The sequence below is a fragment of the Ceratotherium simum genome, chromosome 9 (genome assembly GCF_057802395.1).
Source record: "Ceratotherium simum simum isolate JZ-2026a chromosome 9, ASM5780239v1, whole genome shotgun sequence".
Taxonomy (NCBI): domain Eukaryota; kingdom Metazoa; phylum Chordata; class Mammalia; order Perissodactyla; family Rhinocerotidae; genus Ceratotherium; species Ceratotherium simum.
The window spans coordinates 64,670,007-64,742,095 of NC_141908.1; the positions used below are offsets into that span (position 1 = coordinate 64,670,007).

At 35.2% G+C, this 72,089-nt stretch overlaps 1 long non-coding RNA gene across 1 annotated transcript; it reads right to left on the reverse strand.

Annotated features, from left to right (window-relative positions):
• Positions 1 to 37,560: 37,560 nt before the first annotated feature.
• Positions 37,561 to 40,607, reverse strand: LOC147916322 (uncharacterized). Its single transcript, XR_015553115.1, has 3 exons — positions 40,542 to 40,607; positions 38,236 to 38,352; positions 37,561 to 37,835 (listed from the first exon to the last, which is right to left on the reverse strand). It is a non-coding gene; the product is annotated as an uncharacterized LOC147916322 (long non-coding RNA).
• Between the last annotated feature and the right edge of the window lie 31,482 nt (positions 40,608 to 72,089).

The window sequence follows — 72,089 nt, forward strand, 5'->3', positions numbered from 1 at the left end:
TTTTTTTGGTGAGGAAGATTTGCTCTGAGCTAACATCTGTGCCAGTCTTCCTCTATTTTGCACGTGGGTTGCCACCACAGCATGGCTGATGAGTGGTGTAGGTCCATGCCCAGGATCTGAACCTGTGAACCCGGGCCACTGAAGCAGAGTGCACCAGCCTCAACCACTGCACCATGGGGCCAGCCCATTCTGCTGACTTGTTTTTCACACCTGATGGTTTATGAATAGATTTATAAATTGGTAAAAATCACACTGCATATTTAACCCACATAGAAAATACCCATTCGCTTTTATACTAAGTGATAAAAATTTAGAGCTATGAGCTATACATTCATTTTTTTTATTGCAGTAACATTGGTTTATAACATTATATAAATTTCAGGTGTATATCATTATATTTTGATTTCTGTGTAGATTACATCATGTTCACCACACAGAGACTAATCACCATCCATCACCATACACATGAGCTATACATTCTTTATAGATGTTGGATGTCAATATTTTTGTGAGTGGTTAATTTGTTCTTGTTCATTTGCAAATTATTATAATCTTTAATTCACATTCTAAAGTGAAGATTTATGTTTGTTTTCAGGATTAAAGAATTATTTGAATTTTGATTTATACATGCTTTGACTGAGTAATTTATTTTTGTCTGTAAAACTTTTCCATAGCTGTTGTAACTTAGGTATCACGTGAGGAAAATTAAAGCTGTTTTTTGATTTAATTAAACATGTTAGAAATAAGTTTACAAAAACTACTCTGTTGCTTTATAACCTTTAGAAGCTTGTTCCTTCCTCTGGAAAACCTTTTCCTGCAGTAGAGTGTTATATCTTGGCAAGGATTAAATAAGTTGAATCATCTGAGATTAGATTATGTTGAAAGGTCAAGATGATTTTAGATTTTAAAAGTTATGAAGTTTGAGTCCTAATTCTATTAAGAATTTATTAAAATTCTTTTAGAAATTGATTAAACTAAATCATATGTTTATTCTGTATCTAATGATAGAAGAGGCTATTAATTTTGTTTATACCCAAATAAGATATATTGTTAAAACACACGTATATATACACACACACCCCATTTTGTAGCTTTAAGGATTTATTTTTTGGATGACTGTTATGAATTTCTAGAAGCTGGAAGCTAAGTAGACAATAGATTTCCACTTTTCTGTTCAGAAACTTTTCCTGTATAAATAATGTTATTCTGTGACTTTGTATAAGTGCGTTGTTTTGGGTAAAAGCACGATTCAAATAGATTTCATGTTACAGATCCATATTCTTATCAGATTTGATTTTAATAATGACAAAAATATGAAAGAGGTCTTCGTAATTCATCACTATTGCTACTGTTTTTAATGAGAAAATACTTTTAAACTGATGAAAATACTTTTTATTCAGTTTACAAGGTACTTTAATACACTTACTATAATTATATCATAGTGAAATAGATAAGATACTTTTAGAGCAATATGTTAAATTTGAGAACAAGCAGTGCCTTATTTGAGTAGAAAATAGAATTGAGATTCAGGAAAGTTATTGCTGTGCCACTGCCTTCCTTTCAAGAACAACATATGCATGAGGCACCCATTTACTTGGTGTCTTTTAATATCCCTTGGTAAGTCCCAGCTGTCCCCAAACCTCTCTCCAAACGTGGAATTTGTAATATCACTACTTTCCTACTGTTTTCACAGCCCAGAAGCCTATCTAAACAAAATTCAAAAGCTTCTGGAAGTAGTAAGAACTTAATGATAAATTTTTGTCTATTACTCAAATGTTATTAGATAACAGTTTACCAAAGATTAGAGCAATCTTGTAAATAGGGCCATAGGGAGGATGAATGAAAGTGGGAGAAAATTTAAGTTTGGGTTAAGATTAACCTTTTCTAGGTCTAAAATGAAGCTAGAAATGAACTGAAACAAATTTTCTTCCTTGATCTTTCCTTGTGCAACATGTGGTTGTGTTTATTTGGTCTTTCATATGAGATTTTTTTTTCTCATGAGATCTTTGCAAGAATTTTCTGTGCAGTTCTCAGCATGTTTTTAGAATTAGAGACATTGTGATAACTGGGTATCGGAGTGATTAACTAATCATTCTTATGCTTTCATGTATTAGCCTGACACTTGCTAGCTGTGTGGGCTGCACGTTTAATCAGATGAAATTGTGTTTTCCTGACTCACAGCTTCAGGTTGTGTAATCAGATTTCAAGATTTTATTCAGGATATTCAATCAGACATTTCATCACTTTGATCTTAGAGTCATATACTTGAAAAGGTCGATGGAGCCGGGAATGTTTTAGCTGGAAGAAGATTTGGATTGAAAGGCAATTAAAGAACCCAGTGTTTCCCAGCTTTGAGTAGGAGGAGCAGCTTCTCTCCTAAATCAAGAAGAACCTGTTCTTAGTCACTTTCTGTTTTTTTAACAGAGAAGAGGAAGGTGGCTGATCCAGAAGTAATATACCATTTATATAGTCCTTGATATATGACCCAGAGTTAAAGATTCATGTTGTTGGTGCCAGAGCTGACATAACCAGGCATCCAATGGTTTAGGTTCAATAATGCATATAGTGTACACTTAATAACGTGCATTGAGAGCTCCCTTCATGTAGACAAAATGACCACATCATGCTATGATGGGCCTGGAGAGGTCTCTGCTTTCTACAGAGCAGCAAATCATATACTAGTTCCAGATGTTCTTTCACACAACTGGTTTGGTAAAGAGCAACTACACGGATGCACAGTCCTGAAGCCAACGCAGTTCTGACTTTGTGGGCCAGGACAGTATGCAAGATAATGGCTATGCAGGGGAAATAGAACTAAGAATTTGATCTACCGTTTATTCTGAACACATTTATCTACTCAAAAAACCACAATAGTAGGAACATGCTTTTAAAAAACCCTCTCCTGTTTTTCATTTATTAAGGATTTTTTATTTCAAATGAACACCAAATATTCTTATATTTCATTCTATAAATGACTTGCCACTTGTCTCTGTCAAATCATGTTGCTTTCCTCCAAAACAATGAAAATTTTTGACATTAGACCCATAACTAGACTGTGTGTTCCTCAATACAGAGTTCAGCATTAATATTGAAAGGATTCAGCATTAAATTCACGCCTAGTATACTGCTAGGCATGCAGCATTATTATTATTATCATTATTACTGTTATTGTTTTATTGACCTTTAGGAGGTTTTCCTCTCCTTAGATTGCAAGCTTCCCAGAAGCAGAGGTTTTATATAGTCTGATCTAATGTTCCGTGATTCTCAGACAATGTAGTGCTCAGTAGCTACCAGATTTTATAAGTTTATGCAATTTTTCAGAACGTAATGATCAAGAAGTACAGTACTCACAGAATCACCAGAGAAGAAGACACTTATTAGAAGGCTTTCCCTGTATTATGGGGATCTGAGTAACCAAGCCAGCAGTGACAAGATAAATGGACAGATAGACTCAATTTCAGTCTTTATCAAGCTGATAGATGAAAAATGGTATCTCAGAATAGTTAATTAGCATATCTCTTATCATGACTGAGCATGGATATCTTTTCCTACTTTTAAGAGCCATTTATATTTCTTTTTTGTGAACTGTATGTTCATAGTCATTGTTTGTTTTTATATTCAAAAGATATAATAGTCTTTTTCCTACTGAGTTTTAGGAGCTATTTTTGTTTGCATGATATATGAATTGTGAATACACTCCCAGTTTGTTGTCTTTTGACTATCCACATAGTACTTTTTGCCGTGTATTTTTAAAAAAATATAGTCAAATATTCTTGATTTTGACAAGTCTTGTGTTTTGTGTCATGGTTTGAAAGGTCTTTCTTATTGAGTTTAAAAATCATCAAATGGTTTCTTCTTGTAATTTTCTTGTTTCATTTCCCTATTTAAATCAGGTATTCATTTTGAATTTATCAAGGTACAATAATATATAAGGTATGAATCCAACTTTATTTTTTTCTAGATGACTATTCAGTTGTCATAAACCCAGTATTGTTTAATAATTCATCTGTTCTACTGATTTGAGATCACTTCTATTTTATACACTAAATTTCCATATGCATCTAGGTGTATTTTTTGGCTTTCTATTCTATTCTTTTTATTGATCTATCTTTTACACTTAAAAAAAATTTGACGCTGTATGATTTGCTTTAATATTGGATAGTTAGTTCCCCGCTGGAGAGTTTTCCTGAATGGAGTAGACACTGAGTACACTGAGTAGTGGATCTGCTGGGTTGTAGATTCTGCTCACCTCCCGTTATTCTAGGTAATTGCCAAAGAGTTTGTATCAAATCAACTGAACAGCAGCATGTGAGAGTTTCTGTAGCTCCACATGTGGAGATATGTGACTTTGTTGACAATCTGGTGGGAATAAAATTATTTCTTAGCATGGTTTTAATTTATATTTTAAGGATTACTAATGAGTTTGAACATCTTTTTATATGTTTATTAGCCCTTTGGTTTCCTTTTCTACGAAATGTCTGTTCATGTTTCTTGCTCATTTTTATCTTGAGTTTTCTTTTCTTTTCCTTATTGATTTAGAGGGGTTTTTATATACACTGTCATTTAAGTTATGTTTTTCTAGGAAATGGTCAATTTCATTTCAGTTTTATTTTCCAATATTGTCAAAAAATTTTAGTAGTATTCTTTTATTAGCCTTAAACATTCTGCCACACTATGGATTTTTGCCTTTTCTTTTTTTATCAGTCTTGCTAGAGTGTTGTCAATTTCATTAGTCTTTTCAAAGAATAACATTGTTAATTATTACATTGAACTTTGTTTTCTATATTATTAATTTCTGTTCTTTTCTTATATTGTATTATCTTTAGTTTTATTCCATTTTTTTGTTTTTCCAACTTTTTAAATTCTATCTTACCTGACAGATTTCTAGTCTTTCTTCTGTTCTAACATTAGAACATTTAAGGCAATATATTTCTCTCTAAAAACCACATTGGCTGCTCCTGCAAGTCTTGACATGCAGCATATACTCTACCAGTTATCAGTATTTTCTAATTTCTATTTTGGTTTATTTTTCAACTCTTTTTTTATTGAAATATATTTGACATATAACATTGTGTAAATTTTCTTTTTGTTTTTTTGGGAGGAAGATCAGCCCTGAGCTAACATCGGATGCTAATCCTCCTCTTTTTTGCTGAGGAAGATTGGCCCTGGGCTAACATCCTTGCCCATCTTCCTCTGCTTTATATGGGACGCCGCCATGGCATGGCTCGACAAGCAGTGTGTCGGTGTGCGCCCGGGATCCGAACCGGCGAACCCTGAGCCGCCAAAGTGGAGCATGCGCACTTAACTGCTTGCGCCACGGCCAGCCCCCTAACGTTGTATAAATTTAAGGTGTACAACATGTTAATCTGATACATTTATACATTGTAATATGATTGCCATCGTAGGGATAATTAGCACGTCTAACACATTTCATAATTATCTTTTCTTTTTCGTAATTGGAATAATTAAGTTCTAGTCTCTTAGAAAGTTTGATGATTATAATACAATATTGTTGTCCATATTCACTATACTGTGCATTAGATCTCTAGGGCTTATTTATTACTCATTGTAAGTTTATATGAAAGATAAGAAATTTATGATGTTTTAACACTGATTACATCCTTCTAACTAACATGCTTAGACTGTCAAGTAACTTGCATTTCCAATCCCCCAAAATAGATATAATTATTGTTTTTCACAGTCAACATTTCTTTATATATTTTCGCTCATTCCTCTTGAATTTCAGACCTTCTTTCTAGGGTCACTTATTTTCTTTCTAATAGTCTTTGTTTTGAAATTCTTTCAACAAAACTCTGTTAGTGATAAGCTGCCTTGTATTTTGTTTATTTGAAAAGTCTCTATTTGGCCTTTTTCTTACAAAGGTAGTTTCACTGTGTATACAATTCTAGGTGGACAGTTATTTTCTATTTGCTCTTTAAAGATGTTATTCGAAAGCCTTCTGGATGCCACTGTTGTTTAGAGTTCAGCTGTCATTTTAATTGTCTCTCCTTTTAAGTTATCTGGTTTTTATTCTCTGTCTGCTTTTAAGGTTTTCTCTTAGTGTTTTGTATTATAGGAGTGATTTTTGGGGGGGGTAGTATTTGCTTTGATGTGTAGATTCATATGTATGTCTAGTCCTAGAAAATTCTTAGCTATTACCTTTTTCAATGTTTTCTCTTCCCCATTTTTTTGTAATACTTTTATTTGAAACTCTAATTAGACACATTAGACTTTCTGAACCTATCCTTTGATGTACTTAGTTTCTCTTTTATATTTTCTACATCCTTATCATCTATATGTTGAGGAATTTTTTCTAATATATCTGTAGGTTCTCCAATTTTTTTCTTCAGCTTTCTTCAATTTGCTGTTTAACCGATCCATTGAGTTTTTATTTTAAAAATTATATTTTTCAGATTGATAAATGATATTTCATTAATGTCAAATCTTTTCTGATTGTTTTTGAGAGTCTTTTGCTTCATGCTTTTCTTTATTCCTACTTTTCTTTCAGCATTTCACACATAATTATGTTATAATCTATATTTGATAATTCCTGTATCTGAAGTCTTTGGACTATAATCTATGATGAACACTAACATGTTCTTGCTCATTCTTGTTGATGGTGGCCTGTTGTATTATGTGTTAGTTTTTTTTCAAATATGAACTTAAATTTGCCTGGACTTAATCTGTGGAAACACTGAAGTGTTTGGATTAAAAATGTTTTTCTCAGGGTAGGATTTCTTTTTACTTTTACTGGGCGCCAGGGCTTGTGGCTAACTGGTGACTAAGTTTATCTAATCCTCGGCCTGTTGATTCCCTGATTGATGCCGTAGTATAAATTCAAATCATAAACTCATGTGAAAGCGGGTCTGTTACAAATTCTCAGAAAGGACTATTTTAAAAATTTTTAATCACCCAGGGCAATATTGAGTACTAAAAACTACCACTCTGGTTTTAGCTTAATATTTGAGGACTTAAAATACTTGTTTTTATTTTTGCTCTCAGGAAAATTTCCATTAAATTTTTACGAACTCAAAAGAGTCTACTTAAAATAGTATATCGTATATAGCAACTTATCCAGGATCTGGAGAATCTGTAGCAGAAGGCGTTTTAGACTACATAGTCTATCCTATTGCTGAAATCAGAACGTTGAACCATTCTTCCCCTTGTCTTTTTGCTTAATGGTCCTGCTACTCAGTTTTCTATTTGAGTAAGTTTTTAAAAATAAAATTTTAGAATAATTTTAGATTAACAGAAAAATTTCAATGATAGTAGAGAGTTCTTGTCTATCCTTCGCCCAACTCCCTCTGTTGCCGACATCTTACATAACTGTGGTACATTTGTACAACTAAGAAACCAACATCGTGCATTACTATTAACTAAGCCCCAGACTTTATTTAGATTTCACTAATTTTTCCGCTAGTATTCTTTTTCTATTCCAGCCCTCCATCCAGGATACCACATTGTGTTTAGTTTTCATGGTGTTCTCAGGTCTGTGACAGTTTCTCAGATTTGTTTTTCTTGACCTTGACAGCTTTGAAAAGTACTGGTTAGGGATTTGATAGAATGTCCTCAGTTTGCATGATGTTTTTCTCATTGTTATTATTTTTTGTAAAGAATGCCACAAAGGTGAAGTGCCCTTCTCATCACATCATGTCAGGGGGTACCTGCTATCAACAAGACTTATCACTGATGGTGTTAACTATGTTACCTGGCCAAGGGAGTGTTTGCCAGGGTTTTCCACTGTGAGGTTGGTTTGTTGAATAATTATGTTTAATATCTAAGTTCTTCAGGTGATACTTTTTTATGGAAGCAATATCATTTCACATTTTTCTGAGGATATAGATTACACATCTTCAAAGTACTATTCTGCATGTTTTATGCTTACCTTTGCTGCAATCTCCACCTTCTGGGAGATTAACTCTCTTTCTTGGCTTTGATTGTCTCGGTTGGTTGGTGATTCTTATCTGTAGGCTCATATATTTAGTTTCAATTCTTGCTTAGGCTGACTGCTTCTTCTGATTATAGTTGTTGTTGCCTACTTGTTGGAGGGGAGGAGGAGGACACACTACCCTGACGGATCTGCTAGGAGCTCCCTTTTCTTCTCGTGTGTTTTCAGTCACCAGATGTGACTGTCCTGCCTCTCTGTCCCAAGTGCCCACAGTCATATCCATTGCTCCCTCTCTGGCTGAGGTGTAGGGAATTTGCAGAAGGGTTGACCCTTAATCCTGCTCCTGTTGTTTGCTCCAGGCCACTCCTGCACCTGAAATCCATGATCTCTTTGTTTGTAATACTTTTGAAGCTGCTCCCGTTTTTAAAAACAAACTTTCATCTGCAATGTTTTGGAATATAGTTTCTTTCAATATAATTTAGTCTTTTTTCTGTCTTTCAGGGTTGATTATAGTTTCTGGTCTACTGAAAGTCCTCCTTTTTTGCTTTCCAGTATGGTTATTCATGTATTTTTAAAAACATATTTTTTGACATTTGGGGGGATTTTGGGTAGAAGGGAGAGATGGCAGTATATGACCCTGAACTGGACATTCTCAAGGTCAGGATAGATAGATTGTCCTTTATTGCTTTCATGGACTATTATATGCCCTTTCCCCAGAGAGAATTTGCCCAAGGCTTCTTTACAAATACCTCGAATAGACTGATTTTTAAGGAGACAATGTAATGCAATAGTTAAGAATATAACACTGCTACTTATTAACTGTGTGATGTTTGGGGAGTTAACATCAATTTCCCATTGGCATTATTGGTATAATTAAAATACATAACTCACGAGTGTTAAATGGAATGTATCATAACCTGATAACAGCGTAGGCACTCAGTACATGTTAGCTATTAATATTACCTTATACTTTTCCCTCAGGCTAAAAGTAGGTTGGAATGGAGTCCATGAAATTTGGTTAGAAAAGAATAGGCTAGATTTAAATAATTCTGATATGCAAGAATTTGAACAATGATTTGATTTATGGGCCTTTTGTACTTTATCTTTAATCCACATTGGCCATAAAGCCATGAGTGAAATTAATGTATATGATCACTGTTTGAGTTCTTTGATTCTAAGTAGCCAAAACTGACACTGATGAACTTAACCTTCAAAAAGGATTTTTGAAAGGATAAAGCATCACTCACAAAACCAAAAAACAAGATCGATGTTTTGTAACCTGTAGAATAAATGTGAGATTTGACCATTGCCAATGTATTCTCTATATAATACTATAAAGAGCAAGGAAAGAGGATGAAAATGTGTGTACGCTTACACAGACACACACATGTACATTTGAAGATATGTATTCAGAAAGTGAAGAAATACTTGTATAGGCTAGATTTTCATTTCCGCAGATAGTGTATCTGGTAACTTTCACTTCCCTTCTCCACTACCTATTTATTCCATGTTTCTCTTGCAATTGGACAGAATCCTAGTTGGTTGGTACTTTCTCTTTAGTGATGTGATCCAATCCTTCATCTTAGATAGTACTTAGTGGTCCTTTCTACAAAGGCTTGAAGCATACTCACTGATTTTCATTATTGTACAGCATTCTATCCTAACTCTTCCCAGCCCCCATTGTAGAGCAGAAATCCTATTTTCCCTTGATAGTCAATGTCAAACGATAGCATAGCTGCAATTCTTAACTCTTTACCTAGAGACAGGATAAAACCAAAATTATCAGGATGCAGCCTCTGTTTCTAATTCAGAGAAAACATTACTGTGTTCATTGGTACACACATATTTTTCTTGGGTACCAAAATTTATAGAAAAGCAAATTCCTGGGCTCAAAAACAAACAATTTATCGAGAAGATCATTAGAGATAATTATAGGACCCTCACCTGCCCGCTTCCCCGTCATACTAAGACTTGTGCATCTTTGGAGAAACAGAACCATATATATTGGTCATTGATTCAAAACAAAAACAACAGCTTGCAAGTCAGCATCCCAACCTTACAAAGTCTTGTCTACAAATTGGTAGTGCAGCAAAGGTTCCAATAAGGCATTTGACTATTCCATAAGGATTATTGCCTTTGGACTTCAGCTTGCTGATTTAAAACTTGAAGCTGGTAGCTTGATTGAAGGCAATATTTTATGGATTGCTTCCTTGGCAATGAAAAGGCTACAATTTAACTGAACCAGATAGCTGCTAGTTCCCTTAAGGCATCATATTTGGCCACTATTGCTGACAATCTGGACACTCAGTAGTAGCATCAGTCAACTGAGCTCATGTGTAAACTCCATCCTTGTCACCATAACAACTTTGTTTAAAACCCTGAAGTCCTGGGTTAACCAAGGAAGGGGAATGACTCACATCCATAATCAGCCTCTACATCTGGGCATCTGGGTTATTAAGGCTCCTTTTATGAGGAGTGGGGATGTTAGAATCCACATGGGGTACAAACATTTTTATAATCTGGGCCTTTTCCAAGTATTGCACTCACACACTCCTTTCCAAGCCCCCTTTATCCAATTTTTCAATCTCACCAATTCTTTACCACCTGGCCAGATATTGACCACTGTCCATGTGCCCGAGAATCAGAGTAAATTCTTACCTTTATGGCAGTGGACTAGAAAGTGTTCTGCCCAATGCTTTGTCCATCGGGAATATTTCATGAGTTATGCTTTATAATAAGAACTCAAAGCTTTCGGTAGTTTCTCTCTCATTCAATATTGAGAATATGTGAACATGCGGGCATGTCTCTATGTCTGTGTATTAACATGCACCATTAGGCTCTAAAAAGGACATTATATAATCTAAGGAAGAAAATCATAAAAAGGAATAAATTCTGGGCTGTGGAATTGGAGAATTCAGGTGAATGTGTTTCTAGTAATAGAGTCAAATGATTCACATATATAAGTAGACGTTAGAAAGGCCACAGTTTAGATGTGAAAAAGTGAAAAGTGACCTTCCTTCACAGCCTGCAAGTCGGCACATTTTGTATTAGCTCGCCAGTCTGCCATTCAACGAATTCTTGACGGTGGGGTTAAGGCATCTGAAAGCAGTTTAAGTCCTAAGGGCTACTGAACAAATTCTTTGAATTATATTTTATCTTTTACTCTAGTTCTTATTTTCCAGCTCACAATTTCTGTTAATCTTATTATATTTTTTCTTAGGCTCTAGACCCGTTGATCCCTCTTAAATGACATAAATGCTTCAAAGGGTTTTAACATATCACTTCTCCTAGGGAGACTTTTTGCTCTTTTCATGTCAATGTATTCTACCATTTTAAGATATTTTGTTTAGAGTGGATGCATTTCAACTGCAGACACCCAGAAAAACTCTTGTGCCTATTGAAGAAAGAATTCCAGGGCAGAAGGACAACAGCCTGTGGCCTCTCCGAGGCTTAGTCCTTCCTTCCTTGCCCTTGAGCCACACTATAGGAACTCCATTCTGCGTGGATGGAGAGCCCACACTCACAAACACTCCGTCCATACTACGGAAGAACAGGAAAAGTGAGATCCTCTAGTGAACAGTTTTTTTTCTTGTAGCAACTTTATTGAGATATATAATTCATATATCATACAATTCACCCATTTAAAATGTCCAATTCAATGGTTTCTTTGTATATTCACAAAATTGTGCACCTATCACCACAATCAATATCAGAACGTTTTCATCACCTCAAAAAGAAAGCTTGTACCCGTTAGCTGTCATCCTTCAACCTCCCTCTCCCTCCTCCAGCTCTAAGCAATCACTGATCTACTTTCTGTCTCTATAGATTTGCCTATTCTGGACATTTCATGTAATTGGAGTCATAGAAGATGATTCCTTTGTGAGTGGCTTCCTTTAGTGAACAGTTTTGATTGCTCCCTAAAGCACCAGGTTAACCCAGCCACCTAAAAAATACTGATTTAGCGTATTATAATGTGCATCACCTTTGGCAGCTGTTATGGTATTGCTGCCCTTAAGGTCCAGCTTAACTTCTACCTCCTCCAGGAAATCTTTTGTGACTGCCACCCCCATTTATAATTGGCATATCATGGTTAACAATTATAATTACCAATATTAACTAATATTCAGTGCACCACAGGCTAGGTACTATGCTAAGTGCTTAATATGCTCTCTTATTTAATCCACCCTGTGATGGAGATATTATTGTTTCTATTTAACAGTTGAAGAAACATTTTTAAAAGAATCTAAGTAGTTTTCCTAAGGTTAGCATAATAAATCATAGAGAAACTTTCAAATCCAGGTCTGTCTGGTTTCATAAATTGGGAAGAGTTTAACATCTTTAAGACCTCATACATTACATATTTTTTTAGAAACATAATGAACTAACTAAATAAATACAAAATCTCATAAAAGGATAATCTTACAAGGATATGTTTTCAATTACTTGGTATATAAAATGATAACATTTATTCAAATTGCTATTTATAAATGTAGTCATTCATTTATATACTTCAAAATGTGTTTTAAAAATACATAATTCAGTTATAAATCAGTGTTTTAGAGCTTTATTTTTATTTTTTTATATTTTTATTTATTTATTTTTTTAAATATTTTATTTATTTATTTTTTCCCCCCAAAGCCCCAGTAGATAGTTGTATGTCATAGCTGCACATCCTTCTAGTTGCTGTATGTGGGACGCGGCCTCAGCATGGCCGGAGAAGCGGTGCGTCTGTGTGCGCCCGGGATCCGAACCCGGGTCGCCAGCAGCAGAGCGCACGCACTTAACCACTGAGCCACGGGGCCGGCCCTAGAGCTTTATTTTTTAAAGCATGTATTTAATTTTCTATATGCAACAAAATACTTTATAGAAAATTTCAGTGTTTTAGGTTATGTTTAAACTTCTGAAACATGTAAGTTTGCTGACTGAATTAGAGTACCTTTGGGCATTTATTCCTTGAAAGAATTCCCAATTTATTTTCAATACCTAATTTAGAATCAGGGCAATTTTTGAGTTTCATATTAAAAACTGGGATAATGTTAAATCCTTACTGAGATGAACTATTCAAATGATTCTCTAGCATGCTATTGACAATAATCTTTAGAATTGTTTAGATTGGACATTTTATATTGATCCGATGGAACATAAGCACACTTGAGATGTATCAGTCTGAAAATAATTTACCTATTGCTGTCACTGATAGTCATAATGCTGTTAACATTATGAAATTTAGGAATATATTCTTGTTATAGTTTCTAAAACAGTACTTGTTTATTTATGATTTAGCATGATTTCATCATTAGCTTCCTTTATTTTTGCCTTATACTGGCCAAGTACATTTTTTCTTTGTTTATCTAGGGACTAATACAGAGATGCCTCAGAGAGAAACTTTTAGCTTTGACGACTTGAACAACAAAACACGTTAGCAAAATTTTTGTGCCAAGTTCTGTGCAAAATTTTGTTTATTAATAAGTGCTTCCCTCGTATACTCCAGCTTCAAGTGGAGGATGGTATTAGAAATTGGAGCTTTTGCCACAAAACTAACAAAAATGTTACCTTCCTATCCCCTATTCCTTCACTGTTCCAAATTAACTTCTCTCTGAAGGTGCAGACGTGGACCACATGGGCAGAGTCTTTAAGTGTTTTCTACCGACATGAGTGAAAGTGTTAACTAATTAAGTCGACTGCACGACGGGAGAGTTGAGATTCATGGCAATAGACGTGCTTGTCAAACAATCGGTCTGTTTTCATATATATTATATTCTTTTCGGCTCCAGGCTTCTGTCCTCATTCCAGGCGGGTCAGGGGGAGGAGAAGGGACAACTGGATCCTCTGAGAGGATTCAGCGTACATGGGTGATCTTAGATAATCTCTTTAGGAATTTTTATTTTTTCCAAGCAAGGAAAATTAAGGATCATAGATACATCTCTAATTCAGACACCACAACTGAAGCATCCTCACCTGTGAGTGTGAGAAGCCTAAATTCTTTGGAAGAACTAGAACTGCCAGGAGACAGGACTGGAAACCAGAGGTCCTATTTTGGCACAGGTCTGGGTGAGGAAATTCTGGGTCCCTGGGAAAAAATGGGCTCAACCTATACAATTTTCTTCCACACAACTGATTTCAAAGAGTTCTTCCTTAAACATAAACCTTCGTTACAAAAGTCTATCCTGCTTCCTGAAATTTCAGATTTATGGCCATGGCCTGGTCTCTCCCTTCCAGAGCCAGGCACTGATGACTCCAGGACTCTGCTCTTTGCTATTCCAAACAAAATATATTGTACCTCTCTTCCGATAGTTTTTAAAAAATGAACCCAAGTCAGGAAAATGTGAGTAAAAATAGTGAAACTTAAACATTTTATTGGCCTTACTAATTCAAAGGGGTTTTTCTATTGGAAAGTCTATTATTTCTATATTTCCATATAAAAATATTGCTTTGCAAAATATTGCTTTTCAAAAATAAAGTTAAAATAAACTGTGGCACTCAGATCTACTCTAATTTTCTGTGATTCTATTGTTTAAATTAAAACTTTTAAACCAAATACATGTGATTAAAATAATTAATAATAAAAGTATTTCCATGTTAATGAATTAATAACCTGATTGCTAGGTAAATGTTTTTAGACCTTTAATTTGGAATGTGATTTTATATTATTTTTATTAGAGACACTGATTTATTTAATATTTAAGTTAAACCAAAAGATTAGTTCAAATTCTGGAAAGTCAAGTAGCTTAAGCTACGTAGATAACTTGCTCTTAGAAGTTTAATATAATTTAAAAGTTATACTTTAAATTATATTATAAAATTATGCATTAAAGTTATAATTAAAAAATTTAAATTGTAGATCTATCTATATTTAATGACATGTTTCGTATTTGTTTTGCTCATTAAGGCAATAAGGGCACATAAATCTCTTGTTCATAAAAATTTTGATATTTATAAAGTTCAAAGAAGTAATCAAAATATGAAAGCATTGCAAGCAAATAAACTACTCTGTAATAAAAAGAAAAGTCACGTACAATTCTTCTAATGCAATCGAGTAAAGTAGAAAATTCCCAAGGTTATACAGTTTAATTAACTTTAGACGTGAGAATTATTTTACTGTCTATGCAAATTAAACACACAGGGAACAGCAAAATCTTGACTTTATTCTAGGCTCTTGCCCTAAGTAGGTTAATATTACGAAAGAACACTGCTGTAGCTTTAAATAATTTCCCACGGCTCTCTGGATAAACATAGCCTGCTGCTTCCTTCCCTACTTGCTTATCAATACAGAGGGAAGTGCAGCAGGAATTCAGAGCTACAGCAAAGGTTGATGGAGAAAGCTTTCGAGATCAAAATTATGAGAGGCACACTTTTTTTTTGTCTTTATATAACAATCACTGTGTCTGGTTCATAGAACTCATTCAATAAATATTTTTAGTGCATTAATGAATGGGTTGGGAATGAATTTCAAGTACCCTTGACAATTAGATTATGTGTTGCCTCTAGCTCCCCTCAAAGAGAAGCAGGCTTTGAAGTGCATACTTGGCATAATCCCTGGCGAGAAGTTTATTTAAAAAAAAATTTTTTTTAATAAAAGAAAGCCTTGAATGAAATTTTTTACAGCTTGTCCCACACACGATTTATTCTTTCAATGATTAAGTAATAACATCAATAGAACTAAGGTTCATAACTTTTCAAATTTGACAAAAATCTTAAAAAAGAAGCATATCTACTGGTTTTGTTATTAAAATTCAGATGTCTGCCATAACAAAGATACATGCTCTGCATTTAAGAATTTTAGCTAACTTTCTCCTTACACAAATAGTGCAACTGTTCTTTATCATAATTTTACTAAGTTGGGTAATGAATACACTTTTGTGTTTCTTTCCACTTCCGAAGGCTCTGTCATTTCTTTTACTGTCTCTTATCAAAGCCAGCAGACATCCTCCAACTGTCTTCAAACCCTTAGCAGAGTTTTGAAATTTAGGAGGAGCTTCATATGGGGTTATCTCTCTTTGCTTCTTGCAGCCTGAAGTCAAATAATTTGAGCATAAGAAAGACCAAAAACAAATAATATATTGTCTCACGCCTTCAGTTTCTCTTCCTTTTCTAAATAAGAGCCGCATTGTATGGTGTGTCTGCGGAATTTTACAGTTTCCTACCGTGAAAGAAATGCTGAGCAGACTGTTACTGTTCTTCAGATATCCTGGATCCTTCAGAGAAACGTGGTGTCTGCATGCGGAAGCAGCTCCCGTTTGGAGCGAGTGAGGGGATTTGTCAGAATAATTTGTAAAATTTCTGAAATATTTTGTCTTTGTTCAACATAAATTGTTCTGTCTGCTCCTGAATTAAGGGTGAGAAAACTGGGAGCAGAGCGTGAACTACAGCGCTCCATGGGCCCATCTGGTACAGGATGCTCAGTGTTGGGCGATACCTTGCAAGTTTTACATCAGTCTACCTAGCGGAGTAATTTAACCCTAGAATCATTCCGAAAAAGGATCAAAGAAACAGCATTGATTTTCCTAACAAATGATTTCCTTTTCCTTTAGTTTTCTGTGGTACTATCTTAATACAAGCAGCATCTATTTCTCAGTCTTAGCGCAAGCATCTATGACTGGCCTCAGGAGAGGTAAGAGCACTGACTCAGGAGGTTCCTAGTTCCAGTCTTGGTACCTCCCCTGCTTGGCCGTCATACTCCCTGGACAGTTAAAGTCTCTCTCAGTCTGCTCCTCAATCAGGTGGGGACACAAATCCCTCTCTGTTCCCGTCATCTCGTTGCCATGTATCTGTAAGTATTCTGGGATGTAAATTTCTCTCCAATGTTCATAAGAGTAACAGTAGTCCTGAACAAGATGAGCACTGTTTCTGTCCTCAAGAACGTGCTGGGAAGGCACGAACACTAGGCAGGTCCTTTGCGGAAGGGTGTGATAGACTCAGCACCGGGAAGAGTGAAGTCACATCATCCTGCAAACAAAGGCTCTCGCCAGCAATGCAGGGCTGCAACTCACCCTGATATCAGGCATCTCAGAAGGAAAAGGTGCCATGGGGAACTAATGGGAATAAAAACAGAATTCACAAGAAAGACTACCCTCTGCATGGAGTGGGCTGATCTAGATTTTTTTTTCTCTCCTTCTGTTTTTCCCCACAGGCAGGTTGCACGTAGACCTAAGCTTCTATAGCTTGTTCAAGTAGGAATTGTCCCAGTTCTCTCTCTTTATTTGTAGCAAATTTTGATTCTGCATCTACAGGGTATATATCTAATTGGACCAAATTATTTCATCTCAAGTAATTCTACCCTTTTTTTAATGTACCCTTCATGCAAGAGTTAGATTCAGAGGGAGCCAACAAATGGTGTGTGTGCCTGGCCTTTTCTTACAGCATAATGAACAATAATGGGCCCCTTATTCAGATTTACCATTGGTTCTATCACTATTTTTAAAAAACATTTTCTCAATCTATTTGCTTTATGTACTTAATTTGTTTTAAGTGAAAATGTTTCTTTCTTTTTTTTTTTTAGTGAGGAAGACCCGCCCTGAGCTAACATCTATTGCCAATCTTCCTCCTTTTTTTTCCCTTTTTCTCCCCAAAGCCGCAGTAGATAGTTGTATGTCATAGCTGCACATCCTTCTAGTTGCTGTATGTGGGACACGGCCTCAGCATGGCTGGACAAGCGGTGTGTCGGTGCACGCCCGGGATCCAAACGGGGGCCGCCAGTAACAGAGCGTGTGCACTTAACTGCTAAGCCACTGGGCAGGCCCCGTAAGTGAAAATGTTTCTTGATAACTAAGATTTTAAAACATCCTTTTAGTGATAAACAAATTTTTGATGCAGGATCCAGGAGATTCAGAGTCTAGTTTAATCACATCACTTTAATTTCCCTTAAGTTCTTCCTATGTAAAACAAGGGGATTGTATTAATTGATTGTTCTTCAAGCTTTCTCTCCTATTAGTTTTGCCTTGAGTCTTTTAACTAGATCTGTCATCCCTACTTTCATACCTCTAGTCTTACACTTGCAGTGGAAGTTTTTATCCAATTGGGTAGCGAAATCTCTTGCTGGGTGGGGACTGGGGGAGATGAGGGGACCTGAGAGAAGGCAAAGGGATATGGCAATGAATTTTTGCCAGTTCTATGGTTATTAAAATGTCAATCTTGTGGTTCTGGTAGAAAAGGTGATTAACAAGTACAGAAATTTATAAATCCAAAAACTAGGTCAGAGGAAGCTTGGCGCTGATTATATTCCTGGTTTGTTCCCTTTCCAGGTTTATCACCTGCGTCAGTGGCACTGAATGTTGCTCAGCTTCTGCTTCCTCACTGTTAGGCAAAGAATAACAGGTTTTTCAAGGAGACTCACATGGAATGTTCTCTGGCAGTCTAATGGAAGAAGCAAAGCAAAACTGATGCAACAGGCACTAAATGGTAGACCAAGGTGATTGTTTTTTCTTTATATTGGGGTCCATCTCAGAGCTCTGTCTGCTGTGGATCACTCTCCACTGTGAACCTTTTGATTTCCTTGGATGCCCAGGCTAGTTCCTTTTCATGGACTTAGGAAGTTTCTTTTTCTGTCCATCCCATTAGGATTAATGACTCTTCTGGATAGTCTGTTTGGCCTTTGCTCAGCTTCTTTCCAGGGCTTCTGCACTTAGTCACCATGGTTTGGGCCCACTGCTCTCAGGAGAGGGTGCTCCTCCCTCACTGTCACCAGGATCCTGGTTTTCCCACCTGATATTCCCATGACCAAGCTCCCACATGTGTGCAAGGCAACAATTCCAAGAACATCAAATGGTGGTATTGCCAATGATGAAAATTAGTAGTAAATATTAATTATTTAGAGGAAGAAGAGATATAGACTGATATAGACTATTTAGAGGAGGAAGAGATCTAGTTGGAAAAAATTCTTAGAGAATAAACAACTAGGGCAGAGAGTTGGAGGTGTTTTGAGATTGGGGTAAAATGAGAGAGCTTCCCCCAGGGCCCTAGGCAAGATTGAGTGTTGGAAAAACTTGACTTTGGTATAATCCCATTTATCCTCTGTCATATGGATCTCATCTTCTATTCCCAGACCTCCGCCCTCCCACAATTACCAAGTCCTTTAGTTCTTTAAAATTTACTACTTTTATTACTAATAATCCCCTTCTTCTATCACCTGTTCTCAATTATAACCACTGTCTCCCCTATTTCAGCATACTTCTATTCCCCAGGTATTGATTATCTCAGCCATGCGTTAAGTCATTGAAATTAAAATGGAATTAACTGGTAGAATTATTCTGCCAGGAGAATATTTCGTTATAGAAGAGGAACCTACCAATCCAAATAAGACTCTAATTTATAGACTGTGTCCATGGGAGATTTTGGAGGTGTGAAAATCTCTCAGTGCATCTTTCCTATGCTCAGGTGGTTGGGCTATTCCTCTAGGTTGTACCCTACTCAGATAGTTTTCTACAGAAATTAAGATACACGAAATTGACATTTTTAGGAAACGTAGCAGTTCACATGCATGCCTGACTCCTCTTTACACTTCCAGGTAGCTCCACACCCTTTTCTCACCAACCTTGGCAGCACTGTTGGGAAGATAAAAGGAAACCATTGTATACTTTTTGTTCCTATTCTAAGATATGGGTTAAGTTGACATAAAATTACCAACACTTATTTCGTGTGTGAAGATTACTCTCTGTCAAGGTTTTATTCAAAAATAGAGAGCAAAAGCTATTTAGAATGGCCTGACCACTGTATATTATTTTGTTTAAAGTTTTAAAATTTGAGCATTTAACATTTCTTTTTATTCCCAAGTAGAATCCTGAAAGGAATTTTGATAATTTTTAAAATAGAAATCTGGGTTATAATATTTCTTCCCAAAATAACCTCACAGTATGCTATGAACCTTATATATGACCTCTGTATGTTTCAACTATTCAATTTGAGCAAATTATAAAACTCTTTTGAGCCTCATTTTCTTTATCTTTAAGATGAGATAGGGAAGATTAAATGTCAGGGTGAATGCAAACCATTTGGTATATAGCAAATGTCTAGCTATTATAATTAAGAACTAGTAATAGTAATATTATAATTTTTCATTAAAAAGCTTGCATTAAATAAGAACTATGCCATGCTCTGTGAGTATATTTAATTACCGGATGGAAAGAGTGCTTTTTGTAAAAGCACCGTGGAGAAATGCATTATATTTGTCAAAAAAGTATATAATAATTTGAACATTTTAGAAGAAAATTAAAATGTTACTAAATATTATGAAATTTCTATATTCCATAGGGATGCATAATTATTCTTCTCAATTTGTTAGCATAAAAATCCCATAATTTCAGGGATCTCTGTATATCGTAAATTTAGAGATTCATTGAGGGCTTAATGAAATCATGGGACAATTGTGGGAGAGAAAGTTATAGAATAGTCAAGAAGAAACAGATAAAAGAAGGGGAAAGAGGAGGAAGAAGACAAAAGAAGAGGGAGAATAAATTAGATATGTTATAAATGATATGATTTGAAGAACTTCCCTCATTATTAAGAAATTCAAATATCAACAGGACTTAAAAATATCTGCCTAGCCTTACCTTTTAATAAAGTATAGATTTAAGATATTGTAATCCTAAAATGAAGATATGTTATAATCAACTCTTGATTAATGAATGATAAAATATTTTATCTTAGAATGATAAAATATTAGAAAGGAAAAGAACTTAGATATATAATCCAATATAAGAACAATTGCTTTCCAAAGCATTGACTTTGCTTGCATTTGTTTGACTTTTTTCCCCAATGTGAACTTTAAGAGTTTTTTTAAGAAATCAGATTTTCAGAAAAGCATAAATAAGAAAGAAAATAATCATCTAACCTTCATATCAGACATAACTATCATTTGCATATTGATATTCATTATTTCAAAGTATTTTCATTATGTGTGTGGAGTCACATTTACAAAAACATAAATATTTTTTTAAGAAGAAAACTGGAATGATACAATTTACATATATTGGCTTAGAGCTTTTCAAAATGAAACAATATAGATGCATAAAAACACAACTACATCAACATTTTTAATAATAGCTGCATTATTGTTCAATGCAGGTATGAATGTTCAATGTTTGTTTAACTTATCCTCCCTTGTTGGATATTTAGATTAATTTAATTTTCCTGATACAATTTTTTTCCATGAAAATACATAAATTTTCTCTCACTAGTCTTATTATATCCTTAATATAAATTGCTGGAAATAGAATTTTGGGGCACAGGGTAAGCCTAGTTAATATCTATGTCTATCTCCATATCATTATCATTAATATCTATTTCTGAATCTTTATCTGAATCTATAACTATATCAATATAATGAAATAGTGCTTCAGGAAAATTATAATAATTATACATCCATCAATATTATATGGCAGAGCAAAATTTCCCTTTCTACCTAATTAATTAATTTATTTATTCTACTCTGAAATTTTAAATGTTTGTGAAATCTCATCTATCTTTATCTACCTTTATGGTTTCTGCCTTGGTATCCTGCCTAGGAAAACCTCCCCTTGCCTGACTGAACTCTAATTCTTCTATTTTCTTTGCATGAAGAAAAAATATTTTATATGGCTTCTCTAACTTCTTAACAATTTAACAAATATCACAGAAACAGCTAGGCATAGATGGAAACTGTCTTTTTGTGGTAGACTAGCTAGGGGATCTCCAGTTAGAAAATTTGATTTAAACTGATGTAATTTTATCTATAGATAAAACATATCTATAGATATGAACATATTAAGCTGATAAGAATACTTCAACTGAATAAGATATTTAAGTGGGGGTAAATTATCTTAAATGGTTCCCCTACCTTAATCTCTATCCTTAATTGCTTTTTCGGATTTTGGAAGGATGGAGGACAGGGAAGTTAATGTTAGTTAGGGACAAAGAATAAGAAGGACAGAAGGGTAGAGCTCAATACTGGAAGTAAAAAGTATATAGGAGAAAGGAAATGTTCAGGAAAAATTTATGTTCATTAAGAAGATATCAAATCTTGTATTATCATCTCAGTCATTGAATTTTACCAGTTAATTTTTTTTACTCTGTGGTTGTTCAGATAACTCGTAATCATTCAATTCCTTGACCGAAGAGTCCAGATTCTTCCTCTCCCTCTCTTCTCTAATGCTGAATATGTGAATTTTTAAAAATTGTGGCTAAATACTTTTATTTCTCAGTGGTTTGAAAAATTGAGTAGTTTAGGCTTCAAAGTCCTCTTTGTAGAACAACAAATTTAAAAGTTTAAGAAAAAGTCAAGGTTCATGTTCATTATCTGACCAAGTAGAAAAAAACCCAAAACCATAAGGAGCATGATCCCTTCTAGCAAGATATAAAAATTATCAAAAACGTCTTATTTACAAAGTCCCAGGTTGAAAGGTTAGTATTAGTCACAATTAATGACATTTCTTCAGGAGAGAATAATGTTAACATCACAGCTCTTAAACAAAATTTAGATTCTAATAATTTTAAACAAAGGTAATTTAATGGCTAGAAGAAGACTGATTCTAAAAGATTTTTTTTTTGGCAATGTTATTTAGAGATAGTAATAAACAGGCTCCTCAGAAGATGGAAGCAAAGCTCAAACTACCCAAACAAAACTTTAATTAGTGGATGTTTAACATGGAAATGTAGTGTTTTAGTGATTTATTTGTTCATTCAACAAATATTTACTGAGTGTATGTATTATGCCAAGTCCTATTCTAGGAACTTTGCCTGTCTCAGAGAAAAACACACTGAGCAGATAAAACATCAAAACTTTCCCAGCATGTTTTCATGGTCTAAAAAATAATCTTATTCAGATATTACTATTATATTTTCTTCTTTAACTCCAAGCTTAATAAAAATATTTAGACTTATCATAACCACTCTTTTTCCTTGTTAAGTGGTCAGTATTGTGTGTTCTCCAGGGAAACTGAGATGTTATCAGAAATTATATTTTAAAGTACATTTTCATTTATGATTTCTACCTATCTTCAATAATGTCTTGGCAGCTGTCTGAGCGTGGAATTCTGTTTATTGGTGTTGTGTGAATTCACAGATGACAAAACAGGATAATATTTTCCTACATCATACTTAGAGCTATGCCATTCATAGGTTGGCAGTTAAGAGAAGATACAAGAGAGAAGCCAGTCAGGCAATATACATCTTCAGGCACGAGGTGGACTCTAAAGTGTCATAAATAAGAACGTATATCCCTAAAATGGAATCTAATATTTAAGGTGAAATGGCTAGAGAGAAATGGCTCCAGAAATAAATAGCAAGACCATACTTGAATGATTGGTTAGGAGACAAAAGCAAGAAATGAAATAGCAAACAGGTAGTCATTATCAATTAGGTAAAAGGCAGCATTAAATGACAGGACAAAAGGTAGCCTGAGGTTTTCTGAGGCCCGAAGAAACTTGATGACTTATGGGGTTTGTTAATGTATCAGACCTTTAAGACCTTTTATCTTATCAGAGCAGAAATTTCAATGTATGACACTTTTAAGTGGAAGGACCAAATCTATCCATCCTTATGTCATTAGAGTAATGCCTGAATTCGAGGATGTGCTTTCCAGTTGGATGAGTGACTCAGCACTGGGTCAGTATTCTCAAGACAGATGAGTTAGGTCAGATGGTGATGGGAAGATTTTTCTGTGTTTAGTGGTTTGACTTTATCTCTCCCTCCATTTATCACCTTCTCCCCATCTGATGTAAAGTCATGGAGACTCTGATCTAAGACAAAGTACATACTTTCACAAGCCAAAAGCAGTATTTAAATGTGCGTGCATCTCACACTCATTTACTTTGGTTATGTGTTTGACATTTTTAATATGCACGACTTCAGATGTCACTATGTCTACTAAGGTTCAAATCCTCTCCACACACAGACTAAACTTGCAGAGAACTATTTTGGAAGAGAAAAAGCTGAAGGAGTAAAATAGAGGGGAGTTTCTCATAGAGGAGGTTTCTTTCTTATCACTATTAAGATGGAATGTTAACAAAAAAAGTGCAGGGAAAATAAAGTCTTTGGAAAATAAAAAACAAAAAAATATATGGACTTTATGTCTTAAAGCCATTTTTGGCACATAGTGTAAAAATATATCAAATTATTATATGTCAATTAATTATATTTGATAATTATATATCAAATAAAAGTAATAATTGATGGGAAATTTCACAGCCATTGCACGATCATAGAGAAAATAAAAACTTGTTTAAGAGCACTATGCTCTTAAAGGTATAAAATTCTAAGAAATTTGAAAAATTGGGCTGTTAATAATCTCAAATACCTGAGAAAAAAGATTAAGAACCAATTGAAAATAAATGTTTATTTTAATGCTGTCAGACTGTAGATTGTGATTCCTTGTTTTCTTTTCTGCTTGCCCGTTAGATTAAAGTCTTCTGAGGGAAGAGCTGTGTCTTCTTGTTGACCTCTGTATCTTCTGAGTCAGCCCAATGCCTGGGTCATCATAGGTGTGCAATAAATATTTGTAAATTAATGAGAGTGTAGAGCAATAAGTGGAAAGTTTAAAAAACATTAGAATTGGTAACAGCTTTTCATTCTAAATTGTAAAATGTGGATGAAACCACCTTTCATGGTGAAGCCATTTTCTCACTGACTAGTACATTAAGCCCTTATTTGTTAAATTTGTTAATTAATGAAAATCAATTATTGGAAAAAGAAAACCCACATTTATCAGATTTTTCCTTTTGCATGAGGGTATGGATTTCTCTCTCTCTCTTTTTTTTTTTTTTGTGAGGAAGATCGGCCCTGAGCTAACACCTGCCAATCCTCCTCTTTTTGCTGAGGAAGACTGGCCCTGGGCTAACATCCATGCCCATCTTCCTCCACTTTATATGGGATGCTGCCACAGCATGGCCTGACAAGTGGTGTGTTGGTGCATGCCTGGGATCCAAACCGGTGAACCCCCGGCCGCTGCAGCGGAACACGCGCACTTAACTGCTTGTGCCACCGGGCCGGCCCCTGGATTTCTCTATTTTGTTTTTGCATTTTTTTGCATGTATTTCCTTAATTTATTATCAATTAGATATTAATAAAATTGTCACTATTATTAAAAAACAGTAAAAAGTTATATTTGGACAGCCTAGTTGTATAATTAATTGTATTATTAGCTACCTTGAAAGTAGATTTCAATGAGATAAAGTATCAAAAGCAGTTTTAGATCAATGCCTTTGAGGTTTAACCCCACAATTTCCTAGACTCTATCCATTGTGGTTAAATAGTTTTTAAATCTTTGAGAAAATGACATAAAATAACAGTGGCTTATTTTTACATCGAAATATGTAAATATATGTGTATATACATATTTATATATAAATAATTATGTATAATATAAATTTATAATCTTCAGTTTGGTTGTTAATTCATTATAGCAATGAACATAGTAAATATCTTTTAATTCATCTAGAATCTAGATGATGGAAAATCTAAGAAACCCTTTCTATAAATAATTATCAAATAATAAAACATCTTGTCATTTAAACATTTGGTCAAATCTATGAAAATACATTTCTCAAAATAACCCTTTAACTTTTTTCTTGTGCTGGTAAAAGGCAGTATTTTATTACCAACATTTGCCTTCATAAAATCAGCTTGGATATTTATAGAAAAGCCAAACATAGATTGACTCAATCTCCTTATGACATATCTGCAGAAAGAAAGAAAACACAAGGGAAACTGTCAAGTGTATTAAGCATAAGATGCAAGGCCACCTAAGATCTACCTGTTCTCTCATGGGGTACAAAGTAGACACTGATGATGGGTCCTAAGTAGCTGGTGCAGTGTGCTTTCTGCAAAAGTCTGACGCACAGACCTCTTTTTGGAGGTAGAAGCATGTGTGAAGATGTCATCTAATTGCTTTCCTTTGAGTAATACAGATGATAGCCTCAAATAATGTGACAAATTTTCTCCTATTAACCTCAGCTCATTTGCTTTAATTTCTTTATTCATGGAATGAAAACTTGACATTCAAAATCTTTAGTCTAGTTATTTGCTCAGGCTTATCCAATCAGGGGAGAAAAGAAATTACGCCAAATCCAGAAGAACTTGACTTACGAGACAGGAAAACTTAAAATAAGAAAACAAGCAGTCCAGTCATTCTGGCATTGTCTGTCATCCAGCTATTAGTGATTCCTGCCATTGACTGCATCAACAAAAGCATCTTCTTTATGTGGGATAAAATTGCCTATAACTACACACACACATACAGACATGAAAATGAATGCACGTAAAAAATGGTGAAACTGAATAACATCTGTAGTCTAGTTAACAGCTTTATACCAATGTCAATTTCCTGGTTTTGATATTGTTCAACAGTTATATATGATGCAACATTGGGAGAAGCTGGGTCAAGGGTATACAAGACTCTGTGTACTATTTTTTCAAGTTCCTGTGGGTATTCCAAGTTCCTGTATAATTATTTCAAAATAAAAAGCTTAAAAACAAAGGCATCTACAAAGGGAGGGAGCCTCTTTGATGAAAATGGCCCTAGATAAGAATCAGAAACACATAAAACCCACAGCAAGTCACTTAACCTAAGGTCCATGTTTCCTTCTTTGTAAAAGTGTGGTGAATGGACTAAAGGATTGGGGGATACTTTTAGCTTATAGTTGAGATTCTGATTTGAAAGGCAGAATTGGTGAAAATTTTGTGGTTCAGAAAATATATATGAGTAGATCAAAAGTTTTCATAAAATAATTTTCTAAAGGTAAGACATATTTGAAACAAAATTATAAATAGCCATTCAAGTGAATATTATTTCAGGATGGTTGTCTATATAGATGGAAATACATTCAAATATGTTCTTTAAGCTATATTTGCCTTCGTAGTTCGCTAACATAGGTAGCCTGTTAAGGTTGTGGCCGTATGTTATTAAATTATAAGCAATAAGAGAAAATTCACCAACCCAATGTTAGTCCATATACTATACATGAGAGAGTTAAAAAATATGTAAGGCCTAAAAAAATTTTGTATGTTTTACAAAAGTCAATGTTTTCAATGTTTAATTTTTAGAATAAAATTTTTCCCATCATTTATTTTTGAAAGTCATTTTTAGAAATAGTAACACTCATAGCACTTTCTGAGTGTCAGCAACTTTACGTGCATCGTGTCACTCAGTCTTCACCACAAGATAGGAAACAGGTTGTATTATTCCCTGAAGAAATGGAGGCAAACCGAGTTGAAGTTCAGTGACTAAGATCTCACAGCTGCTAAGCGGTGGAGTGGAGAAGGCTTGTCTGACTTGAAACGAGGTGCTCTTTCCACTGCCCCATTTTGTCCCTGAGAGTATGAGGATATAAATTTGCTTTTTGCTGCATAACTTTATTCACTATTGCAGGCACTTATTGTCTACTGTACATATGGGTCCCTAACACCAGGAGCTCCTAACCTAGTGACAAACCTTTCCAGTTTGCATTGTAACTTGTTTTCCAAATTTTGGTACCTCTTACAGATATAGGATCAAGGCTAAGTTTCATGTACTAGTTTTCAGATATTGAGCTTTAAATACTCAGGTTGATTTCAGTTCCAGACACCAGTAAAGCATAGTGTTTAATGGTGTAGGCTTCGGAGAAAACAGACTTAAAATGAATTCCAGCCAACGTTATTTAGTTGGGAAACTTGCTTAAATTCTCTAAGTCTTAATTTCCTCATCAGAAGGTAACGACAGAAGGAACTGTATCTACCTTAAAGGGTTGTTGTGAGGATTAAATGGGATTAGTTCCCTTAAAAGGGCTTTACATCCTGATCTATGCATGCTACTCACTGTTAGCTGTGATGATGGTTTTTATAATTATACATGAGTAGTTAGATGCAAATGTGCTCCAGTGTCTCTATTGTGTAATTTTATCACAGACTTGAAACTAGAAAATCATATCAATAAAACATTTTCAGTTTTTTAATCTTCCAATTTCGCCAAATCTGTAAGGATCTAATTATGAAGTGAATTATGGATATACAGCTATTATTAATGGTCATTTCACGTGAAAAATATCTGGTCTTGGGCTGAAATTTCAACTCTAGATTATCCACAGCTTACTGCTTATTTAAGGACTCTTCATCAAGTTGAATTACATGCGAAATGAGGAGTATTTGCATTATCAGCTTGCACAATTGTAGGCAGATGCCTCCATCTTTTAGTTTGCCTCAAGAAAGTCTCTATACCATTCAGCGGGATTCCAATAGCATAGAATTAGTCAGAAAAAATTCACATAAGGATTTGAGTAGACTGTGTTATATGACAGGAATGGCTCCAAAGCACATTTCTGGTAACCTGCTGGAATCAGTTCTTTGATGTTACATCTTAGGACCGTTACCTTTTTAAAATCCCACATTGCCATATTATAGATGGATAGTATGTGGATAACACATAGGAAATGGGTTATTTCCTATAACATCTCAGAGTCTTACAAAGCAAAGTGAGTAAAATCACAGCAAAGTGTCTCATAGTAACAAGATACATAGAAAGGTCAATATTTCAATGATATTCACCTTTCAAACAAGGTATAGATTTCTATAAGTGACATTCCTACTCAACAGGAACTAAAGATAAATTGACATTCAACATCAATCTCCCCTTTCAGAATAGGTAATGAAAATAATCTGAATTAAAGTCTTTCATATAATCTTTCTATTCCAACAATTTCTGTTGTGTGTGTGTGTTTCTGCTAAAGGGTTTGAAATTATAAGTAAGTTTTTCTGTTGAGTGAAAAGAATTAGAATGTTTGATGATAATTGTCACTAATGACAGAATGAAAAGTGAACAAGGTGTTCAATTATTCTCTCAGCACACAATTAGGCACTTCTCACTATGATTTTTGAATCTTAAACATTACTATTACACGGCCAGAGACCAGAGGGAAGCAAGCAATATAAGACTGTAAGTGATGTATATAGTCAAGGATTTTTGAATCAAGAAATATGGTTCCTATAGATAATGGAAAATAAGAAAATGGTGCTATACTAATTTCTGTGAGTACCAAAGTTTTTTTGGTTATGTAGAGAATATGCATATAGATATCTTGGGGAGAAAACTCCTTAATATTTACTAAAATTATATTAGTAAATTTTATCATAATAAAAGGAAAAGTTACATTTTTGGCAGATTTTAGTTACCAAAAGTGTTTGGTATAGAAATTTTGGATATTGGACTTAACATATCTTGGGAATTATTGTAGAACTGTGATAGCACAAGTTTACTGAAAAATAATTCATGTCATTTCACACCAAATTATGTGGTAAAACATAATTATATGTACTGTTAGGTATTGAGAGTTAAGAGAACTATTAAAAAGTGACATGTGACATACATTTACAAAAAGATAATGATGTAGAATAAATACCAATATGAAGAAGAAAAGTCTCTTTTATGATGGGGACAAACTAAACAAAAAAAGAGAGATTATATTACTATTTAGAAAAGTTTCAGCGAGAAATTACTAGCATAAAAATTCCTGAAAGGGGCCGGCCCCGTGGCGTAGCGGTTAAGCGTGTGCGCTCCGCTGCTAGCGGCCCGGGGTTCAGATCCCAGGCGCGCACTGATGCACCACTTGTCAGGCCATGCTGTGGCGGCGTCCCATATAAAGTGGAGGAAAATGGGCATGGATGTTAGCTCAGGGACAGTCTTTCTCAGCAAAAAGAGGAGGATTGGCATGGATGTTAGCTCAGGGCTGATCTTCCTCACCAAAAAAACCAAACCAAAACAAAACGAAAAAAACTCCTGAAAAATATTTGCCTATTTTGTTAAGTATAATAATGATGTATATATGTCCCTTAAATATATCATCTTATTCGTTCAGTAGTTCAATGCTAAAGAACAATAACATATGTTTTCAACAAATGTTTCTAAGAGTTTTCTAAACACTAGAATTGATTCGCATTGCATTTTTACCATGTATTTCCTTAAAAAAATCTTCTCAATCTTGGTGACAAGAGTACTTTATCACTTTTGTTTGACATTACTAGAGTTTAGTGATTCTTAGAATTTAGGGAATAAAAAGATAATTAATACTATATTTTGTTCATGTATTTAGAGACATATCTCTATAGACATTATCTAAACACATAAATAAAAAGAAGAGGTTCTGCATTGTCACTATTATTATCGAAAACCATTCGCGGAATCTGTGATGGTAGGCTTTTTGATAAGTTTATAAATCGAAACAAAAGCAATTAAAGAAATGTGAGTTGAGATTTTTGAGATATGGAAAACTAAAAGGAATTACATATAAATATGATTGCTTCAACTACTTAACTTATGCCCACCAAATACTTGGATAGCTAACATAGAACTGTGGCTGTCAAATTTTATTGACGGTGGGAAGGGAAAGAACCAACTTTTGTCTTAAAGATGGCCGGAGTTGCATTCTCATTTTTCATTTCTTGGCAGGGAAGATTAGGTATACTGTTATGTTAGCAAAAACTGCATTCCCTCTTCCTTCTTGCCAGACACTCCCTATCTGGTCTATCCTAGTCTACTTCTTATTTTTCCATAGTATTTTTTTATTATATTATTTTTTCCAATTATTTCATTTTAATATGCTATACATTTTATTTATTCCATTTATTATTTATTGTCTTTCTTCTTATTTAGAATGTAGGCTCCAAGGCCAAGCATTTCTATCTGTCTTGTTAATGATGCATTCCAAATATCTAGAAGTTTCCTGACTCATTATAATCATTTAATAAATATCTATTAACTATTGAGCACACCAATGCTTTTATTGATGTCCAGTTATTAAAATCTGTAAGGTGAATTACTCTTGAGGCATCTCTACATATGTGGGGGCTAATTAAATAATAGTCAACAAATTACACTTTTAGTAGGGTACATTACTACTAATAATATAGAAACATCTTGTCTTGTCTTCTCCCACAGCCTCTTCTCACCTTCTCCACAGAGGCAGCCCCGACTTATTTTTCCTTCATGATTTCTACCCAACAAAATTTCTCCCTGCTCTTCATTTATCGTCTCTCCAGACCTATCTGCCATTCCCTTGCACTAGACTCTACTCTGTTAGCTGGTAAATGTCTTAAAAAGGGGATTCCTGGAGCCACCTTCCTTGACTCCTGGCTCTCTTTAAAAATGTCTGTTTATGAATTCAAAAGTCAAATAAAAAATTTTCATATTTCTGGAGGATTTGAAACCGTGTAACAACATTGTTATAATGTTGATTTAATTTTTGTATGGCTTTATTTAGACACAGAATATTTCATTCTTTCTTTAAGAAACATACTTCAATCTCCAAATCTGCTCTTCTGTTATTTCCAGCACTAGATGTCTCTCTAGCACCAGTCTCACTGTCTGCTACTCACCCCGCTAGTTCAGCCTAGAGTTAGACTGGCCTCCAGAGCAAGGAGACATTCACTCACCCAGTGTCGGCCCTGAGGAGACAGGGGCATTTGCAATAACGTGTATCCTCTTAGATTCCACGTGGCTAAATTTTAGCTATGGCCCTTTCGATTTACAGATATTACTGATAATACTATTTTGTATTTGCATAGTGATAGAAAGTTTATAGAGCCCTCTTATATATATTATTTCATTTGGTCCTCACAGCAATCTTATAAGCCAGGTATTACTATTATCCCAAATTTTACAGTTGAAGAAACATTTGAGGCCCACAAATGTTGCAGAACATTTTTAAGTTGACATAGCAACTAATGACTGACCTCATATTCACTCACTGATCTACCGATTCTCAATCCACCACTTTCCTCTGCATAAAACCACCTTTGCCGAGATGAGCACTTTTAGATGATTCCTTATTGTGTATATTTTGTGATACTGTGGGTCAAATACATCCTCCATACATTACAACTTTGAACACACAAAATGTCATCTGGGCCATCTCTAAGGCCGTGGCTAGTTCTTTCCCTCCCTTTAGTAATATAAAGGTGTTACAGTTTACTGCATTTAATTCTTTCATAAAATCCTACTAGAAAAACAAACATGTTTTAGCTAATACTTCTAAATTGGCTTATATGTTCAAATAATATCTAGGGGCGAGAGTCCTCCCCACCCTTTAGTCTGAACCTTGGGTAACCCCGGTTTGTGATTAGCTTTGAAGAGGTATACGTGTGAGCCTACATTCCTCTGTGTACTTTACTTGCTGCCAGGAGAAACATTTAATTTCCTGGTGGGAGAAAATTATCTTTAAAGGAAGAATCCCATTCTTTCTATTGTTACTCTGAGGTTCCCTGGATGGTTTCAATCTCAATGCGTTACAAATAAGGACTCCCTTAGGTTCTGGTTAAGTAAATATATATAGGAAATGTTCCCTCTCACCAGCTTGTGTATTTTACATGATAATAAATCAGTCCTTTTTTGATATGTTAGTAACACCCACGGACATTTTTGCAATTATGTTTTAGTAAAGCTATTGTTATATTACTTTTCTTAAAAAGCACATTAAAATATAGGAAAATGTAGAAGTAACTGTAACATTTGATCAGCAGTTCTGTATACTTTACAATTAGAGATTTAAAACTTACACATAAAACCCCTAACTAATTTTGAAATCCCGTTCAAGGACAATGAATGATCAGAACGAACAGAAGCCTGTTACTTACTAGAGATTAAAGTCCTGAACGCTTAGTAAACTTTCCAATTTTTCTGCTTTAATATAAGAGTAAATGTTGCTTTTGAATTAGAAAAGGAGAAATGTGATGATTTTATTATATAGGAAAGACAATTTAAATAAAAGCTGTACATTTTCATGAAGAATTCTAATTTTTATTCATGTTTTATTTTATTCATGTTTTAATTATTTTTGCCACTGGCCAAAATTTAATGGTACATTATTTCTACAGCACTCTTGGGGCTGTAAAATAAATAAATTTTGTTTATTTTTCAGGTTTTCCTTTTTCAGGGTGATCTAAATTCACATAGCTTGTTTTTCTTTCTCTTTTTATATAGTGGATTTAGTTCTCCATTTTCCAACTGATTGGTGGTTTTCCTGGCAGTCAAGAGCATTGCCTTTGGAGACAGACAGACCTGTATGTGAATCTCCATTTGTTGCTAATGTGATCATGGAGAAATTACTTTTTTTTTTAAAAAAAATTTTTGTTTATTGCAGTAACATTGGTTTATAACATTGTATAAATTTCAGGTGTACATCATTATACTTCTATTTCTGCATAGATTACATCATGTTCACCACCCAAATACTAATTACAACCCATCACCACACACATGTGCCGAATTATCCCTTTCACCCTCCTCCCTCCCCCCTTCCCCTCTGGTAACCACCAATCCAATCTCTGTCTCTATGTGTTTGTTTATTGTTGTTATTATCTACTACTTAATGAAGGAAATCACACGGTATTTGACCTTCTCCCTCCGACTTATTTCACTTTGCATTATACCCTCAATGTCCATCCATTTTGTCACAAATGGCTGGATTTCATCGTTTCTTATGGCTGAGTAGTATTCCATTGTGTATATATACCACATCTTCTTTATCCATTCGTCCCTTGATGGCACTTAGGTTGCTTCCAAGTCTTGGCTATTGTGAATAACGCTGCAACGAACACAGGGGTGCATGTATCTTTATGCATTGGTGTTTTCAAGTTCTTTGGATAAATACCCAGTAGTGGAATAGCTGGATCATATGGTAGTTCTATCCTTGATTTTTTGAGGGATCTCCACACTGTTTTCCATAGTGGCTGCACCAGTTTGCACTCCCACCAGCAGTGTATGAGAGTTCCCTTCTCTCCACATCCTCTCCAACACATGTTGTTTTCTGTCTTGTTAATTATAGCCATTCTGACGGGCGTGAGGTGATATCTCACTGTAGTTTTGATTTGCATTTCCCTGATAGTTAATGATTTTGAACATCTTTTCATGTGTCTGTTGGCCATCTGTATATCTTCTTTGGAGAAATGTCTGTTGAGGTCTTTTGCCCATTTTTTAATTGTGTTGTTAGTTTTTTTGTTGTTGAGATGCATGAGTTCTTTATATATTTTGGAGATTAAGCCCTTATCAGATGTATGGTTTGCAAATATCTTCTCCCAATTGTTAGGTTCTCTTTTCGTTTTGTTGATGGATGGAGAAATTACTTAATCTACCTGTGTCTCTGTTTCCCTATCTATTAAATCTCGATAAAAATACCCAGAGTTGCAAGATTTTTTGGAAAGATGAGATGCAGTAATGTGTGTAATGTGTTTAGCTAAGAGCCTGGAATATGGTGAGCAGTCAATGACTGGCCCAATTGTCATTAATGGCACGTCTCTAGAAAAACATGTCTATTCCTGTATCTGGTTGATCTCTTCTCCCAACATTACATGTTGTTGCTTATTAATCCATCAATAAAGAACATTTAAAATGCCTCTTCAGAGAACATCATAGCAAAGCCAAGATAAAAGTATTATTACTGTGCACCTATAATCTCTTTAGTGGAATACATAACAAAATTTTTATAAAAAATATTTTGATCATCTTTGGAAGACTTTATTTATTTTTTTTGGTGAGGAAGGTTAGCCCTGAGCTAACATCTATTGCCAATCCTCCTCATTTTGCTGAGGAAGATTGGCCCTGGCCTAACATCCATGCCCATCTTCCTCTACTTTATATGTGGACGCCTACCACAGCATGGCTTGATAAGTGGTGCGTAAGTCCGTGCCCGGGACCCAAACCTGCAAAGCCCAGGCTGCTGAAGTGGAGTGTGTGCCCTTAACCACTATGACACCAGGCCGGCCCCCGGAAGACTTTAGTTTTAGGGACCTATAAAACATAGGTTTTTAAAAACATGATACACATACATCATAACGGAAGAATAAGTTAATCAGTTTTACTCCAAGCATAGCTGAACTGGCACTTGCACATCCATTATCACTCATTCAGTGGAAGTGCTATTCTTTAAAGGAAGAAGAGGAATCTGTTGGAAAAGAGATTATTAGTACAACCCCATGATGTGTTGGTCTTTAAGCTAGCCTTCAAAATGATTAAATAGGAAAAGATATACAGGACAAAAAGGAAGGAAAAGAAATACTCATTACAGAATTGGGACAACAGGGTTAAAGATGAGAAAAGGAAACATGAGGAAAAGAATTTAAGTAAAGACTAGAATGAACAAATAGAATTGATTGTCTTAATGTTTTTAGTTTTAGGAATTTCAATAACGAAAGCTCATCCCTCCATCTTACACCAGTGGTTTTGTAGTGCAGCAAACATGGAGAAGAGCATTCTCTGTTCCTCTCTGGATTGTCTTTCATGTCCCCAAATAACTCATATGAAGCAAAGAGCTGATATTCAACAATGTCTTGAGTGTGAGGTAGAAAAGTGTGATGGTACCTGTTAACCATATTTTTTGAAATACATAATGTTAATAGATAAATTATGTCTGTGATTAATTGAATATTTTACTTTTCACTACAATATTTTTGTATAACATAGATATAATTAAAACCATAGTTTCCTAACAACACAATTGTCTAAAACTTAAGAACATGAGGTTTCATCTGAAAAAAGAAGGATAAATAAGTTTGAGTGTTTAATATTTTAGTTTTAGAGCCTCTGGGGGTATGTAGTATTTTGAACTCAGAAATGGAACATCAAAAAAGGAATTTTAATAAATAAAAATTTTATTTTGTATTTTAGAAGTATGATTTAAATATATTATTAAAAAGATGACTCAGTAAAGCTTATGGATCATATGATCCTTTCCTTTGAAATTATTTCCAAATTTATAATATAAGAACAATTATTTTCAGCAATTTGAAAGTGTTCTATTTACAAATACTCATTCTCCTTTCTCTTCTTTCTTCATCTTGTCTCCCCTCCGACTCAAAGTTTCAAAGAAACTGAAACAAGTGACATTAGTTGATTTGCAATACTTTATAACTAACTTTCCCTTTTACAAATGTGGGTTCAAATGCACTTTAAGTCATAAGGGGAATGAGTCAGATGACCCCAATTTGTTCTTCTGTGACTTTCTGTGTTGATTTCAGAATGACTCTTGCCAAACTCTATTTGGGAGGAGTCCAGTGGTGAAATAACAGGAGTTGAAACCTACTTTTTCAGAACATGACTTTAGCTACTATTGATATTTTCTCATTTTCTTCAGTTAAAAAATTCAGTGAAGGTTAGCAAGAGAGCAAGGACCCAATCTTGGAGACGACCAACATGTACTTGAAACTAGTTATAATTTCTCTTGTCTGTGTGTGTGTGTGTTTGTGTGTGTACATGCATGTGTGTATTTACAAGGTCACAATTGATATTTTAATATATATATTTTTTTTGGTGAGGAAGATTGGCCCTGAGCTAACATCTGTTGCTAATCTTCCTCTTTTTGCTTGAGGAAGATGGTCCCTGAGCTAACACCCATGCCAGTCTTCCTCTACTTTGTATATGGGATGCTGCCACAGCATGGCTTGATGAGTGGTGTGTAGGTCCTCAGGATCCGAACCTGTGAACCCCGGGCCGCTGAAGCAGAGCGCGCAAACTTAACTACCACGCCACTGGGCTGGCCCCAATTTATAATTTTTTCTTTTTTACTAATAAAGTTCATTTAACACCAAAATGGGATTTTTCCATTATAGATATTTAAGAAGATTGGCTATGGATCCTGTTTTAGTCAATTTGGACTGCTATAACAAAGTACCATAGTCTGGGTGGCTTATAAATAATAGAAATCTATTTATTTCTCCACAGTTCTTGAGGCTGGAAGTCCAAGATTAAGGTGCTAGCACAGCTGAATGAAGGCCCTCTTCCGGGTCCCAGGCTTCACATTGTACGTTCACATGGTGGAAGGGGCTAGGATCTCTGTGGGGTCTCTTTTATAAGAGTACTAATCCCATTCATGAGGGTTCCATCCTCATGACCTAAGCACCTCCCAAAGGCCCCACCTCTTAATATCATCACACTGGGCATTAGGATTTCAACATATAAATTTTGGGGTGACACAAACATTCAGACCATAGCAGAGCCTAAAAATTGAAAGCATTTCCACAATGCCATTGCTTTTAAATCATTAATAAAAAGTTAAATATGTGTAAATGAATTTATTTAAATATATTGGTTTTACCCTATATAAGGAGGTCATGGGGCATTAACTGATAAAAGTCATACTTTGACATTTGGCATTTTGATGTGATACTACATAGAAATGATGGACAAATATAAACATTTTTTTCAATATATAATTAACCCAAAGACAGAAATTACTCAAGTGGCAAAAATGAGGAGAAATTTTCAAGCCAGTGCCATAAGAAAGAGCTAAAGTCACGGGATTCTGCGTGACAGGGAGGTTGAAATAGCATATCAGCCTTAAAGGTTGAAGGCTGAGAGTTTAGCATCCAAATGGGGATTGGAGGTAGGGCTTCAACAAAGACAGAACCTGGTAAGGTCTCCTCTATCTGTGAAACAGGAACTATCTAAACTTTGCCGCCAGTCTAGGGAAGTAATAAGGAATACTGTTATTTATTAGGAATTATGGTTAAGAAGAAAAACAAAGTTATCTTAGAGAAATTAAAACCCAATTCAGTGACAGACTATGACATTGACTTCCTTCATGGGACACAATCCTAAATTAAGAAATTAACTGGGGCACCAGCAGAAACAAAAATAGAAACTTGTTATTCTGTTCCTTCCCAAAATATTATTTAGGTTTTATTGGCTTATACAGAAGAGACAACTCATTGGGATATTGAAATTTTATTTTTAATAATCGCCCCAGTTGGATTCTGGAGATCCACATTTATATATCTCTGTCTGAGACTGACAGACAACCTTCCAGTTTCTACCACTGCAGCCATCAAATGGATGCTGTTTTTGTGGAGGACATTAATTGGTTCTTCAGAGTCCTATGAGTGTCTTCCCCTTGTGTTATCTCTGACGTGGAAATCTGGCTTTGGTTCTAACCCTCGCCTTTCCTCTTTAGCTTTTGCCATAGTGCGTGTGCTGATAATGCAACAGAAGGCTTTCGAAAATTCTGAGAAACTCACTCACTCCCTGTGAAGACAAATGGTGAAAGTGTTGGCTGTTTCACTGACATTTCTTCTCTTAGCATGATTTTTCCTGTCCCTGTTTCCATATCCCAGCAACATCAGGCTCTCTCCTGGCCAAATAAATGGCTTGGATAAGTTTAGATGAGACATACTCATGATTACCTAACTTGGAGGGAAATAAGTGGTTTGGACAACCCCAATTTATTTTAGTGACTCTCTTTCTTTCTCTGTTTCCTGGCTTCAGGGAGAGAAAACCACATTTCTTCCACAGGAGGGGTGCATGAGGAGAAATAAAAACTTCATGAATTATGCATCCCGCAAAAATTCACCTTCTATTTTCCTAACCCTCCTCTTATATTGAATAAGGAGTGGGGATAGTAGTATTGGTTCTGCAGTATAATTACCTTTCAGCAGTCCTTCCATGGGTGGGTGACGTCAATAGCTGGAAAATCAGCGCTTTTAGACTCAAGGTGCTTAGGGCTTTTGCCTTAACTATGAGGCTTAGAATCCACTTTTGGTACCTAGGACCAAATAACAAATTGTTATAGAAGAGTTAGAACAAAATAAACACATTTTCAGAAAAATTAGGACTGAGAGGATTATTACTCAGAAGTTTACTAAAGGAGACACCAAATGATGCGCTTTGAAAAGAAGGATAAGAAATACAGAAGAATAGGATGCAAGAATCAAAAACTGATTAACATATGGATTAACATGTCTGCAAAAAAATTGACTAACCTATAGATGAATCTAAATAAGCAATAGATGCTTATGGTGACTAATCCTGAATGCCTCAGAAAAAGGAGGCTCAAATTGCATGGGAAAATCAGAGATAAATGACTGGAGTTCAAGCTTTCTCAGATCCTTTGATTTCCTGGAGGGACACAGCAATACTGACTAAACTTTCAGTCTGCTGGTTCAAGAATGCATGCTAAATATTTAAGGATAAACACTATAAGGAGAGCAATAGAGTGTAAAACAAAAACAGATCAACAAAAGACTCTATTGCTCAATAAAGGAAAGAGGAAGAATATAAGCAAATAAACAGCAGGGGAAATAAAAAACAAAATGAGATATTAAAAACAAGTAAAAACAGAACAGCAATAATAATAAATGCTAAACTACTAAATTTAACTAAATTTAGATTTAAATCTAAATTTACTTCTCAAGAGATAGGTAGTTTCAAATTGGATTTTAAAAATCCAGTTGTATGCTGTTTATAAGAAATAGTACTCTGCTGTGGCAGTCTGGAGTTCGCAGGTTTGGATCCTGGGCACGGACCTACACACTGCTTGCTCATCAAGCCATGCTGTGGTGGTGTCCCGCATACAAAATAGAGGAGGATTGGCACAGATGTTAGCTCAGCAACAATCTTCCTCAAGCAAAAAGAGGAAGATTGGCAACAGATGTCAGCTCAGGGCCAATCTTCCTCAAAAAAAAAAAAAAAAGAAAGAAAGAAATACATCTAAACATGATGATACAGAAAATATTGAAATGGAAGAACATATGTTAGCAAAGATGAACCCAACTAAATCTGCTTTTGCAATGTTAACAAAAAGCAAAATAAACTTTGAACCAAAAAGGATTTATGGTGAAAGGATGCCATAATTCACTAGAAAGCTACAACAATTCTGAGTTGTACATATGCTGTGTACATATGTTGAAAAACATATAATACCTTGAAAAATGCATAAAGCAAAAATTGATAGTATTAAAGTTGAAATTGACAAATTATCAATTTTACTGGGCGATTTTGATACAACTTTTTCAGAAAATGGCAGATTGCATATATAAAAAATCAGGATGCATACAAAACGTTAGGGAAACAAATTATTTTCCAACACCCATGGAATATTTAAAAAATTTATTTAAAAAACTTACACACAATAAAATTTGCTCTGTTTAGTGCACAGTTCTATGAATTTTGACATATCCATACTGTAGTATAAACACCACCACAATCAAGACAGAGAATAGTTCTATCACTCCAGAAAAAATTACCTCATGCTACACTTTGTAATCAAACATTTCCCCCATATTAATGTCTGGCAACCATTGATTGGTTCTCTTTCCCTATAGTTTTGCCTTTTCTAGAGAGTAATATGTATGGAATTATATGGTATATAACCTTTGGAGAAAGGCTTTTTTCTCTTAGGATAATGCATTTGAGATTTGTCAATTTCTTGCAAGTATAAATAGTTCATTCCTTTTTATTGCTGAGTGGCATTTCATTGTATGGATGTACTACAATTTATTTATCTATTCCCCAGTTCAGGGACATTTGTGTTGTTTTCAGTTTGTGGTGATACTAATAAAATTGTTTTAAAATTACCATAGTATTTGTGTGAATATAGTTTTCATTGCACTTGGGTAAATGCCACAGTGTGGTATTGCTGGGTTGTATGGTTTGTATGTTTAACTTCACAAGACACCATTTTCTAGAGTGGCTGTGCCATTGTACATTCCCACCAGCTATGTATGAGATTTCCTGTTGCTTTTCATCCTTGTTAGTACTTGGTATTGTCAGTTTTTTTTTAAAGGCATTTTAATATATGTGTATTGGTATCATATGATTTTTATTTTTATATTATCTTTTTCACAAACTACAGGATTCAATTTGTTGAGTGTCTGAGTCCATTCAGACTGCTGTAACAAAATACTACAAACAAAATACCAGGTAGCTTATAAACAACAGAAATTTATTTCTCACAGTTCTGGAGACAGGAAAGTTGAAGATCAGAGTGTCAGCTGATTCCATGTGGTGGCTGGTGAAAGCCCGCTTCCTGGTTCACAGAGCATGCCTTCTTGCCGTGTCCTCACATGGTGGAAGGGTCTAGGGAGCGCTGTGGGATGCTTTTATAATACCATTCACGAGGGCTCCACCCTCATGACCTAATCACCTCCCAAAGGTCTCCACCTACTAATACCATCACCTTTGGGGGTTAAGATTTCAACATATGAATTTTAGGGGGACACAAACCTTCAGGCTCTAGCACTGAGGATCTTTTATGTTTATGTTCATGAGGGATAGTGCTCTGTAGTTTTCTTTTCTTGTAATACTTTTGATGAGTTTTGGTATCAAGGTAATGCTGGCTTCATAAAATGAGTTGGGAAGTGTTCCCCATCCCACTTCTATTTTCTGTAAGAGATTATGTGGAATTGGTATTATTTCTTTGTTAAATCTTTGGTAGAATGCACCAGTGAAACTATTTAGGGCTAGAGTTTTCTTATTTGGAAGGTTTTAAACTACAAAGTCAATTTTCTAATAGGTGGAGATATAGACTCTCCTATTGAATGAGTTTTGGTAATTTGTGTCTTTTAAGGAAGTGATCCCTTTCATTCAAGCTGTCAAAATCATGGGCATAGAGTTTTGTAGTATTCCTTTATCATCCTTTAAAATCTGTGGAGTCTGTAGGAGTATCCCCTCTGTCATGCCTGATATTGTGAATTTGTGTTTTCATTCAGTTCAAAATATTTCCCAAGTTCTCTTGAGACTTCTTTGACCCATGCGTCATTTAATTTTTTACATATTTAGGTACTTTATAGATATTTTTCTGTTACTGATGTTTAGAGAACATAATTTATATGATTTAAATTCTTCTAAATTTGTTAAGGTTTGTTTTATGGTCTATCTTGTTCCATGTGTACTTGAAGAGAATGTATATTCTTCTATTATTGGGTAGAGTGCTCTACAAATGTCAATTAGGTCAAGCTGGTTGATAGCGTTGTTTAGTCTTTTATGTCCTTGCTCATTTTCTGTCTACTTGCTCTGCCATGTATATTAAATGTACATACACTGAAACTTTCCCAGAAAATTTTATATATTTTGCTTTCAAAAGTAATATATATTTAGTGAACTGAGAGGAGATAAATATCAAATTATATTTGTTCAGATATTTACCACTTCTTTTGCTTTTCCTTTATTCCTGAAGTTCCAAGTTTCCCTCTGGTATAATTTTCCTTAAGTATTTTATTTGAGTTTAAATTGTTTGTGGTTTGAAAAGCTTCTTGAATTTTTTCTATAAATTTATGTTTCTCACCAAACTTAAAGTTTTTTCAGCCATCACATCTTCAAATGTTTTTTTGCACCAACCTCTTTCTCCTTTACTTCAACATACTCCAGCGACACAAATAATAGATCTTTTGATATTATTGTCCTATTATCCTTAGGTCTCTGGTCATTTTGTTTTCAATCTTTTTCTCTGTTATTTAGACTGGATAATTTTTACTGATTTATCTTCAAGTTCTCTGCCTTTTTCCTCTGTCACCTCCATTCTTCTATTGAGCCTATCTAGGGAATTTTAAAATTTCAGGCATTATATTTTTCAGTTTTAAAATTTCTATTTTATCCTTTTTCTTTTTCCAATAGTTTCTGTTTCCCTATTAAGAAAGCCTAGACTTCCATTCATTTCAAGAGTGTTCACCTTTACCTTACGGAGGACTGTTATAATAGCTGCTTTAAAATCTTTATTCCAGCGTCTTGGATTTGACATCTGTTGATAGTTCTTTCCCTGGAAAGCTGGTCTGATTTTCCTGGTTACTTGTATGTTGAGCATTTTTGGATTGTATCTTCAACATTTTGAATAATTTGTTGTCAATTTGTGGACATTGAGGGTATAATTCCCAGGCTCACCCCCAGACTCTGCATCTTGTTAAAATCCTCTGAAGAAAGTTGAATTTTTTGTTTACCAGTCAATCAACCCAATTAGGTTCAGACCTCGAGTTCTATCTTGCCTTCTGTGCGTGACAGTTCTAATGTCAGTTCAGGTTTTAAAGCTTTTACTGTGCTGAGTCAGTCAAGGATTAGTGTGGGGTTTGGGACTGGTTCACAGAGGAATTCTCAAAGCTTTTGCTATGATTCTTTGGATGTGTTCCATGCATGCAGAGTTTGGGGGTGAGCCTTGGAATTTCCTTCTTCAGTTCTCTCTTTTCAGGATTTTCCCTCACACTATGTGGCTCCCAGGAGCCCCCTTTCCCAGTCCCTCTGGCCAGAAAGATAGGCTTCTCTCAAAGTTGTTGTCTCCTACACTGCTGTACAGTTCTCTGTAACTAGATACACTCTGGGGAGAAGTAGTGAAAAAAAAACCACAGAAAGTGAAAATAGGAATTCCTCTCACACTCTTTACACAGCAGAGGCCTATTTCCCTGGTTCCTCCATCCAGTGACGGGTTTTCTCAAGGTTTTCAGGGCTTGCACCCCTGCTGCTGCCTCCACAGGCACTGAAGCGCCCTGGGGCAGAGTCAGAAAACAGAGAGAGGAAAAAATATATTGATTTCCCCCAACCGTCCACATTCTCTGGCTCACAGGGGTCCCGTTTCCCAGTCCCATGGCTAGCAAAACAGGTTTTTATCAAAGTTTTTGCTGTCTGTGCGTGTGGTATAGCTTCTGAATGTGGCCCATTTTTAAGTTAAAGCCAGAAGATCTTGGAGGAAAACAGTCCTAGGAAACTCATCATTGCCATACTGGTGGTTTTTCAAGTTTGACTTCTCTCCTCTATCTTCTTGCTATTATTTACTTTTCAGAGTCCTCAGATAGTTGTTTTAGTGTTTTTTCCAGAAGTTTTAACCATAATCAGAGAGAAAGAAAGGTTCTAGCAGGCTTATTCCATCTTGGCTGGTACCAGAAGTCTGTCCAGAGAGTATATTTAAAAATTGTTCATGTACTTTGGCCACAAAGAAAGTTTCTAAGAGTTGTTAACACAGAAACCATGATCTCTGAGAACAATCTAGAGAATAATATCAAAACACATGCATAATTCAAAGAAAAAATCATATTGAAAATTATAAACTATTTAGATCTGAAAAACAACAGAGGCAGAACTAACAGACTATAGCAAAGATTACACTTAGAGGAAAAATTTTAACCTTAAAAGCCTGTAGAGAAAAAAATTGGAAATTTATTAGCTAAATGTTTAACTCAAGAAGTTAGAAAAATCATAACCATTAAAAATAGGGTCCGGCCCCGTGGTGTACGTGCGCTCCGCTGCTGGCGGCCTGGGTTCGGATCCTGGGCACGCACCGACGCACTGCTTGTCAGGCCATGCTGTGGTGGCATCCCACATAAAGTGGAGGAAGATCAGCTCGGATGTCAGCTCAGGGCCAGTCTTCCTCAGCAAAAAGAGGAGGATTGGTGCGGATGTTAGCTCAGGGCTGATCTTCCTCACTAAAAAAAATAAAAATAAAAAATAAAAAAAGTAGAAAGGAGCAAGAATGATAACAGAAACAAATGAATCTAGAAAACCAAGCCACAATAGAGAGAATCAGCATAATATAAAGTTTATTCTTTGAAAAGATTAAAAACTTTCACAAACCTCTGGCAACATTAATCGAGAAAAATCAGAGATAATCTACATTTTCATATTAAGTTAGTCATATATAACAATTTAAAATAAAAATGTAGATTTAATGAGTAATTTTGTAGAGACTATACCTTACCAAAATGCCTTCAAGAAGATATAGAAAACTGCACACACTTATATCCCCTAAGGAAATGGAATCAGTTAGTGGTCAAAAATCTACCAAGAAAATAGAAAAAGCAGGAGTCCTGGTTACTGACATACTTTTATCAAACCATCATGGAATAGTTAGTTACTAACTTTTAAATTTTTACAGAGAACAGAAAAGGAAGAAAAAGTCTCCCACTCTAGGTGCAGCCACTTACTATCTCTATATTCTTGGAGAAGTGCCTAGAATTCTCATTTGCTAAATGGGGATAATGACCAAAGTACCTACCTCATTAAACTGTGATAATTCAATGATAAAAAATGAAGTGCTGAGGGCAGGATCTGACACATAATAAGTGCAAAATAAATGTTAGCTAGTCTTTTCTTATTTTTATGGTACCGAAACCAAGAAAAGATCAAGGGATAAAAGGAAAGCTCTACTTCAGTATTACTACACATCTTATTAGTATAGATGTAAAAATACTAAGTAAATTTTAGCTAACTATATTCAGCAATGTATAAAAAATACATCAATATCAAATACTGTGTATTCTAGGATTTCAAGGATGATTTAACATTAAAAATTTTTAAAAATCTTAACGTATCACTGTATTAATAGTTTCAAGGAGAAAAAATTTGTCATCAATTCAATAGATGCAGAAAACCCATGTAATAAACACAACTCTCATTCATAAGGAAACTTTTAATAAACTGGGAACAGAAAGAAACTTGTCCACCTATCAAAGTGTATCTACCAAAAACCTGTAGCCATGTGAAACCTTACAAAATTTCCATTAAAGCTGGGAACTAGACAAGAATTTTATAAGAGTTTGTAACCAGCACGATAAGATATGAAAATAAGTAAGAGGGATGAGAATTGGAAAGGGAGAAACTAAATGGTCATTATTTGCAGATGATGTAGTTACACATAATAAACTATGAGATGCCATATAAACAAATTATTTGAACTAATAAAAGAATTCAGCAGGTTGCTGGATACAGAATCAAATACAAAAATCATTGGCATTCCTATTCATTCTCAACATCTTTAAACTATTATAGAAATGAAGACCAAATGCATAAGAGGAACAAAGACTGAAAGATATGTATATTTTTACTTGGAGGGTATGAAAATGCTGGAAAACTGGATGATAATGGATGAGAAGACAATATTGTAAGGATATAAATTCTCCCCACATTAATTTATAAATCCTATACAATGTCAGTTAAGCTGGTTCTAAGATTCCTGTGGAACAAGAAAGGGCCAGGAGTATCTAAGCCTCTTTTGAAGAAGAAATGAGAGGAAAATTCTTTGCAGATATAAAGACATTATAAAACTATAAGTATTATTCTATCTTACTATTTGCACAAGGCTAGACAAATCAACCAACGGAAAAGTATAAAGATCCCAGAAGAAGACTTAATGCATATGTAAGAACTCAGTAGTGGTGGAATTACTAATTAGTTGTGAAAGAACAAAGTTTTTAACAAATGGTACTGGGTAAAATTAATTATCCTTATTTAAAAAATTCTCAGTTTACATCATATTAAAAATAAATTCCAGATGGGGCAAAGACCCAAATGTGCAAAAAAATTCTTTAAAACTTTGAAAGGAAATATAGCAGAATATCTTATTTTAAATAGGACTATAATAAGCACAAAGCTGAAAGGAAATCATTGATAACCCTGTCAAAGTGCAAGGCTCTACTATAAAATACTCTGAAGAAAGTTAATAAAAAGTAAAAATCTGAAAGAAATAATTTATAACACATATAAGTAACAAGAAATTGATATCTTATTATAGTAAAAATATCTTCTCAAAATGAATAAGACCAATTACCTAATTGAAAAGTGGGGAAGTAATATGAACTGAAAATTCTATGAACAAAGAAGCTAGAATGGCAGATGGGTGAAAAGATTTTTAATCTGAAGAGTTGAGAAGGAAATGGAATGTGTTTGAAAATGGGATTTTGTTTCACATTCACCACTGGCAGATCTCTGACAATTAAAACCTCTGACAAAACGCAGCTTTTGGAGGTGTGGGGAAAAAACTCTAATATCTTGTTGGTGGTAGCGTAAACCGATCAGCCACTTTGGAAAAACACTTAGACAGTATCAAGCAAAGTGGATTAAGAGTACAACGCATTTTCCAGAAATTCCACTTTTAGGTAGATGCTTTAGAGAAACACTTGTGCATAAACATGCAGAGACATGTGTAAGACTATTCCTTGCAGCACAGTTGTTAAAAGAAAAAGATTGGGAAATCATCTAAATATTTACTGATGAAGAAATTATTAAGTAAATTATGGTATATATATTTTTTAATCCAGCAGTTAAAATAAGTGAACTAAGCCTACATGCATCAACTTTGGTACATTTGGAAAGCATAATGTTATACATATTAAAAATTAAGAGGCAGGTATATATTATACAAAATTTAAAATAATGTAAAATACACCTATAATTTTGATGGCTCTATACATATATGGTAAGAGTAATAAAAACCAATATAGGAAGGATATACAATCTATTAACATACTGGTTATCTCTGGAAAGGGAGGGAGGCAGGTAGAAGGAGAGGCGACGTGAAAGGGGCTTTTCTTGTATCTGCCATTTTTCATTTCTTTCCAAAAGTTTCTGAAACAGTTAAAATTTTAACCTTTGTAAAATCTGGGTGTAGGATACAAACTTATTCGTAAATGTTTGAAATATTTCATTAAAAAGGAGAAAAATGTAAAAATTGATGAACAAAAAGAAGTATAGCAACTTTCTATGTATTCTGTGCTGAATGACGCAAAGCTCTAATAGCCATGGTGTCAAACAGCAGAGTTTCAAATTTCTGTTGACTTTGCATGTGAACCGAGGCTGAGCCTCACAGAGGGAATGTATAAACTAGAGGTCAAAACGGAGAAGGAGGGAGGTTACCGCTATTGCTAATTAATAAAAAAAAAAAAAGAAAAGTATCTACAGGATTCCTCATACAAACTCATGTAACTATGAGGCTGCTGTAGAAACTAGGCACAATATGTGATTATTTTTTATACTTACTTTGCTCCTCTGGGAAAGGAGGGAAAGTTTTTGCAAAACACACATTTAGTTGAAAAATGCTGTGCTAATATAAAGTCATATGGAGTAGTTTTATTTTCTCTTCCAGAATTAGTTTATCTAAATAATTTAAAGCATATAACTCAGAGAATGTACTGATGCTGGATTTAAATCTTTAAATTTTCTGGGTTCTCTACCAACATTTGACTTAGTTTAAAAATTTAAATGCTAAATTGAATTGACTAAATGAGGTACAGCATACTATTTTAGTTTTTGTCAGGTCAGCTCTCTCTCTCTCTCTCTCACATACTCACACACACACACACCCCAAATTCCAAAACAAAAACTTCCACAGATTATTCTTTTATTTTAAATAACATTAAATGAATATTGATAAATATTAGGTACATATTACCAGAATTAGCCATTCAGATCAATTAAAATGGTTGTGTATGTTACCCTGCAGGATGCTTTTTAAAACTTAATATAATTCTGTTATATTAAAATATTAAATAATTACTCTGCCTGTGAGAAGTAGTTAGGGTTAGCTGGTGCGATGGTTAATTTTATGTATCAACATGGCTAAGCTATACTGCTCAATTGTTTGGTCAAACGCCAGTCTAGATGTTGCTTTGAAGGTATTTTTTAAATGTAACTAACAGTTAAATCAGTAGACTTTTTGGGGTAAAGCAGATTACTCTCCACGTGGTGGGTTGGGCCTCATCCAATCAGTTGAGACCTTAAGAGAAAAGACTGAGTTTCCTGAAGAAGGAATTCTCTTCCAGACTGCAACATAGGAACCCTACCTGCATTTCCAGCTGGCTGACCTGTGACATTTGGACTCAAGCCTGCAACATCAACTCTTACCTGATTTTCCAGCCTGCTGGCCTGCCCTAAGGATTCTGAACTTGTCAGTCCCCACAGATCATATGAGCCAATTTCTTAAAATCAGTCAATGACTCTCTCAATCTCAGTCTCTCTCTCTTTCTCTCCGTCTTACTGGTTCTGTTTCTCTGGAGAACTCTGATGAATACAGCTGGTTATTAGGCAGTTGAAATAAGTGATCACCAATATCAGAATTTTCCAACTGTTTTAACACATCCTACGTACACAAATTTTTGCAAATGCCTAGAACATATTGGGTGAACAGGACAGTTTTTATGCCGCAAATAATTTAACTCCACTTACTGTACACACTGGAAAAGAGTTGCCCATACTTCGGATTTAAAGTACACAAACAATTCCCTAGGGCCTAAGCCGAATTTCTCTATGTGACTCTCTCCCAGTAGCTTTCCCCTCTTCCATGACATACATACAAAGAGCAGAAGGAAGGCCCTTTATCAAGAAGGGCCGTCCTGATGGAAACAGAGCTGAACGAACATGAACATGCACAGTAGTAGTATATGTAAAGCTATTTCATAGAGTGGCAAGGAAACAGAAAAACAGAAAAGTGAAGGGGAAAGCGAGTCTTTGGGATATCAGCTGTCAACCATCAACAGGGAAAGAGAAATAATTTTCTAATTTCTGTAGGACCTGGAGATAAAACAGAGTGGCCTCCACACACATTCAGTCTGTGTGAACTGAAGTAGGAGTGAAAAAAAAGGCTTTGAACCCACTGGAGGAAGAAGGAGGATGTTAACAACTCCACCCTTTCCTCCTCCTTGTTCTTGAATCTTTCTTTGTGTTCTATTTTGTGATCTGGACACTTGGGAAATGACTTTTCTGGAAAGAGCAATTAGAATGTTTGCAGAGGGGAGCGGAGAGGGAAGTTGAATAATAAGTGCAAATTTTAAATGGCAGAACATAAGATTTACTAGGGTTTCCTACACACCCAGGTCTGCCAATAAATAGATGAGATCAGTTTTCTCATCTGTGAAGTAAAGGAATTGGATGTCTCCACTAGATGATCTCTCCAGTCCCTTCCAGTTTAAAAAGTCTATGAAAATGGACAATGCAGAGAAGAAAACAGTTGGGTCTCTTATTCTCCCTCATCCACAGAACAAAGAGAATTATAATTTGGTTTGTTTTTTCCTTATGAAGAGTGATTGTTACATGAATAAAGACCAGAAAATAATTTATTTCATAAAACTAAATTAACAAAACATAACTCCCAATAGACTATGGGGTCAGCCAAAAGTTTAATGGCACTATTTACTTGTATTTTTAGCTTTTCCAACATAAAGCTTGGTTCATATTAGTTAATTTAAAGAGGAGCCTTGCAAAATATTTAATTTTAACAGACGAATAAAAAATTGTTTCAAAACCTTTCTCCATTTTCTGTCTGTACAATTTTTGAAAATTACCATAATTTTTATGAGCCCTAATTTCTTCATCTTTAAAACTGGAATAACAACTTCCTGTCAAGGTGGTTATATATATTATACATATTAAATGAAACATTATATGTGAAAGTCCCTAATATACCCTGAACATATTTTGAACTGTTCTCTTCAAAATGTTCTCCTCCTTCCTTCTTCTGTATTCCCCATCCTGATGATCTATCCATCACATTTTCTCTGTTGCCAAGCTAGAAAGCTGGGAGTTACCCTAAATCAATATTTTCAAACTGCGGTAATATAATCAATTTATGCAGCCAATATTTAAAAATAGAAATGATAGAATATAAAAAATAGTAGAGACCATTGCACATAGTAAAGGTACGTATTATTCCGTAAAACTTTTGTGTCATTGAAGTGTGAGGCATGAGGGAGGGAGGGTCTTCCTGGCGTGATGTGTATTACTTGACATGGGTTACAGCAAAAAATGTCTGAGAAACAGTATCCTAGGATATGCTGTCTTTCTCCTATGTTCTCCAGCTTATGAATTTTATCTCCTAAAGAAGCTTTCTGATCTATACGCCTTTCTATTTTCTTCCACTGCTTCAGGGTAAGCCCTAATCATTTCAGTTTCCTTATCATCAGACTTTTCCATGCTGAAAACTGCTACTCAAGAGCTCTTCCTAAAGTGTGTATCTAAACAGGTTAACCTCAAGACAGATTCTAATTTTTAGGGTGAGAGGCCAATGTTTAATTACCATCATACGTATGGGGGCATTACAAATATATGGTTGTAAAATAAAAGAGTACCTCAGACACTTCTTGGTCCGCCTCATACCCTTCTCAGCCTCAGATCTGATTACAGCCTCAGCTTGGGGGACGTTAGTTCCTTGCAGGATTCCACAGTTCACTTTGCAGTGACAGCGTTTCATCTCTAGTACACATCCTTTGCTTTCTGTCCCACAGCCACGCCGAGCTGCGGAGGGAGATGCCAGTGGGAGGCTGCTTGTCACACATGCAGGTACCGTTAAGGACATGTGCCACACATGCAGGTACCGTTAAGGGCATGTGCATGCGTGTGTGTGCGTGCGTGCTCCTGCGTCGTGAAGTTAAGGTGCCCATCAATAATGGGGGATGGGAGCTGCTCGATGCATGCTTCCTCCTCCCTATCCTTGCATGGAAGAGTCTGTGAGGTCTTCTACGTGCTACTCAGAAAAAGTCCAGGTAGTACTGAGCCCCAGCTGCTAATACGGATGGTCAACCCAATAAATCGCCCTCGCTTTGGCTTTTCCACTGTTCCTGTTTCACTCTTAGTCTCTCCTTTTTGCTCCTGTGGAATCATCTCCCAAATAAAGTATCTGCACACAACTCCTACCTTGAGGCTCTGCTTTCCGGGGGGAAACTAAACTCTTTTTCTTGACGCTCCATCATATCTGTACAAATTACAAAGCAAACAATATTTGTGCACTGAGAAAAAGTTTCTTGAAACATTATAGAGTTTGGAGAATATAAAGGTACTCAATCTTTTGGAATAAGTTCTCTCAAAATCTGGTCTCTACCTCTCGTCTCATTTTTACTGTTTCGTCATAGGTACTCCACGCTCAATCTTAATTCTGTGATTTATGGTTTCTGAAATATGCCTTGCTTTCTCTTGCCCTGTACTTTTGCACAAACTGTCTCATCAAAATGTGCTAGAGATGATGGGTTCCCCATAAGAGAAAAAAAATCATGAATTATAGTCTTTATATCCCAAGCAACTGCCCAATCGTCTGGCACAAAGTAATAGGCAAGAAATGTTTGTTAAGTGAATGAATGAATAATTTACACACTATACGTTGCATTCTAATTTTTGGTTTACTGATTTCTTCTCTCCTCCGTCTGCAAGGAGGCTTTTTGAGGTCAGTTAATTAATCTTCTTCTTGTATCCCTAGCTTAAGGCCAGGAACAAATTATGGACTTGATGAATGTTTACTAAATGGATGAATGACAGGATATTGCTTAACATACTGTGTCTTAATTTTGTGTTTACCATTCTGTCTTCCTCGCTAGGTTGTAGGGTCACACAAGGAATCTGCAGTTGATCTCTGTATAACCAGTGTATATTCAGTGGCTGGCATATTTAGATGTTCATAATTAAAAAAAAATGTATTATGTATATTTTCTTATGTTCCTTGCTAGAAATAAACTGATTCTTAGGCAATATTTAAGGATAACAGAGCCTAATGTAAACAGTACAAACAAATCAATAAAGTGTAGCTTTATATCTGTGATCATCTTAATGATTAATTTTGAAGCAATAATTAATTTGAATATTCCAATTTGGTTGCCAGTATTTGGTTAAAAGAGGCTGGCTATTTGTTATCAAATTCCTTGGGGAAGGGTGGAGATATCAGCTTGACATTGTAGTATTGATAAGTACTAATCAAATTGTGAATGTATGGTATAGGTGACAAAAGAAATGCATTAAGATTAGCCAGATAGAAGGAGTAGAATCAATACATTAGGAAAGGGATGAAGAAGATCAGCTATATTAAATATTAAAAATGATCAAGTAGGGGCCGGCCGGTGGCATAGTGGTTAAGTGCACGTGCTCCACTGCTGGCGGCCCGGGTTCGGATCCCAGGTGCGCACTGACACACCGCTTGTCAGGCCATGCTGTGGCGGAGTCCCAGATAAAACGGAGGAAGATTGACGTGGATGTTAGCTCAGGGCCAGTCTTCCTCAGCAAAAAGAGGAGGATTGGCATGGCTGTTAGCTCAGGGCTGATCTTCCTCACAAAAAAAAAAAGGGAAAAATGATCAAGTAAAACTTGCCCTTCTTATTTTAAATAGATTTAAGACTTTTTCTTGGTATTGACATAAAGGATTAAGAAACACTTAGGTTAAAGATTTTTAATTTTAATTAATAAGTTAAAACACAGGCTGTTTAAAGTTTTGCTTTCCTCACATAAATCTTCCAGATGTTACACACTCAGCTCATGCTCTTCACCAATCAGAGCCCAGCCGAGCATATACCATAGACCACGGTACTGTCAGCAATAGTCTTTACATGTATTCCACCTGCTCCTAAGGACTAAATATCATGCTTGGGGTATCTAGTTCACCCTAGAAGAAACTGAAGATTTATCTTTATTTTGTAAATAAACCTAATAAGTCGAAATCATTAACTAAACTAATTTGAAGTGGCTTATTTCCACCGTGGAGACTGGAAGGTGGAAATTAGACTTTCCCATTATTATGGCATTAAAACAATCTGGGGCAAATTGTCTTACAGGCTATAGAAAGTTGATAAAGTCAATATTCATATAGTACATATTATAGGACTAATGATAATTATTCTGATTCCCCTGTGTACCAAAGACAACAAAGATTTAGTTTTTTCAAAAAGTTATATAATTTTTCATTAATGTTTCACTATTTTGAAATAACATTTTTTAAATAGATGTTCCAAAGTAAACAGACTGATCCGATTAAAAACCATATGCCTAGGTTTGTTCTCAATGCTGTACCATTAGTACTTTTAAGTGCATATTGTGTCTATGCAACAGAAAATATATTTATGCATGTTTTTAAAGGGGCTAGGTACATTCCATGGTGCATAATAATGATGTCTTGTACTGTAAATTCTGTGTATTAAGTAGATATTTTTAAAGAATGCTTTTCTCTTTTAGAGTTCTAAAACTTGGTCCCTAGTCTCTTCATTTATTGCCTTCTTTAACTATTCATTAAAAATATGTATATACGACTTCAGGCATTCAATTAGTGCAATATTCTCACACTAAAAAACCCCACTCTCTTCCTTTAATGTTATTTGCAATATCAAGAGAAAATTAAATACCATCACCAAATAAATTAATTTTAACATTAAATAAACCTTTTCAAACTTTTTCAAATATTAGTATGAATATAGCCTTTTAAACCTTCTGTCATACTCCTTCTAAGTGTATGTATGCACGTGTGGAATGAGGTAGCTTAACCACTCTCTCTTTCTCTTTATCCCTTCTCCTGGGTTGAAAATCACTGAATTTGTTTAAATTGTCTAGATTGTTATGACAGCAGGTTTATTATTATTATTTTTTTTTTATGTAATTGGAATGTGAAGAAGTCTATTTCCTTATCTGGGGAAATAAGGATAGGGTCCAGGGGAAAAATATGTCAGTTTGTGGTGTTGCTCTGAAGATCCATAAAGGTTTGTGTATGACAGAATCGATATTACAGCAGTTATGGAAACGGAGAACACTGTAGCTATGGCCTTAGGGAACACTGCAGACCAGAAGGAAGGGCAGAGGAAGGCTCAAGTGTTCTGATTTAGATGCGTATAGTTGTAAGAATTTGCTTCGAGTGGGCCACAGTAATCATTACTACGAGTAAATATACAACATGACTTCTATGGGAAGAGAGTTTTGTCAGATTGTGTAAAATCTGGTGTTTTTTAGATTGTTTCCTTATCTTCTATTGCACTCAGTGAAAGTTACTGTGTAAAGTGTCCCTGAGATGCAGTTAGTATTTGCTCAGCAAACTATATCCTTCCTGTCTAGCCTGGAGAAACCATTAAGGGAAGTTGAGAAGTGCCATGACTTTTCAATGTTTAGTTTAAATAACTATTGCATGGCAAAAAAAAAAAAAAAAAATCATTTGAAGAATAAACTTGGTCTGTCTTGGTCTTTCCTGATCTCAATCAATCCTTTCAAGAAGAGTTTTAGTTCTTATTTTAGGGCTCTTATCTCTAGAATTTTATAGCTTAAGATTTCATTCTAAAATATATAAAACTTGTAAATAAAAATGTTGTTTAATTCAGAGTTAAGATGAATGATTTTCTCAGCTAGGAAGCTCTCTGGGTTAGCCTTCAGTGGAATCCTAAAGACGCTAATGAAAATATTATCTTCATAATAATTTGGAATTGTCAGAGTTGAAGCTTTAAAAAATTCTAAAAATTTATAAATAAAAGAGGAAATCATAGGAAGGCCATAAATAAAATTTTATTATCAGAAAGCTAGCTACTATCTGAGGCAGAACTAATATTCAGTTGAGTCTCTTTATCACAGCGACTGTCGGGTATAATTATCTCTGTGTAACAAACGAGAGGCCTGAAGCCCAGAAAAGTGATGGAATGTGACAGAGGCATATAGTTAATTAACGGAAAACTCAAGAGTTCGAATTCACTTCTCATTTCAAAGCCCCATTCTTTCTGATACACCATGCTGTCTCCCAGAGGCATTATTTAAAATGAGAAAATCTTGTTCCTTATCCCCTTGATATACTGAGAGTGACTGTTGTTTAATAAGTAGAAAAAAGCCAAAACAAATACAACAAAGATTTCTTTCCTTTTCTTTCTGTGTTTTGTCAGCTGATGTAAAGGTTTGATGTTAAAACTAAAAGTTTCCATTAAGTAGAAAACTCAGCAGAGAACCAAATGTTCTTCTAGGGAATCTCATTTATTTATTTTTCTCTAACAGGGTGCACTAGCTAAAAATATGGTCTTCATTTTTTTCTGCTTCATTTTATTTTTTTTCCTGCCAAACATTGATGGAGTGAAGCTAAAAGAACAAAACAAAACCAAAAACAAACAAACCAAAAAAAAAAAAAAAAAACACAAAACCAAAAACAATTGCTTATTAAAAGCTCCAAGTGGTGGAGGACATGGAGACTTGCATTTACCTTTCTGGGAAAGTTTACTTCTGGACAGCTCTCCTGAGCCCCTTCGGTTAAATAAATGTACAGGAAATACACAACCACTGCTCGTGGGAAAAGTTTGAAGTAACTCGAATACATATATATTTTAGCCTGAAAAGCTAAGAGTTCTGATGACAACATAAATTGTTGATTGTATATTTTAGTCCATGTCACAACTCTTTAGAGTTGTTGCTTCTTTGGGAAAATATTTTCTTTCTTTGTGTGGTTTTAATTTTTTTGTATGTGTGTGGAGATGTGGTGTTATTTTTGTTCAGTCTGAGGGATAGGCTAAAATTGGTCCTAGCTAGAATAACTGAGATTCTTTATAGAATTTTTATAAAATGGCTATTATGCAATATGACTAAACAGGTTATACTCTCCCACTAATCTGCCTATGTCAATTGCTTAGACAAAGTATTTACAATGCATTGCTAAAGCGTTATCGTGACTAATATATTGAAGATGGACAGCCACTTTACTGGCCAACACATTAAGTAAGACATAAACAGAAAAGTAGGTATTAAATCAACTACAGAAGATTATGGAATTTCTCAGAGCAGCTGGGGGCAAGCTGTCCCTCCATGCAAGGCTGAGATTTCAAGTCTCTGTCTTCCCAAGAGGTTTTCATATTCTAGGTGGATCGTTTAGTACCTAGTAACTGTAAGAGGTATAGGGATATAAGGGGTAGGACAAATAGTTTGTGTCAGGGGTAGGTCCTTAAATTTGGACTCAGCCACTACACTGCTGGCCACATACCTTTAATAAAGCACTGCGTTTCTTTCTTTCTTTTTTTTTTTTTTGTGAGGAAGATGAGCCCTGAGCTAACATCCAATGCCAATCCTCCTCTTTTTCTGAGGAAGACTGGCGCTGGGCTAACATCTGTGCCCATCTTCCTCTACTTTATATGGGACGCCGCCACAGCATGGCTTGATAAGTGGTATGTTGGTGCGTGCTCATGATCTGAACCTGTGAACCCCGGGTCACTGAAGTGGAGTGTGCAAACTTAGCTGCTAGGCCACCGGGCCGGCCCAGCACTGCATTTCTAAATATGCCCAGACTTAGGGACTCTTGTCACTTGAAATACCTTATTAACCGAGGCAACCTGTGGCGCACAAGTGAAGAGGAGCTGAGACAGAAGTCTCTGGGAAGGTCCAGCAGGCGTGACATCATGCTTTAAGAGAGATCATAAGAATGGATTTGGACTGGACTTGGAAATTCTCAGTGTGTACAGGACCACTGATGTCCTTGCTCACAGTATTATTTAACACTAAATTATCTGTATGTACTCATGTTGGATTATAATGTGCAGATGTAAATTTCCTCTTGGGTAAGAGGGCTAAACTATACCCAACGATGTCTTTTTTTTTTTTTCTGAAGGTGCACCTTGCAGATGTTAAACATCCTGTGAAGTGGCTCACTTTGAATTGGGAAAATAAAGAATGGGGAAGGAGAACTTAACTATGAGGTTACTATTATTTTTTTCTCTGAGAGTTCAGCTGCTGTGCCTGGAGCCTGGGTTATGGGCGTTATTAATACTATGTCTAATCTCCTGATTGACGTTGAGCTTGCTACGTGAAAGTAGGGACCATTTCTGTTTTATTTACCATTGTTCCTTATAGTGACTTCCATATTATCTGGCACATAATATGTGCTTTTATCCCCCAAAACCTTTTTTTATTGAGGTATAATTTACAAAATAATAAAATATACAGATTTTAAGAGTATAGTTTAATGGGTTTTGACAAATTTATACATCGGTGTAGCTACTACCCCAGTCAAGAGATAGAACATTCCATCACTCCAGAAAGTATCTTCATGCCTCTTCCCAGTCAGCACCTCCTCACCTCCAGCCCAGGCAACCACTCTTCTGACTTCTTTCAACCTTGAGTTAATTTTGCCTGTAATAAGAACAATACAGTATATATTCCTGTGATTGCCTTCTTTCACTCGGCATAATGTTTTTGAGATTCACCCACATCATTGTTGTATAATACTGTGTTCTTTTTTATTTCTGAGTAGTACCATAATGTATGAATCTACCATAATTTTTTTTATCCATTCATTTATTGATGAACCTTTAGGATGTTTCTAGTTTGGGGCTATAATGAATAAAGCTACTATAAATATTCTTATACAAGTCTTATTGCAAAAAAAATATGTTTTCATTTCTCTGGGGTAAATATCTAGGAGTGAAATTGCTAGATAATTTGAGTAATTGTATATTTAACTTTATAACACACTCCCAAACATTTTCTTGAAATGTTGATAATTTTACACTATCAATCAGCAATGTATGAATAAGACTTGTAGTTATTCTACATTCTCACGAAAAGTTGTATTTTAAATCTTTTTAGTTTTAGCCATTCTTTAAGACATGAACTGTTACCTCACTGTGATTTTAATATACGTTTCCCTATTAATTAATGATTTGGGGCAACTTTTTATGTGTTTATTGTTTATTCATATATCTTCCTTTGTGAAATGTCTATTAAGGGTTTGCTCATTTAAAAAATTGGGTTATTTAACTTTTTGTTATTCAGTTGTAGAAGTTCTTTATATATTTTAGATAAATTCCTAACTTTTAAAAAAATTTTCTTAAGGTATTATTTTCTAATGAGTAGACATTTTTAATTTTGACAAATCCAATTTATCTTTTTTCTGCAATAGTTTGAGTTGTTTGAGTTCCCTTTAAGAAGGCTTTTCTTATTCCAAGTTTACAAAGATGTTCTATATATTTTCTTTTAAAATCTTCATAGTTTTAGCTTTTGTGTTTAGATATATGATCTACGTCAAATTAATTTTCTATATGTTGTGAGGAAGGGGTCAAACCTATTGGAAGTAGACTGAAAAGTAGACAGGGAATGTCTCTAAAGAAAGATGAAGATATAACTTGACCTGTAAGCTCTAAGAATAATTATGTGGGGTAACAATTTATTCTTTATGTTTTCTGGCTTCCTTTATAGCAGAGCATTCAATAAAATCTTGAAGTTGCAGCTTCATCTCTGAACTGCTGTTGCACACCAGGGGATTGAGCAGCAAAGAGGAGACCATTATCTTCTCCCCATCGTTCAACCTTACAAACATTTGGAGAACAGCATGGTGGGAGTGGCAGCATCTTGAGGAAGGTCAGTAGTCCCACAGCTGTTGGAAACAAGAGACAATGGTTCTTGTTACGTCTTAAGGAAAGGCTGGAACAAATAAGCCTGAGTGGCTTCTGTTATTAAGTACAAGGGGAAAGCATCTTTAAGGACTCTAAAAATATCTAGGAGACATTGTAAAGACGAATACAGTCTTGTGTTTAGATTGTGGGCACTCCAAGTTATTGTAGTTTGAATATTAGGAGAAAATGACCTTATATGTTTACTCTCTGGCCAATGAAGCCTGAAGAGCACTGTTCTCTCTCTCTATATATATGTTAAGAAATGCATAGAAATTTAAATGTGTAGTTACTTACCTGACTGAAGTAGAAGTTTATCCTCATTTAATATTGGAATTTGGAGATAATGCATGAAGATAATTCCTGGTGTCTTAAATAAAAGTAAATGATTATGACTGGCATGCAAAATCCAACTGGAAAACCTCTACAGCAAGAAGTGCCTGGTTTCTTCAACAAATAACTTTCAAGGAAAAAAAAGAGACAGTGAGATAGGCTATAGATGAAAATAGACAGGCTGTAACAATCTATTAAAATGTATGGGCCTTATTAGGATCCCGTTTCAAAAAAACTGTAAGTATATGACCATTGGGAAAATTTAAGCATTGTTTAGAAATTTGATAACAGTAAGAAATTACTATTAATTTGGGGGCCATGGTAATGATAACATGGTTGAGTTGGTGGTTGTTGAGGATTGGTAATGCGTACATGATAGCTCATTGTGTTCTTTACTTATGTGTGGGTTTTTTAAACTTTTCATAATAAAAAGTAAAAAAAAGTAAATTGGTACTTACTTGAGAGATCCATTTGACAAAAATAAGTTAAAACTTTGATAAAAGATGAAGATCTAGGCTTAGATTGCATCTTGAAATTCCTATTAAAGTTTACTACAAGTAACATGAGAACTTATTTTTATAGTTAAGACAATTACTATTATTAATTACCTGTCAGAGCTGTGGCCAACCCATTTTTTCTGATGAAATCTCACAATTTTCTTATGAAGACATGTGAATATTACCAAATTCAGTGCAGAAACCCCAAATCTATTAAGATTTTACACTCACTGAATTGCTTTCTCAAATTATTTTCTCAGTTAACCCATCTCCTTTGACTTTTGATGTCACTTTCTCTGCAGAAAGAGAAAAATAATTACATTTTGCCTGTAAGACAGTCATCAGAGAATATTGATAACAAAGATGTATCTCAATTTCAACACCGGAATCTGAGGCTGAGGTCCTTGTGAACAAAGGTTACACTCCTATCAGTCTTTTGTTTGCTTGGTCCCCCAAAGTTTGATACTGTCCTCTCTCTTCACCCCTTAACTCTAACTACATGCCCATATCAGATTCGCCACATTGGCTAAAATAACTAGTCAGTTTAGTGTGTAATGAAAGATAAGGGAAACTATAACCAATTAGTCTTAAAAATTACTAGCTAACATTGACTGACTGCTCAGAGCATACCTGGCACTGTGTTAAATGGTCTGTTTGTGAAACTTCATTTATTTCTCACAACAAACCAGTGAGATGGGTGTAATTCTTACCATTTTACAGATGAAACTGAGGCACAGAAAATCTTAAACAGTTTTTCTATCATCATATTGCTGGTGAGTGATGGATCTTTAATTTGCATGCATATATCGTGGGTTTAATCTTTATGAAGAATTTTCTATTGTCAAGGTACTAGCTTTTTATCCTTTTAGAAACTGAAAAAAACAGCTCACCCATATATCCTATATTCAGGATTTTTAAAAATATTCTCAAGATGGAAAGGAATAATAAGGCCCTACGATGCTTTGGAGAACTTGAATAAGCCTTTGAGTCAAGCGAAGGGGTGGGGCTAGTGAACACACGGAGATTCAGCTTTTTGGAGAGCAAACCTGTGATCGGCCACTCTTAGTGAGTACAGCCTTGAAGATAAGCTACGTGAGTCTCTGACCGCAGGAAAACATAAGGCATGGAAAGAGAAAAATTTCAGAAAGCAGGCTAAATTGGAAGAGAAAAGTAAGGGGTTTATACCATGACCACATTAACTGATTTTAATTTTGTATGTGATAAGTTGAAAATCTGATTATCATCTTCATTCTGTTGTGCATCCAGTCAGCTCCAGAATAACTAGCTCAACATCCTCTGTCTTCTCTCCTGATCTGTGTGATTGGATATCACACACCCTTGGAACATACTAACCATGGTCTGCCCTCTGATTCTGTGACTTATTGATTAGTTGCTCTTTTCCTCCCTGCCTTACCCTGATTATTCCTTTCTAGCAGCTGTCCTCAAGTGTTTTGAAAGAATTCATCAACCAGTGGCCTGTGTGTCTGGTTAAAAAAAGAAAGGTCTGGAAAATAGTTCAAATGTTCAGGAGAATCAATCAAACAAATAACTACTAATCAACAAATTGTGGCACTGATGACTTCCATTAATAAGCCAGAATGATTTCACCTCTACTTCTGGCTTCCCTTGACCATTCTAATTATCCCAGCAAAAAATTCTGGATCGGACATTGGCTGTGAACAGACAGTTATGAAATGAGTAGTTTTAATTTCTTAGTATATGTTAATAGGATTTAAAAAATTATTATTTATTGTTATTGTGGTAAAATATACATAAAGTTTAACATTTTTAAGTGTACAATTCAGTGGCATTAAGTACATTCACATTGTTGTGCCACTATCACCACTATCCCTCTCTAGAATGTTTTAATCATCCCAAACTGAAATTCTATATCCATTAAACAGTAACTCCCCAGTAATCTTTATTCTACTTTCTGTCTTTATGAATTTGACTCTACTAGGTACCTCATATAAGTGGAATCACACAATATTTGTCCTTTTGTGTCTAGCTTATTTCACTTAGCGCAATGTTTTCAAAGTTCATTCAGGTAGCATGTATCAGAATTGTTAATAGATTTTTGAATCTACCTGCACCAAGATTTCCCATTTGGCTCATCTGAAAATGCAACCGTTGCTAAGGAGACACTTTCCTGCCTCAAAGAATTAATAAGATAAACATTAGGATTTCTGATTTTAACTAGCTATAGTCACTAGGTTATTTGACTACATTTCAAAAATCTTTCTTATAATGAGAAATTTCTGAAAAACTACATACAGTAGTCCCCCCTTATCCACGGTTTCGCTTTCTGCAATTCCAGTTACCCACAGTCAAACGCAGTCTGGAAATATTATATGGAAAATTCCAAAAATAAATAATTCGTAAGTTTTAAATTGCATGCTGTTCTGAGTAGCATGATGAAATCTCATGCTGTCTCACTCTGTCCCACCTGGGATGTGAATCATCCCTTTATCCAGCGTGTCCGCACTGTATACACTACCCGCCCATTAGTCCCTTAGTAGCTGTCTTGGTTATCAGATTGTCTGTCATGGTATTGCAGTGCTGGTGTTTAAGTAACCCTTATTTTACTTAATAATGGCCCCCAAGTGCAAAAGTAGTGATGCTGGCCGTTCGGATATGCCAAAGAGAAACCGTAAAGTGCTTCCTTTAAGTGAAACGACTTAATAAGGAAAGAAAAAAAATCCTCTGCTGAGGTTACTAAGATCTATGGTAGCTTTCATTACAGTATATTGTTATAATTGTTTTATTTTATTATTAGTCATTGTTGTTAATCTCTTACTGTGCCTAATTTATAAATTAAACCTTATCTAGATATGTATGTAGAAGAAAAAACATAGTATATGTAGGGTTCAGTACCATCCGAGGTTTCAGGCACCCACTGGGGGTCTTGGAACTTATCCCACGCAGATAACTGGGGACTGCTGTAGTAAATTACTTAGTTGGCTAAAATCTCTGGAGGAGGTAGTTTCAGAATTCCCATCTGTATAAAAATGGTCATAGGTCTCTGTTTAAAATTAGGGTATTTTTCCTCATAAGTGTTATTGTGATCTATAGGCTTTAACCTTTAACTTGCTCCTTTTCGTCAATTTTAAGATCAGATCCTTGGCACAATATGATAGTATTCCAACATCTGGTGAAAACAGATGATTTCATTTATTAAAGCAAAGTGAATAAAATTAAAGTGCTATAAGTTTTCACTTAGCTTTTAAAATACCAGTATATTTGATTTTATGCCTAAAATCTGACACTCTGCCATGCAAAAAACATAATTTATTCATTTTTGAATATGGCATGCACATAAAATCATTGAAAATACCTATTTTATCTGCTATTATTTTTGTATTTTCCCAACATAAGAACATGTAAGTTATTGTATAAATATATTTTAATTGGCCACTTGAATTGAATATTTATGCATGAAGTTGTATCATACTGCATTGACACAGTTTTTCATATAATCATCTTATTCACTAGAGCCATTCAACTGATTTTAATGAGTACCTGCACTATGTCACTTTTCTGTTCTAGAAAATTAAAATGCAATTGTAAGGAAGACAGAAATTGACTCTATCTTCAGAAATGCTTAACTACTGGGGAAAATAGAAAAATAGACAGTTGTAATGCAGTGTGACATATGCTGTGATAAGTCCAAAAAACTAGTGGGCATATAGAAGGGTGTACAATAAACACATTAGGTGGAAGCCTAGGAGCCTAAAAAGAATATATGTCTGAGGAGAAGACCAGGCTGTCTTTGCGTTTTGGTGAGCCGAAGGAGGACTTCTGGACAGGCCAGATACTCTTTAGAAAGTTGCTGTAAATCTCGTTAATGGACAAATGGATAATTAATGGCCCAAAGTTCTTCCCCTTAAATTAAATTATAGTTACTATAACTTGAGATTTAAGCTTAAAAAAATTTAAGGCAATAATAACCAGGCATCCACAAAAATCACCCATCAATTACTCAGATCTGACACTGCTGCCTTTAAGTGTACACATAAAACTGCAAAATGTACTCCAAGGAAACTTGTGTGGCAGTTATTTTCAAATCACTTGAAATTTGGTGAGTTTGCACCAAAGCTGATCACTTTAGTTTTAGAATTCCTGCTGTGTTGCTTGTCTTTCCAGCAAAAGTCAGCTAGTAAGATTTATTGTATGTAAACCTTAATATGTAATAAATAAATCTATTGTGTATAAATTGTATATTGTATATTTAGGCCACTTTTAATTCAAGATTCCAAAACTGTGCAAGCTACATTCTGTGTTGGTAGTAGTGTTGTGTGTGTGTGTGTGTGTGTGTGTGTGTGTGTCCGTCCCAAAAGACTACAAGATCATGAAGACATTAATTGTAAAAATTAGGGAAGTGGTGAGAAATGTGGCGACACCACTTTACTTAACCCCACAACATTTTTAACTGCTCTGGCAGAGCAACCATTCCTCTTGTTCTGAATTTTTGTGTGTGTTATATGCAGGTTCTATAGAACCATTACTCATCTATTTAGTAAGTATAAAGCCCCTACTATGTGCCAAGAATGTGAAGCGCTGAAGTACTTCAGTACACAATATGAACATTTTCCCTGGAAAATAAACTTTGAACAAATAATGACACATCTGATGAGTAATACGAGGGGAAATACAGAATTCTATGCAGAATAAAGCAAGAAGACTCCATGCAGGCTCTCAGTTCAGGGAAAATCTTTCTGAAAAAATAAAACTTAAGCTGAGACCTGAAAGATGATTAGGAATTTGCAAATACAAGATTGAGGGAAAGAGTGTTTTAGGCAGAGGAAACAGCCTGTGAGGAAACTTCAGGCAAAAGAGACAGAGTCTCACATTTTAAGGGCTGAGAGAGGAACAATGGAACCGTAGAGGAAAAAGAGGAGCGTCTGTATGATCCTCTTAAGGATGTGAGACTTAATTTAAGAGCAATTGAGTTCTATGAAAGTGTTTGAATTGAGCATGTGGCATGCCCAGATTTTAAGAGATCCCTCTAACTTACACTTGTGAGAGGGATAGGAATGGAGTACAGAGTATTGATTTGAAACATAATTATGAGGTAGCATCAATAGGACTTGATGATTGGCATGACGTAGAAGTGTAAGTAGAGGAAAGGGTCAAAAATGACTTTCAGTTTGCAGCTTTGAGAAACTCTATGGTTAGAGACTCCATTTACCATGATAGGAAACCGGAGGGAACACAGACGTGAGATGATTTCAGCTATTAAATGTGAAATACTCGTGAGAAATTCTATGACTGGATGTTGCCCAAGCATACATTAAAGTCAAGAGCGTACAGCAAATATTCAAAAGGTATTTGTTGAATGAACATCCAGTGGATATATCCATTTAAAAACTGGACATGTGAAACTGGAATGCCAGAGGCAGATTTTGGATATATCATGGAATATCTGATTGTGGGAAAGAATGAAACAGCTCACAGAGAAAATGTAGCATCTGAAGGGACAGAGAGCTCCTTGAAGAGTTTTATCTTTCTAAATGATGAGTAGAAGAGAATAGCAAGCAAACAAGCTTTCTTTCTTTCCTTCCTCTTTTTTCTTCTAATTTAACAGGAGCCACCTGTTGAAGGAAGAGGCCACGACTCAGGATCTTAAACAGAAGGCCAATTTAATTGCTTACGAATCACGAGAGAGCTGTGCTTGTAGGACACAGTTTCTCTGAACAAAGCATAGAGGCATGTGTGCTGGGCTGAAGCTGTTGCTGATCACTTGGATCAATGGTTACTTGTTTCTATGGCCGAAGGACAGTCAGTCTTTTCCTAGGAGAATAGAAACCTTTTATTCTCACTCTTCAGTCAGCGTATATTTCTTCCATACCCGCGTAGGTCGGGTTAGTGGACTACCAGGTAGTAAAAAATCAAGTAGGAGTAGGCTGGCAGGCCGAGGCATTTCTGAGGCATGGGCCAGGTGCTCTTAGTTCTTCAGTTCTCTCTTTCTAGTGAGTAATGAGAAGCAATTCTTTCCTCAACTTTTTTATTATGCCCGAGTCAGTAAAGTCATTTGCAAATACTAAAGCTATAGTGATTTCCTCATGTATTTTCATATCAGGAACCATTTCCCAAATAGTTAAATGTTTTTCCAAAAGGTGATTTTTAATGGTTTTAGAATTGGAAAATATTGATTCTTCTTTTCTGTCATCACTTTGATATTTCTGGTAGAAAAATATACTTGTTGGAATCTGTTCTAAATAGAGGAATTATTTCCTCTTCAGGTTATTAACAAGTATGACCGTTTAAATTTCAGGTTTAATTGAATTAATTGGTTAATTTGGAGCTATTAATAAATAGAAATAAATATGACTGGATTTTTTTGAATATCCTTTATCCATACGTAATTATGGACATATATGTGTATATATCCAAAAAGAGTAGAGAGAAATATTTGATATGCCTTTTAAAAATCATTTTATAAGTATAATAACTTAATTGCTTGTTATGTGTTAGAACTATGGTTAACTTATTCTATAATACATTAATGATTATACGGAATTAGGATGACCACTTCTTTTACTAAGCATTATGGGGATATAATTGATAATTTATCCGTTATTATACAGTGCACATCATTTAAAATAGTTTGCATTTAATGCAGCATGGCTCCCAGTCACACTGTTGTCATGACACCAATATTGGTCCTTTCCCAATTAGCAGCATATGATTCTACTTAAATCTGCTAGCACTGAGTCAAGTAGTAAGGATTTTATCATTATAGTGCTCTTTATGAACCCAGGAGAGTTAAATAAACCACTTTATGGCTTACTCATTAAATCAGGGGTTACAAACTATAGCCCATGGGATAAATCTGGCTTGCTGCCTGTTTTCTAAAAAAGTTTTATTGGAATACAGCCATGCTCATTTATTTACATATTGTCTATGGCTGCTTTCACACTGCAATGGCAGATTTGAGTAGTTGCAACAGAGACCATATGGCCCACAATGCTAAAAATGTTTACTATTTGGCCCTTTACCAAAAAAGTTTGTTGACCTCTGCATTAAATGTTGATGTTAGCCTTGTAGAACACCTACTACTTTGACTTACTTCTTGAAATTTCTTCAAGAATTTATAATTTTGACACAAAACACATTTATGTTGATAGCCATTTGTCAGTAAGACACTGGTCATTATTTTGATGTTCGATTGCTAAGTTTATCAAAAGACTTGCTAAACTTTATGACAGTCACATCTTCTGCCCTACTTTCATCCTAAGAATAGTCATCATAGTTCAATTTGGAAGTTATATATCTATCTGCTGACTGTCATAGGCCAATAGCAATTTGAATGTTATACCCAGTCACAATTTTACTTGACAAAATTGTTGATAATTTTTTAAAAAATTATTGGAGGCCGTATAATTTAATATTTAAGAGCCGTAAAATAGGTAAAATTGTAGTCTAGTCTATTCTGATACAATGTATACTTTTATTGCAATTAGCTCATATGTGATTTTAAATAGAGGAATGATTTAGTATAAAAAGAAGTTCCACTGGTTCAAATGCAGTTTTTTCCATCATATAAGTTTTTAGCCAAAAGTAATAGCAGTTGAATGCAAAGTATGCTAATACAGCAGAATTCTGCTTTACTCATTAAAGAAATGCGTAATATTGTAATATGTAGGATGGTATTGTATACAAAATCAGTTCACCCCACATTGTTCTTCTTGGTGACATACTTTGTCTTGGAAATGCTTTTTATGAAGCTCTCCCTTAATATTGGTGCATTTTGCCCTCATCTTTATAACACAGCCCCCTCAATAATTCCTCATACCTTCTCCCATCAAACTATATTTTACTTTTTTTTTTAAGTCCTATATTTGCTATAGTAGTTCCTTACTTATGGGATTTAATGTAACTTTTTAACTGTGCTAGCATTTTAATTAGAATTATTTTTTTTAGTGTGCTGCTTAGAAAGTGGCACAGGCTTTCACTGGTTAGCCCTTTACCCTATAGTAAAGGGTACCCTATACCCATAAGCTGTACTGGTTTGTGTGCAATGCAGAACATAAGACTTTTTGAAAAAGCATATATTGTTTTATAGCAGACATTACTCTACCAACTTGTTGGAATGGTACAAGAATTAATTGACACTATGCAAGTTAGACAACTGTTATAGTGCCTAACATATTGTGTGTGTCGCGGGGGGAGTGATGGTGTTCGAAACCAAAGTTTCGTCCTCCTTAACTGAAGCATGTAACCTATTGTAGTGTACTTTAATAGCTTTAGTGCCACAACTCAGTACTAACCATTCTTTTCCTATTGTGCAACTTGTGAGTACTTGACAATTCTTAAAAAATTGGCCCTGGACATGGGCATGGCTGTTGCAGTGCGCAGCTGAGCCAGGTTAAAAAGAAATCAACACTTTCTGACTAGAAGACCATAAAAAGGAGCCCCAGGGAACTGAAAAGTACTCAGGAGAAAGGAAAGAGCTTGGGAAAGTGATCCCATAATGTTGTATGCACACTCCTGAGCTCACCCCTGAGATGTGAGTGCACAGATCTGTTCCTGAGTGTACCAAAGATTGAGAGCTGAACGAACATACAGACCATTGACCAGGTCCCATGCTGCTCAATGGGTGATGCACATATAGGATCTATACAAGTAGCACTATGAAGGCTTTGAAAACTAAACTGGCATTGGACCTACAGACCACAGAATGAAGGTTGGAACTTAAATTCGGTCAATTGTGTGCTAAAACAAAGTATCAACATTCTGCACAGGATTTAAATAAGACCTAGAGTCTCATAACATAATGTTCAAAATGTCCAGGATACAATCCAAAATTACTCAGCATCAAAGAACCAGAGAAATCACAACTTGCATGGGAAAAGACAATCAAGAGACTCCAATGCCAAGATGACACAGATGTGAAATTATCTGACAAAGACATTACAACAGCTTTTTAAAAATGCTTTGTTAAGCAATCATGAGCACCCTTGAAATGAACAGAACAATAGAAAGTCTCGGTCAAGAAATGTGAGATGTAAAGGAGAACTAAATGGAAATTTTAGAATGGAATAAAAACAATAATTGAAATAAAAAATTCACTAGATAGGCTCAATAGCAGAGATGATAGGGGAAAGAGTCAGTCATCTTTAAGATAGATTAATAGAAGTTATCAATAGAATGGAGAGAAAAAAGGTTGAAAAAAAATGAACAGAGCCTTAGGGACCTGTGGGACAAATATTAAAGGTTAAATGTTCATGGCAGTATCTCTGAAGGAAAGGAAAAAGAGTATGGTGCTAAAAAATATTGGAAGCAATAATAGCTGAAAACTTCCCCAAAGTGGTAAAACTCAGTGAATCCCAAATATGGTGAACCCAATGAAATCTATTCCCAGAAACAAAAAAACTTCTGAAAACTAAAGACAAAGGAAAAACTTGAAAGCAGCCAGGGAAAAATGATGCTTTACCTTTAGGGAAACTAAGATTTGATTGACAGCATATTTGTCCTCAGAAACCATGAAGGCCAGAAATAAATGGCATGATACAGTTCAAGTGCTAAAAAAACAAAAACAAAAAACCGTCACCTCAGAATTCATTGAAAATAAACTTCAGGAATGAAGGTAAAATAAAGACATTCTCAGCTGAAGGAAAAATAAGAAAATTTGTTGACAGCAGATTTGCTCTAAAAGAATTTACTTTCCACTTGTAGGAAGCAGTTAATACTCAATGGAAACAGCACATCTGGTGGATGGAACAATATTGTTCTACTCAAAATAAGAGAGCTTCAAAAGAATTATGAATTGTGCTAAGAGTAATTGGCCAGGTGGAATTTACTTTTAGTGAGGAAAGACATATTGATGTAAAAGTTTTCCTAGTGTGAGCTGTGGCCTTGAGAACATATTCCAAGAGGAAGGACAAAAATGGCAAGTCACCTGAAATGACAACATGGTTCTGGAAAAATAGGCCTTACATTTAGAGCAGACACTAAGATATCATGCTCAAACCCAGTGATGGGAATGAGCTTGCACGTCAACATGAGCTGGGTTATGAGATATCATAATTCAAATGGTGTCTGAGGTATCTCAGGCACTATGGCTAGGGTCACAGCAGAAGACCAGAATATGCATTTATGCAATTTGTGGGCCACCTAGTGTATGGAAATATTTAAGTGTATGGAAATATTTAAGTGTATGGATAAGGTAGCCTGTTGTAGTGTACTTTAATAGCTTTAGTGCCATAACTCAGTGCTAACCATTCTTTTCCTATTGTGCAACTTGTGGGTATTTGACAAATCTTAAACAAGACTAGAGTGTTTTCCATTGGAGATGTATGGTCCCTGTTGCAAGCCCCCTTTCACTGAGAATCCTCATCTGTCAAATCATGGAATTTGAGAAAAGAAATTTGACTACAGAATCCTGAAATGACAGAGACATGGCCTCTAACCTGTACTCCTAAAACATATGGTATATGGTAAAAGGTAGATTTTTAGAGGGAACAAAGTAATTATACAGTAATTATATCTTGTTTTTATAGCAACCAACTATTTACAGTACTACATGATACTGCTCTATAGTGTAATAGAGGAATTGTGGATAAAATTAATATTATAGAAGCTAAAAAACATGTTATGATGATATTATTGATGATCAAATGTATTGCAAGATTGAATTAAAGACTCCTCAGAACAATTTTCCTGTGGAAGAAAATTGGCTTGAAGAAAATTTAGACTTGATTAATGATAGATTGATTATAGTTATTGATCATTCAATAGATGTATACTATGAAGTGTAAAGCTGGTAAAAAAGATATAGTCTGTTCTGGCATTATTGGATGGTTCAACTGCCTGTTTAAATCTATATCAGTCCTTCACTAATTATTACAAATGCTTGGAATCTCTATATGCATTATGATTGTTGATATGATGTTTGGCTGATATGCAATTATAAGGCGAGTATTACTGTCAAACTAAGAGTGATTATTTTGTCATAAAAAGGTCTTGACCACAGGTCAGGAGGGTGGACAGTGCTGTGAGAATTAACTCTAACAGGCCTGGAGTTCTCCTGAGCTGTTCTTCTGAAATAAGAATTGCACCTCTGCAGTCCCGTCCCCTGGTCAAGGCATGAAGCATACTGATTTATAGTGTTGCTTTGTAACCATGGGTCTGAGGAGACTTGTACCAGTTTGTCAGCATTACTTATTGATAACATTGAGACTGATGATTTGCATATGGTCTCAGTGAGACCCTGTAAGTCTCTGCTGTTGCAGCTGATTATGTAGCAAGAATATGCCTACATGATCAGCAGAATATAGGAAACTTGAGAGACCATTTTGGGCTCTCTGGTTTAGATGTGTTCTGTGCACACGTTGGTGATTCCTGGCTGAGAGTGAAAAGGCATCGGGTACGGCCCTTACAGAGGAAAGACAATTGGATACCTTACTCAGAGACAGCGTTTGGCTGTGATGCATATCCTTACTTTACGTGGTCATCATTGTATTGTTTTCTTGTAGATTTGTAAGCATTGCCATTTGCAGTCCTGTGAGTCTTCTTAAGCAGTCAACACTCCTTTAACTGTTCCTATCAGAATTCTAAATGGTGTTATTGGCCACATGCTGGACACTTGAAGGTCAGGTAATGTTCCACTCTGAACACGCCTCAAACTTGAGAGAGGTTTTCACGGAGACTTTATAAGCTTCAGCAGAAGAAGAATTTCCCAAGTTTGTGTTCAACTTAATACAAAAATCACATATATCTGTAGAGGAGTGGGGACAAAAACTTTATAGGGAAAGAACAAAATAAACTTATTTATTGATGATATTTTTCAGACATTTCTCTTCTTAGAATGTCTAAAGGTATGGCTTTAAATTTTTTTTTTTATAATTTTTATTTATTTATTTTTTCCTCCAAAGCCCCAGTAGATAGTTGTATGTCATAGCTGCACATCCTTCTAGTTGCTGTATGTGGGACACGGCCTCAGCATGGCCAGAGAAGCCATGCGTCGGTGCGCGCCCGGGATCCAAACCCCGGGCCACCAGCAGCGGAGCGCGCGCACTTAACCACTAAGCCATGGGGCCGGCCCATGGCTTTAAATTTTATACTTAAATTAAGCTTTGGCTGTGATGGTCATGGAGATGCACCATTCAGATCTCCTACATGAGAACCTGCTGTGGTGGGCATAATTGACTGTAGTCTTGAGCTACCACCCCTGTGAATCTGAGGCCAGGCTATCCCCAGACTGCTCATAGTCAGTGACTGAGCATGGCAGGGTGTTAGTGATAGCCCATTTCTGTCTGATGCAGGACTCCTCTAGTGTCCATGGAACGTATCAAAATTTGGTCAAATTTTGGGCCACAATGCAGGTCTCAGTAGAATGAGAAAATTGATAAATAGTATAGCACAATTCTCTGGCATCAATACAGTAACATTAAAATTAATAATAGACCTAGAAAAAGCCCAGAAAATAATGAAAACATTCTATCAAAATGGTAAAAATATCCAAAATTTAACATTTAAGAAAAAATGGTCTATTATGATTTAGGAGATCAACTAAAGTAAGTTAGTTAGAAAGGTGAAATTCGTCTTTATCCCCAAATCATAGCATAATAATTGCATTACAAAACAAGAAAGAATGAAAATAAATGGCTCAGTTCAAAATAAATGTCCAATGGAAGAACTGTTAAAAAGGCAACCAAACAAGGAGAGCAGAAGGAAAGAACCAATGAAGATAAAAGGTGAAATTAGAAACAAAGGATACAAATAATACATTCAAGAGCTGTTTATTTGAAAAAACAGAACAATAGATAAATTGTTAGTTAACCTAATAAAAAAAATTAAAAAAGAGATTCAAAGAGTAAAGATGGTAACTTCAT